Source organism: Microchirus variegatus (assembly GCF_963457635.1).
Source record: "Microchirus variegatus genome assembly, chromosome: 1".
Classification (NCBI taxonomy): domain Eukaryota; kingdom Metazoa; phylum Chordata; class Actinopteri; order Pleuronectiformes; family Soleidae; genus Microchirus; species Microchirus variegatus.
Genome location: NC_139802.1, coordinates 24,163,875 through 24,226,581, shown reverse-complemented (window position 1 = coordinate 24,226,581; position 62,707 = coordinate 24,163,875). Strand labels below are relative to the sequence as shown.

At 40.3% G+C, this 62,707-nt stretch overlaps 2 protein-coding genes across 2 annotated transcripts; both read left to right on the top strand.

Moving 5' to 3' along the window:
* Window positions 1-1,991: 1,991 nt before the first annotated feature.
* Window positions 1,992-3,898, top strand: LOC310932148 (cell adhesion molecule CEACAM1-like; the record flags this gene model as incomplete). The annotated part of the gene is made up of 5 exons (XM_083895441.1): window positions 1,992-2,009; window positions 2,126-2,273; window positions 2,449-2,724; window positions 3,480-3,725; window positions 3,819-3,898. The coding sequence occupies 5 exons, from the start codon at window positions 1,992-1,994 to the stop codon at window positions 3,896-3,898; spliced, it is 768 nt and encodes a 255-aa protein (XP_083751567.1).
* A 5,269-nt stretch (window positions 3,899-9,167) lies between these two features.
* On the top strand, window positions 9,168-35,564 carry LOC310932054 (cell adhesion molecule CEACAM5-like; the record flags this gene model as incomplete). Its single annotated transcript, XM_083895322.1, has 15 exons — window positions 9,168-9,213; window positions 10,226-10,558; window positions 11,352-11,627; window positions 11,997-12,263; window positions 13,022-13,297; window positions 13,962-14,231; window positions 15,386-15,664; window positions 15,907-16,173; window positions 16,933-17,208; window positions 25,559-25,813; window positions 25,904-26,010; window positions 33,881-34,030; window positions 34,442-34,585; window positions 35,154-35,222; window positions 35,517-35,564. 15 exons carry the CDS (start codon window positions 9,168-9,170, stop codon window positions 35,562-35,564), a joined length of 3,063 nt encoding a protein of 1,020 aa, XP_083751448.1.
* Between the last annotated feature and the right edge of the window lie 27,143 nt (window positions 35,565-62,707).

Sequence of the window (62,707 nt, the reverse complement as noted above, 5' to 3'; positions counted from 1 at the left end):
GGATGGAGAGACTCCTCCCTATCCTTGAAAGATGTGTCCCCATATTTATTATATTTTTGTTGATATTTTTTGATAATAAATACACTGTTAAATAGTATCTTGGATTTTATTATTTTAACATAAAAAGCTATATATGTATGTGTGTGTATGTAAATATATATATATATGTGATATATATATATATATATATATATATGTGTGTATAAAAATGTAATACACAAAACAAGCACTATTAACAACATTTACATTAAATAGAATATAAATGTCTTGGTTGAGAAGATCCAGAAGCACAACCAGGGCTTCTCTGCTCAGCCTGAAATCTGCCCATGTGTCGTCCTGTCGAAGAATCTTTCCAGCATGAGAACAAACATGTTGATCCTACAATAGTGAAGAAAAACTACTTACTACTTTACTTTTACAGCTTAAACATTTCTAAGATTTTTAGATAAAGCTTTTCAGCTGATGACTAAAACTATATATGTGTGTATACACATGTGTATGTATATATAGATATATACACAAGATTATGTTTACTTTCTGTTTCTGTGAAGTAGGTACTACATGACAAGCTCTACAAGGGAAAATGACTCCTGATACAGTGACATGTCCATTGTATTATATCTGATGAGCTTGGATTAAGATTACTGTTTAATTTACTGCTGTAAATATTAGTTTGGGCTCAGATTCAAGTACTTAATATACATATGGCTGGTTTAATTTACAGTGACATATCAGATTATACTGTATACAATTATGATAGGATTGTATGGCTGCAGTGACATTTATTATGTTTCTATAGGATTTCTATAGGAGTTCACAGCATAACCATGTTTATTTTACCTGTTCATGTTTGTCTTTCAACCTGAGAAACATCACACGCCGGCATCTGTGGTGAAGGTTCTTCATATGTAATATTAATACTATTATTATTATTATAATAATCTAAAGGCTCCATCCAAACTAAACTCAATTAAAAGGAATGGTAAACGTACCTAAAACAGACTAAAAACTATACTACTATAACTAATTTACAACTAAATAATGATTGTAATGATTGAATTATTTTTGAAATAATGAATCGTTCTTTAAGATAGTTAGCGGCAGATTAAGTAGACTATTTTACTAACACTAATACTAATAAAGTAGCTCTAGCTTCGGGAATCGGGAAGAATTGGTGACGGCTTGCCACTTAGCGAAGGCACGCTAACCGGTTAGCATCGTCTACCGCCTGCCGTAAAGAAGAAGTAGAAGACAAAGAGGTAGGCTAGACCGTCTCAATTTGCAGCGTTTGACTTCCGAGTCCTCCGGCGGCTGCGGTCCACGGCGGCTGCGGTCCACATCGGCCGCGACCGACGTCGACCGCGGTCTCGCATTTGGGACATAGCTTGAGTGTCCACTGTGGATGACACAACAATCTGACGCTGGTGAACGGGCGGCTCAGGCTTAAGAAGCCTCCTGATTGCTGATCAGGATCAGGTGGTGAGGAGCCGTCGCAGGTGTAGCTGATCACCAGGGTCCTCAGAGAAAGTAGGTCAGCCACGCCTCCTGCAGAGAGAGAGCAGAACAGAAAAACACACACACCAAAATAATAGGGATAGGGATGAAGGAGAGTGTGTTTGTGACAATGTTCAAACAAAGCTGGGTTTTATCAACTTGCATCGGTCACCCAGAGGTTAATGTAGGTAGGTAATAATTAAGCCCGTCTAACTTGGATATCGTGTTTCTTTTATTGTAGATAATCTCAGGGACAGATTTTCCACTGTTGCACAGGCGCGAGCAGCAGGAGGTCACACAGCATCACAGTAGGACTAAACAGAGACACAATGAAGTACAACTTTCTTTGTTCAGCCATACTTGTGCTCCTGTCAACAGGTAAGAAATGCATGAAGGGAACTATTTGTACTATATTAATACAAGTACAAGTAGTGAAATAATTGGCTCTTCAGCAGGTCTTTGCCACGGATCCGGTGCAATCACTGTCGATTTCCTCCATGGAGTGGCAGGAGAGAGTGTGACCTTCACAACATCTGTAAAACCTGCTGCCGAACCATTTCTGGCTGTGACTTGGAGCTTCAACACAACCATCAATGTCATAACTTCAACCAGTGTCGACATTGTGGGACAGGTCTATGAGAACAGGATTGTTCTGGACAAATCGACTGGTTCTCTAGTGCTGAGGAATGTGACAGAAAAAGACAGTGGGGAATATGAACTCATCATCATCACACATGGAGGAGAGCACATTCAAGGAACTGCCAAGCTGGAAGTTCTGAGTAAGTAGGATTCATTAATCTATGACTGGAAGAACTACTGAAATGCTTTCACTTAGGGAATCTGCAAACTATATATTTGTATATACCTTGCTTTGTCTTTTTCTGAATTATGACAACTCTGATGTATAATGTCGTGCAATGTCTTATTATGTTTTTATATTCTGTTTGTGGACAGCCAGTGTGTCGAACCCCACCATATCCTGCCCCGCAGATAATTTAATAGAAGGTGAAAGCTCAGTGAATATAACCTGTGACGCTGATGGTCTAGTGTCCACCAGACTGTGGCTGAAAGATGGCAAACCTCTGGTCTCTGGAGACAGATTCAGCTTTCACCATGGCAACAGAGTGTTGTCCATCAGCCCCATCGATAGGAAAGACACTGGACTGATTCTGTGCAATGTCAGCAACGCCGTCAGTTACCAAACAGCCGAGTGCAGACTTAACGTCTATTGTAAGTACATTGAATGGCTATAAAATGGTATGTATTCAAAAGTATGTATTCAAACTTAAAGGCATAGTTGTTAGTGTTGTTCTGAGACACCTTGTCACTGAACATCCGACCCTGGGACTCAGACGCTTGCTAATTCTTCTTTTCTCGCTTAAAAATTATTTTTGTTTTTGTTGCAATTGAAGTTTTTTTTAATTCATATTATTTTTGACAGTGTTAATGTCATTGTACATTGTGTCATTGTACATTGTGTCCAGTCCAACCTTTGGTGCTTCTCTCTCTCTCTCTCTCTCAGGCTCACCTGAGTAATCCTCACCTGCCACTTCTCTCATCTCACTGTTAGACACTCCTTTCCAGCTGGAAACATTTGTAAACCCACTTTTTCAGGCACAAATGTCCATAACAAGTCACACTTTTGAACTGAATGACAGGCAGCAGTCCACTACTCCTTTGTGGCATCATGTAGAGTTGAATATTTTCTCTATGAAATTTGATGCTTCCATGTTGGAAATTGCTAAAGTGGCAGAGAAATTCTTCACATATAATAGACTCAAGATTGAGGCAGATGATCCACTGTGGTGACCCCTAAATTGAAAAAGCCAAAAAAAGGAGTTAAAAATAATGAATCAGTACCTCATACAAAACACACTTCAAAAACCTCAACCATTCATTTAACTTGCTCAAGACCTTATTATTGTTCAGTCTCTTTGTCATAATCATCTTATTGAAGATCTGACTCTTGTTCATCATCTGTTCAGATGGACCTGACAAACCAACAATAACTCAGAAGCCAAGACGGGCAGAGCTGGAAGAGAAGGTCTCTCTCAGCTGTTTTGCAGAGTCGCTGCCAGAAGCCACTTTCTACTGGACGTTCAAAAACAGGAAGATCCCTGGACCTGATGTCCACATCAAAGAGATGGAAGAGCATCATCTGGGGGTTTACACTTGCACCGCTCATAATGCTGTGACCCACCAGGAAGCTTCTGAGGTCCACAGACTGCGTGGTATTTGAGCTCAATTTTTCACGTCTCGTATGTGTTTGTATTGGTGTGTCAACAAAGAAGACAGAGTAATGTCTTTTTTTCCCTCTGATCCAGACTCCTCTCCCATTGTCAGTGGTTCTATGTCCGTGATGGTTTGCACTGTCCTGACCTCGGTGGCACTCATGTTGATCTAAAGACTGCATTATGCCTCTGTGTTTAAAGCCAAGAGGGTTGTGTTTTCATTGGCATGGGTTTGTCCGTAAATGTCTTTTAGCAACATTCCAACTACTGTTTTTGACGAATCCATCTGATTTTTTTTTTTGTGAGGTGTTCACCCAAGTAGGTCTCCTTTAAATGTTGGTAACAATCTACCCACTGATGACATCATGGAAAATTATCTGTTATAATATAATGTAAAAAATGTCAAATCTCTCTCTCAAAATGAATCGGATTTTAGATTATGCATTTGGATGCCATTTACATTTAACATGGTTCAGTCCCATTTAATAAGTTCATATGTGTATAATCCAGTCACATCTTAAAAGTTCTCTGAGTGATCTGGTTGTTGTGTTTGTGTGAGACACACTGTAAGTGCTAACTGCACCCAGAACCAAGTTTTAGAAACAGATTTTTAAAAACATGGGTGCAAACAACAGATTTTAGTGACATAACAAAAGTTTCATCTAATAAATCTAATTATTCAACCACACTTAATCATAAGCATACACTCATAAAACTGTCACTCTTACACTACCCGTTCAAATATTCATGTTTGATTTTTTTATCATGTTCGTCAAGTGTAACGTTAATGATGTATTTAATTGTATTAATAAATTACAGCTGTGTAACTTTGTCTTTTCGTCACTTTTCAATTTAGACCTGTCTTAAATAAATCAATCTTGACACGAGTCAACCTCCCAGGTATAACAGACCAGACATATACTTTGTTCTTGTGTGATTCAACCTTCATGAGTACAATAAAGTAATTATTGCTCTGAAATACAGGCTGTAGTCTGATAACATCATATCACATTATCACTGCAATAAACTTTTATATGAACTCTGTGTGTGTAATAAACATAGGTGTTCTTCAAATTGCACATGTGCAGCAGTGAACCTGGTGGAGTTTACTTTAAAGGGAAATTTATTTTTATTTTATTTTTTGGAGCGTTAAAGTTGGATTGTTTTGTAGTCACTTAGTCCTGGACCCCAGTAAACCTGTCCAAAATGAGACTTTAGGAAGATTGATAAGGTAAAAAAAAAAACATGTTCTCTTATGGTGATAGCAATTTGAAATGCTTTGGTGACACTAAAATTCTACTGATCTCCAGGTTATTGTGAACTCTACATTTGCAAGTACATAAATGGAGTGAAAACAGTTAGCAGACTATTTATTTTCTTATTTATTCTTGTCTTCTGTTCTTCCTTTCATGTATGCATGTACGTATTATGCCACATTTTAACAAAGATGAGAACACAAGTGCAGTTTGAAAAGAAAAAAAGGCAAAATGCAAAAACAAACTAATGCAGGAGAGAATGGCAATTTAAAAACACAAAGAAAAATACCTCAAACACTAGATGCGAGAGGCAGGGATAATTAGACACAGGTTAAACTAATAGGGAATTATTGTGGTGTATATATTCAAAGGGGAAGTAAAACTTGACAGGATACCCATAAAGAAAACAGAAATACCAAACACCAAGAAGTCCAAATACAATAGTCCAAACAAAAAGCACCTAGATAAATCCCGGGTTCGAGACAACAAGCAATACTTGCATTACTTCTGCTAGTTAAAAATTATTTAAAATTACAACCATTATATATTTGCAATAAACTTTATGTCAACAGTGGAAAAAAAAATCACAGACCACTCAGTGAACAAGGTAATTTGCTTTATAGCCACTATATTGTTGGCATAGAAACGTGTACACAGCATATGATACACACTCATCCACAGAGACATACGCACTTTAGTGCAGACCAAAGCAGTTGTCACTGTTTGTCCAGAATATGAATCTACACACTCCAGTATCAAACCTTGTGTTTCACAAACATGTAGAGAAGCAACATTCACCTGTTTTCATCCCCACTAACACGTGTGCGTCCACTGCTCTCTCTTCTCCTTAAGCCTGTCCCACACTACAGGATAATCGGCCAGATTTTGGTCCTAATCTGGTCCTTCTGACAGTCATGGGTGTCCTGATTTCAAGTTGTAAGTATGAAACATGTTTGATATTTACATCTGAACAGTGAGCAGAGTTGGGCAATAACCAATGAGAGCTAATTGACTGGGAAACAGGCATTTTAGTTTAGAACCTTAACTTGCACAAGCCAAGTTGATTCCGTCTCAGTCTCATGACTTTAACTGATGAAATCAATAGTCTGCCTCCATGTCTGTTTATATCCTGAAGTCACGTCAAATCACACAAGATTCTGTAAGATCCCAAATCCCTGGAATCTCCTCCCTGAAAAAAACACCTCTGTCACATTTGTTTAACAGTAAACCAGTCGTACACATAGCACCATTTACTTTTCAACTGCAAACTCTACAATGCCATGTGGAGTTTGTTATCAACTGGTATTGCTAACAATGGCTAGCTTGAGATACGTTTTCAGACATCTAAACTGGAACGAGCTAGGTGAACTTGGTGATGATCACTCTATAATCTGCGTGTAAATGGAACAACGCATTTTCTGTGTTTTTGCATCAATATAAGACACATTTGAACTAGCTAGCAAACCAAAGGCAGTAGTGTAGGAGCAGGTGCAGTTACTCATGAGTGAATGGGTAAATGCTGACAAATCATCATCTTTTACATCATTACTGCGTTTGATGAGAAGGCCTTCATAGATTTAGACACGCCTAGAAATTTCAAAGAGGACAGAAAATAAACTGTTTTCACTCCATAATTCTTAACTCCACAGTCTTCAACTTTCTCTCTCTCTCTCTCTCTCTCTCTCTCTCTCTCACTGATAAAATTGTAAATATACCCTGACTATCAGCACATGAAGTACACCCTAATTTCTTATCACTTTATCACTGGTGAGTGTATTGGATTATAAATTAATCTCATTGCTGTAATCAGTTCCATGTAGGCTGTGCAGCATTCAGGGAATAAAAACTTGAAAATGTATGAAAAACAAGTAAAATACCCAGAACCTGCTGGGTTTTTTAAATGATGCATGACACAATAATTAAATATATACAAAAATAACCATCACTGTGAGATGCCCCAGGAGTTAAAGAAGCTGTTTACTGATGAAACGGTGCAGATTAAGCACTTGGCAAGCGATGAACTTGGTGTCATGAAGATACTTTCCACTGATAATCAATGTAAATTACCTTCAATATAACAATACAATACAAATGTTTATGTGTGTGAGTGTGTTCTTCTACAGGACCAAAAACAACTATAAGAGTGAGGACATTTGCTCCTCACAACTTTAACCACTCCTTCCCTGACCCTCTTTTTGGAGTCTCTGCTCCTCTAAAATGACATGCCCAAACTAAATAGAGTAAACCTCTGCAGTTACAAGCTCTACGTGGATTATCTTGGTATCAAAATGAAGATAACACTTGTGAGATTCCACCAGAGGTGTACGTTTCACTGTAGATGCCAATGTGTCAGAGTAACTGTACATGGAACACAGCATAACTGAAGGATTTTTTTCTGCAGTAGGAGCTTAAAAACACATGGAGGTCATGTAACAACATGTGGACATGAGCTGTGCAAAGTCTGATGCTGCTGAAATGAAGCAGAGTGAAATTACAGAGGTTTTAGTAAAGTGATGTCTTGGCGTTCTCACTTTTGGCACAGCTTGGCACCATCTGTGCCATTTGAGATTTCTAGGTACCAAATTATTAAAAACCAATTTAATTTAATTTATATGTCAATATTGGTCTAAAAAGAACTTGTTTTGAAAGAAAAAAAAAAGTTTGATAACTCGCTGTAAATGGATGCTTCCTGTGCGTTGCGTAATAACAACTCTGTGGCTCTGTAGCGTCTTCATATGTGACATATATGACACATTTGTGTGGACATTCGCCCTTCTCTAATCAGAACAATCTAATGTCGCTCTGTAATGATCAATCAGACCGGGATTTGTCCCCAAAGCATGCTGGAAAGTGTAATTCTTCATTATTAGTGGTTTTGTTCCGGTGGAAATAACTTGTTTTGATAAACAGCAAAGGTAAGACAACATTTCTGCTTGTATTTCTTGAAAGTCAGTTGTTGTTTTGCTTTTATTTTGGGGCTGGATCTGTGAATCTTGGTGGTAGAGTGATAAAAATGGTACCGTTGGAATCTGTAGATTCTCCGCTGTCCAGTCGACACGTGTCGTGTTTTTTTGTTTACATGATCACGCTGACGCTCCGGTGCCGATTTTCAAAGTGTGCGATGTGACGTTTTTTTCCGCTCCTGCTGTTTGAGCCATCGGTGTTTTAACTGTGTTTTGTGAACATAAGAATTGTTTATATGAGCTTTTAGCCAAGTTTCTGACCTTTCTGTGGGTATGCAGCATGTCTGTGTTTGTTAAAGTTAGACATTTTTAGACAGTTTTATGTCTAAAAATGTCCGCGAAGAAGAGGTTACAGGGCCTTTTGGGGGTTAAGACCAGGTTTTAGAGTTAGAATTGGGTTTAGGTTAGGTCTAGGTAAAGTTAAGGTAAAGTGTTAGGATTAGGCATTTAGTTGTGATGGCTAACGTTAGGGGACGAGGGAATACATTATGTCTGTGAGTGTACTCAGTAGGACTGTTGTGAAAACACTGACTAAACACTGACCGTGTCAGGACCAGTTTTCCTCATGGAGACCAAAACCTGGTACTAATGCAGCAAAACCTAATTTATGTGTGTGTGTGTTATTGTACATGTATCTTTGTGAGGACCATATATAAACCATAGGGATTGAGGACAATTTGTTAATGGTCTGTATTTACATAGTGTTTTTTTAGTCTTGAAGACCACTCAAAGCTGCTTTACACTCCAGTTTTGCCATTCACCCATCAACCTCGTGACCTTATGATGGTTAAGGTAGGGTTAAGGGGCTAGGGATTGCATTATATCTATGAGTGTACTCAGTGTGTGCGTGTGTGTACTGCATTGATAACAAGTACTATAATATTTGATATTTCTTTATGCATATATCATTTATTTATATTTCAGTATGTATGAATTTTGATGCCTGAATTGCTTATGTAGATACAAATATCTGCATGTATTTGTTTTGGCCAATACTGAGTTAGGGTTACAAAGGCATAAAGTATTTTTCTTATATTTTGTAGTTGCTGTTGTATCTGCTGCTGCCTGATTTTATGAGAGGGTTGTTAAAGAGAGATAAGTCTTTTTTTTACTCCAGCCCAGTCTCCAGAGTGAAGTATCAGGTGAACAAGTCCACGACACATGGCACATGTATTTACAGCACCTCCACTCAGAAAACACTGTCCCTGGAAACTGCAGTCAATATGAGATCATCTGTAATACTGTTGATCATCCTGGGAGCCATCTCAGGTGAGTATCCCTTTTTTATTTGCATATGAAAAATTATTTTCAGTTATGGCCACATATTTAAGTTTTGTATTATTGTGCATGCATACTCATGTCTGTTGAAGGACGTTTAAAATCAGTGCTTCTGTCTTGTAATGATCCACCATTTACTCATTATTTCACTTTCCTGTACTCATGTCTATACTTGTTTGTTTTTATGTATATGCTTGAATGCATTCTGTATTTTTATATTACCAATTTTGTCTTACACATACATTTGAGTTGTGTTCATCTTTTGTTTCTGCTTAATATTTTCATAAAAGCCCTTTATCTGTTGTGGCATTGATGCAACTCATGTGCAAGTTCTAAGGTAACAAAGAAGGGGGTGAGGGAGTGGTAGGATGGGTGCCATAGTTCATGATCTATGAACAACCCCAGCCAAAAACCTGACGAGTAATCCACAGGGAAAGAGATGGACATTTCTAGTCCTTGTTCAAATAATTGGGATATTTTTGAACAAATAATTATGACTCAGTGTGATTTTAAGGCAACTGGCAAACTTGCAAATGATGATACAGATAAAAATACAAACCAAAAACTAACTGCAGTTATTTGACAATATATAATGTATTTAAAACGATAAGTGAATGTTTGTTTTGATGTTACTGTGCCTTCAGTTTGTGTGGGTGCACTGTGTCTGTCTCTAAATAATAATAAGAAGAACAATAACAAATAACCCAGCCATTATATTGAAACATAATTTTGATAATGGTCTTTGAGCATAAATCAGGTTACTGTTGATACTGTTAATGTGAGGTCTTCCATAACATAATCTTCACTTATATAACATAGAAACTTGTTTTTATATCTTAGTGAGGACACACCATAGACATAATGAAACAGTGCCTAACCATAACACTTAACCTAAACTCAATTTCAACTCTTACCCTAAAACCGGATCCTAACTCCAAAAATGCCCTTTACAGTTTTGAGGACCAGACAGTGTCTGTACCTTATATGTACCTGTCTCATCCAGATGTAATCCATGGTGCTGGTGTTCTACAAGACAGTGTCACTGCGGCTGTTGGAGGGACAGTGACATTCACCACAACAGTGACTCCATCACAAACACCATTCCTGGTTGTCACCTGGAGTTTTACAAACACCCACGGGGCCACTTCTAGTGTCATAACCTCAAGTGGTGTAAACATAACTGCACCAGAATATACAGACAGGGTCAGACTCTTCAGATCTACTGGATCTCTGGAGCTCAGTGGTCTGACCATCCAGGACACTGGAGAGTACAGAGTCACACTGATACCAGATGGAGCAGTGCAGCAGAAAGGAAGCTGCAGACTGTTGGTACATGGTAGGTCCATGCATCTCTCTCTCACTCCATCCATCCATCCATCCATCCATCCATCATCTACCGCTTTATCCAACGCCTCTCTGTCTCTCTAAATAACTTACAGTATATAGAATGACAATGCCTTTGGGTGTTGTGTAATGTAGACTTCAAAGGGAGAGTGGACTTTGGTTTTGAGGTGTTGTTCAGTTAGTCTGTGCTTGCAGTGTAGACACTCACTTTTAGCGAACATTTATTTAATACAGATTTTAGTCACTTCACATAAGACTCACTGTGATCTTGAGAATATGTTTGTTGCTCTTTTTTCACTGTTATCCAGCCTTTTCTGACTGGAAACTGAAGTTTGGTAACTTTGGTAGTATTTTACCATATCTTACAAATGACAATCCCTATAAAGCAGCATTCGACTGTTGTTTGTTGAAATATAATGTATATACTTTGTCAAATCATCAGAGTTACTAAATCTTACCAGGAATACTCATGACATCTAAATAACAATTGCTGTGGGCTTGACTTTACTTGTAATATTGTTAATGTTTCACAAAAAAGCAGACTCTGAGGGCACATGGCATAAGTTTCCAAGGTGCAGAAAGTCATTGAGTAAGAAAACAAATTGAGAAACTGTTGTCAGAAGGGTTTTTATTAAGTCATAGAATATGTGAATAATTATTATTCATGGCTGTCCTAAAGAACCCAACTCTTAAGAATTATTTTGTACAATTTTTTCCCACCACTCTCTCTGTGACTCTCTGTCTCTCCATTTTTAATCCTTTGCCATGTTCTTACTCTTACACAGTTCCCATCACTAAAGTAACAGTAACTGTCAGTAACACAGAGCTGTTGGAGTTCAGCTCTGTCCGTCTGTCCTGCTCCTCCTCTGGATCCTCCCTCTCTTTCCTCTGGCTCAACAGCAGCTCTGAGGTCACAGCCAGTGACAGAGTTCAGCTCACTGATGGAGGCTCGGCTCTCACGATACAAAATGTGACCCGCTATGACCAAGGGCCATTCAGGTGTCATGTGACCAATCCTGTCAGTAATGGCACCAGTGATCCAGTAAACCTCTTAATAATATGTGAGTTACGACCTGACATATCTTCATTTAATTGTTCAGCTTCTGTCCCAATTTTTGTTAACGTTGATTGTATTATTCTGCCAAATATTATCCATCAAAACCATGGTTCTCAAACTGTGGTAGAACTTCCTCTGGTGGAAAATCAGAAATACTGTTCTACTGAATATACCAGGGTATGTGATTGGAGTGGAAACACAGTTTGTAGAAATTAAACAAATGATAACAAATTAAATAAGAATAATTAGTGTCACATTATCTCTCCATCCATCTTGATCTAATTTCACTATACCAGTGTGTGAAGTATATGTGAGGAAGAAAAGGATGAGAGAGCAAATTATCTTATATATATATCTTGTCTTTTTTATTCAGTCGGCCCAGAAAATATAAACTTGAAGCTGTTTCCATCTCAACAATTCTATGAAGAAGGATCCAATGTGACACTGATCTGCTCAGCTGTCTCCAGACCTGCAGCTCTGTATCACTGGTTCCTCAATGGAGACAAGCTGTCTTATACTGGAGCAGAGCTCAGGCTGATGAACATTGAAGACAGTCACAGTGGTAACTACAGCTGTCAGGCCTTGAACAACAAGACTATGAGACATGAAACATCTCAGCCCTCTGTTTTGTCCGTGCTGGGTAAGTTAGAACATGTTTATTTAGTTTAACAGAAGTAATTATTTGAGGAGTGTAGTGTATGACTGTACTTACTAACATCTTTTTTTGATGCATAACCCTTAAAACAATGGCTCAGGTTTATTGATCTGTACTGATCCAAACTGAGGCTCACCAAACCACTCACTCTCTTGCACCAAAGACCATAGAGAAAATCTGTGTTTTTAGCTCAAAGGGACACTGGAGCTGCTGGTCTACTGCTGCCTCATGTGGTCACTTTGTGCCACTGAGGTACATCCAGATGACAGATTTCAAACACTAAAGCCATACAATAACACATTTGAACTTAGTGATGTAGGCAACAGTAAATCAACAACTCCTGTGTGCTGTGATGTAAATAACACTCTTTTTGTCTGTGGACTTTGGTGCAGGAGAGTAAGAGTAGTGAGTAAACTTGAGTTTCCAGTCAGATAATTTATTTGTTATTAATGTGTTCAAATCCAACAAAGGAACTTTAAAAAAGAGATTAATAAGAGCAAAACTTGTTTTGAATATTTTCTTTGTCATTTGTAGTTTGTTTTTAAGAAGGGGGAAAAAAAAATAACATTTGGTGTTTGGAGATTTTATTTTCAAGCCATATTGCTCAGTCCTATGTGAAATAGCTATTTAAGAACTCAAATATAACATCTGTATTATTTGGTGTCTTGCATTATTGCACTTTTTATTTCAATCAACTTATCAAAACAAGTGAATATTTGCTGTCATCATCTCTTCCTCCACAGTTCCAGTTTCTGATGTGGCGGTGACATCAAACGCCACAGAGCTGTTGGAGTTCAGCTCTGTCCGTCTGTCCTGCTCCTCCTCTGGATCCTCCCTCTCTTTCCTCTGGCTCAACAGCAGCTCTGAGGTCAAAGCCAGTGACAGAGCTCAGCTCACTGATGGAGGCTCGTCTCTCACGATACATAATGTGACCCACTATGACCAAGGGCCATTCAGGTGTCATGTGACCAATCCTGTCAGTAATGGCACCAGTGATCCAGTAAACCTCTTAATAATATGTGAGTTACGACCTGACATATCTTCATTGAAATGTTCAGCTTCTGTCCCAATTTTTGTTAACGTTGATTGTATTATTCTGCCTCAGTTTGATATTTGTATATTGCATCCTTCATCTGAAAATTCTCTCTGTCAGGCAATACTATCAAACCCGACAGTGTTTTGGTGTGTATAGAGCTCCAGACGTTATTTACACTGCCATGGTGGCAGGAAAAGCTTCTGCAAAAATAAACAGTGACAGTATGAGCTTTAAGCTGCCAGAGTTCACTGCGCACTTTAATTCCACAAAGGATCTAGCTATATATCACAGAACTTGATAGAATACTGTATATCATTTCACAGATACTGTTCTATACACTTGCAGAGGAAATAATACTAAAACATTTAGCACTGTCCTACCTAATGTCTGTTCATCTGCCCCATGAGTCTTGACTGCATGTGACCTTATCTTGAAACACAAACTCTATGTATTTGTATTTATCCTTTTTGTTATTGATTAATTCTTGGTGTTTTACGATATCTCTCAAGTTGTATTTGTGCCTTTTTCTACACTTTCCTGTGCTTCTCTTTGTCCCTCTCAAACATAATCCAAATCCCAACTTCTTTCTTTGTTGTTTACCCCTCAATTTACTGGCCATGTGTCCTTTTTTATGTCTCTTGCTTCAGTGGGCCCAAAAAATACTACACTAACGATGTCTCCATTGCAAGAATATTACGATGAAGGGTCAGACATCAGCCTGACGTGCTCGGCTGTCTCCAGACCTGCTGCACACTTCCACTGGTTTGTGAATGGACACAAGCTGACTCATTCTGGAGCAGAGCTGAGATTGATAAACATTCAGATGAGTCAGAGTGGAAACTACACCTGTCTGGCCTTCAACGACAGAACTATGAGGAATCAAACATCCCACCGAGCAGTCGTAACTGTACTGAAATGTAATTGGAGTTAAAACCACCTTGTTTCTGAAAGGTCAAACAAATAGCACCTGGTACCTCGATTACATAAAGCTTTGCTTCTTCTTATTATTATTTTTAATCTTTTTTGTTTAAAATCATCTTCACAACCTAATGCCATCAATAAAAAATATTGTCTGGACTTAAAATATAATAATCCAATGCTGTAATTAAACAACCGTTAATTTAATTCCAACCACATGGACTAATTCGCAAAAATAACTACTGCTAATCAGTCTGCCTAACTGCATGCTTGGTTTTGGAGGCTGTTGCTAGTTTCTCCAGACTTCTACACCGCAACTTTGAAAGTTTCAGCATAAATAAATAAATTAGAAATAAGTCCTTTGTGAAGGTTTAGGTGTTTATGCACAACTTAAAATTATAGCTCAACTGTTGTATGAGGTACCAACTTATACTTTATAGCACCAATAAACAGTATTTTATGGTGGCCCTGAGAGGTCAGGGTGCTGCAAATCCCAAAACACAAAACATTGAGAAACATTTGCAGTGCCCTGACCTCTCAGGGCCACCATAGTATTTCCTGAATGGAAATAGTTTTTAAATGTACCAAATTCCATAGAGAAAATCTTTGTTTTTAGCTTGCAGAGACAAAGGAGCTCCTGCTCTACAGCTGCCTATTTGGCATGGTTTGTGTCACTTAGGTTAAAAAAAAAAAGATTTCACAAACCGAAGTGGCAGAATAATAGATTTAGACTTACTGATGGAGTCAACAGGGAGTTTAAAACTCCTGTGTGCCAAGAAGTAAAATGGTTAATTTTCTGTATGGATTATGCTGCTGTTGATTGAGAACTCTCCAGCACCAAAGTCCATACAGAAATGTCAGTTTCCTATTGGAAAAGGCTGCATGGTAAGATACATTGACAGATATGCTGTCAACTTAATCAGCCATGCAGTAGATATTATGGTTTTTTTTTAAGTGTCTAAAGTAACATTTCCTTGTGTCCCCACTGGCATACATGTTTCCATTCAAGTGTCAGAACCTCATACAACTCGATAAAAAAAAAAAAAAAAAAAACTAAACTATCACTTTTAAATGGTGTAAGTCACAAAATATATATTATAAATGTAAATCATTACTCACACAATGACTCCTAACATTTTCTTTCCATCCAAAGCACACATCTCCAATGTGGTGATCACCCCCAACACAACAGACTTATCAGAATTCATCAGCTCGGTCAGTCTCTCCTGTTCCTCCTCTGGATCATTTCCATCTTTCTTGTGGCTGAATGACACCTCTCAGGTCACAGCCAGCAACAGAGTCCTGCTCACTGATGACGGCGCCACTCTTACCATCATCGCTGTGACACAGTATGACCAAGGACCATATCGGTGCCACGTGTTCAATAATTTCAGCAATTCCACCAGTGAGCCGATAAAACTCTCCATCAGCTGTGAGTCACTACATTGCAGTACTCGCTCTGTCTTTCAGATTTCATTTACCGCTTTAAATCTGCCTCCAGTGAAAAGTCAGCTGACTTTGCGCGACCTATTTAGACCACTGTATTTTAACCTTGGTGATAATGGTGTTAGTTTGAGAACTCTGTATTTGATTCAGGTGGTACTTGGTATAAAACGTTAGAAAACCACTGATCTAAATAATTGATGCGTTTACTCTTTTGTCTTTTTTATTCAGTCGGCCCAGAAAATATAAACTTGAAGCTGTTTCCATCTCAACAATTCTATGAAGAAGGATCCAATGTGACACTGATCTGCTCAGCTGTCTCCAGACCTGCAGCTCTGTATCACTGGTTCCTCAATGGAGACAAGCTGTCTTATACTGGAGCAGAGCTCAGGCTGATGAACATTGAAGACAGTCACAGTGGTAACTACAGCTGTCAGGCCTTGAACAACAAGACTATGAGACATGTAACATCTCAGCCCTCAGTTTTGTCCGTGCTGGGTAAGTTAGAACATGTTTATTTAGTTTAACAGAAGTAATTATTTGAGGAGTGTAGTGTATGACTGTACTTAATAACTTCTTTGTGCATAACCGTTAAATCGAAGGCTCAGGTTTTTTGATCTGTACTGATCCAAACTGAGGCTCGCAAACCACTCACTCTCTTGCACCAAAGACCATATAGAAAATCTGTGTTTTTAGCTCAAAGGGACACTGGAGATTTGTGTGGTCACTTTGTATCACTGAGGTACATGCAGATGAAGGATATTGAACACAAAAGCCATCAAATAACACATCTACTTAGTGAATCAACAGCGAATCAACATCTCTTGTAGTGAGTAAACTTGAGTTTCCAGTCAAGGATGTCAAACAGTTTTGAAAAAGCAGCAAACGTGCTTTAGTTTTTGCAGACTTACTGTAAGTGCTTGGACTCCTAGATCTTAGATTTTGCTATATTTTCTGTTATGGAGAAGCCAACCATTTATTTATAAGCTTACTTCAAGACTTGTATTTTATTGCACTTGAACCCTAAGAGCAAAACTGGTTTTGAATATTTTATTTGTCATTTATTTGTTTGTTTTTAAGAAGGGAAAAAAATATATTAAAATTGGTGATTTTATTTTCAAGCCACATTGCCCAGCCCTACCTGAACTATCTATTTAAGAACTCAAATATAACATCTGTTTCATTTGGTGTCTTGCATGATTGCACTTTGTATTTCAATTAACTTGAAATTTGCTGTCATCATCTCTTCCTCGACAGTTCCAGTTTCTGATGTGGTGGTGACATCAAGCACCACAGAGCTGTTGGAGTTTAGCTCTGTCCGTCTGTCCTGCTCCTCCTCTGGATCCTCCCTCTCTTTCCTCTGGCTCAACAGCAGCTCTGAGGTCACAGCCAGTGACAGAGTTCAGCTCACTGATGGAGGCTCGTCTCTCACGATACATAATGTGACCCGCTATGACCAAGGGCCATTCAGGTGCAAGGTGTCAAATGGTGTCAATGATGGAATCAGCAAATCCCTGCATATTGTCATCAAATGTGAGTTTAAGACTTGTCCTGTTATGTAACAAGGTGTTCAAACAGTAGCTCCAGTTCTCCAAAGGCATTACTACACATTTTATAGGGCAGCTAGAGACAAAGTACTAAAAATGTCATCCTCTTACAAAGATTGTATATTGTTCATTACTGAACAGTAATTATTTTGTGAGAATGCTGTTTATTAACATAATCTCACCTTTTGGCTTAAAGAGTAATACACGGTGCTCATTTCAATTCTTGCTCTCCTTAACTCTTTAATTTAAGTTTTACTGTATGATCTTTGTCTTTTTTTATGTTGTCTGTGTAAATACCATACTCATTTGAACTTCTTTGAACTTTTAAGTCAATGTTTCATGATGATTTCCATAAATTATTATGGCTAAAATACATATAATATATATATAATGGCCGCAGCGATATCGATAGGTAGCAGTTCTATTTTTTCCGTTGCCGCTGCTGGACCTCGTAAATTCCAACAGAGCAGATCGCACCAGACAGGAAAAGCGACACAGAATCAAAGTAAAACATTTCCGCCCCCCTTTCAAAATAAAACACAATACACAGGTCATATAGCCTGTCACAACTTCACATCAACATTACGTCGTGACCGGTGCTACCAGGTCAACAGTCAATTAATCAGAGCGTCTCGGGGAGTCATAATGTACGACGAGAGACTGGTTGGTGAAGTGGAGAAACATAAAATCATTTATGACACAAGATCAACAGTTCTTCCACGTCGGAGAATGAAAAGAAGCTGTGTTGTTGTTTCCTTTATACACACAGTCTACCTATTTTTAATGATTTTTTTTGTCAAATGGAGCAATAAAACCAGACAATATTTAAGAAGCTAATAATATCATAAAGCTTGTATTAATTGTTATAAAAACAAACAAAAAAAACTCTATTATAGAAGACTTCTACAGAAACGGGTGACAATTTGGCATTTCTCTGATGTGTTCAAACAACTCAAAACTCGGAGAAAACTCCACTGACTTGTTAACCCTGTAAGACCCACGGTTGTAAAATATCAACGTTACCTTTAGCCATCCCAAAAAACAATCTGCTATATTTCATCTGTTTTTTTAACACATGTACATAGTCATTGGGTCTTATTGTTCAGTCTAACAATGTTAGTGGATGTTACATTTGTTTACAAGTCCTGATTTATGGCCATGAACGCACACAACCTCTCAAGATTTCCTCCAAACAAAATCTCTGTTTCATTGGACTGGATTCATCAGATTAAAGTAAGTAAAATGTATTTTATATTTTTATTGGTTGTTATTACAATGTGTAGAGCATGTACAAATTTCAGGTTGTACTCCCTCCACAACACTACTGACTGAAACAGTAAAACAGTAAAACAGTATACATTACATACATTATACCCTTGTGTTGTGTTCTGGTCAAATTTGACTGATTTAAAAGTTTTATGTCTAGAAAAATATATAGTTAATTTGATCAGACTGAGCTAAAATCCCATGTTTTTGTCCACAAAGAGGATATCAACAGACAATTCAATTCTAGGAAAAAAGGTGTAAATGTTTCTGAATGTGGGGTGTGGATGTAAGTGGGGGTTTGCATGTTTTTCTTTTAGTATGATAAGTAGAGACCATAGGCTCAGACAATTACATTTACATTTAGGGCATTTAGCAGATGCTTAAGTAAAGCGACTTACAATCAGCAGACAGTATTGTCTGCCTTGAAAACATTTCTACCCAGAGGACTTGGTCCACCACCCTATCTATTCCTTCAGATTATGTACTACAATATAAAAAGCATATTTATACATGTTAATTCATTGCTTTTTTTCCAGAATGCCACCAGCAAGAGCCGCGATACAGTGTGCAGGATGTGATTGATATCATCCAAACTGAAGAGAGTGAAGTTGAGATGGAACTCAATGACACTGATGAGAGTGATGAAGACTCAGATGAAGATGTCTGTCAACAAGTGGACAAAGAAAACCAACCACCCATGGACTGTCCAGCTGATAATTACGTGGACATCGAGCCAAAAACACACAAACACATCATGCACTGCCACAGGTGTCGCTGGCCGAAAAAAAATTCATCAGTCTCAACACAGATTTTTCTGGTCTGGATATCATCTTCAGGCAAAGAGAGCCCAGCAACACGGACAGTGACATCATGAAGCCTCTGAATGCTCAGAAGAGACCATCCAAGAGATGTGCACACCTGTTATTGGATGTACACGAAGACAGGGAGAGGATGCTGCAATAAAGGATTCACCAACACACAATGCAGCAAGTGTAATGTTTGCCTTTGCTTTTCAGAGGACAAGAACTGTTTTTAGGAAATTCACTAACAATGAAAGTTTGTCATGAAAAGAAAAAAAGGAATGAAGAAGTTAATGGTGAAAAAGCTAGAGTTTTATCCTGTTTATTTATTTATTTATTTTCAATAAATGCTTTCATAAAAATATGACTAATGTGTGATTATTTTTAAATGTTTTATACATTTATGGAGCTAAGTAAGCAATCAAACCTGCAAATGAACCCTTTGTTGTTGTGAATTGTTGTTCAGACAAAGTGAGTACAAACACAGAAATTCTGCTCCCACCAAAGCCCGTTGCAAAATTACAACGTTTCTCTAAAAACGTACAGAAACAGAATTTCTTTTAGGTTTTTCTTAATTTGGGTCTTTAAACCAAAATGAACAGTAGAGCAAATTCAAATTCCTATTTTCCACCTTGTCCCTGTTCCAAAATCTGGAGACTTAAGTAAATACACAAACTACAGGGGCATTATGCTTACCTCAGTTGCGGCAAAGATTACCAACAAAATGATACTGAACAGAATACAGCCGGAAATTGATAAGCTTCTCAGGCCCAACCAAAATGGCTTTCGCCTCGGCCGTTCAACGACCTCCCAAATCCTTGCACTCCGGAGGCTGATCGAAGGTGTACAGAGGAAAATGATGAACATACTTAAGGCCTATGGAATCCCCGTGAAGCTTGTGGAAGTCATTAAGAAACTATATGAGAACACCTGAGCAAAAGTTCTGTCTCCAGATGGAGAAACTGATCTGTTCAACATTACAGCAGGAGTTCTTCAAGGAGATACCTTTTTGTAATAGTCCTTGATTACATCATTCGTCAAACCCTTGGGGACAGGGAGACTGAGTTTGGCTTTGAACTTGAGAGTAGAAAAAGTAGTTGCCACCCCCCTGTTGTAGTCAATGACCTGGAAAACCAGGAATGCCCAAGCATTCCCCAGCGCCAAGATGGCGCTCCCCAGTGTGCGACGTCGCGGAGCTCTCCGAGTCCAGTTGTTTATTTTCTTTTTTATACTTGTTACTTTTGAATTGAATGACATTATTCAATGCAATTTATTCAATTTATTTTCTATGCCGAGTTAAGGCACACACCGCAAAGACTGTGTACGATCGGGCGATCTTACTACAGCTGAGAGAGCGCAGCAATTTCGGACTCTTTGACCCGAACGTGCTGGAGTCCCACCCAGAGCTAACATGCTACGCGGACCAGACCTGCTGGCCCACAGCAGGGAGCTCTCCTAAGAACAACAGGCCAAAGCGGAGGCGCGGCAGACGGGGAGGAACGGACCGGAAGCTGGTTAGCAACGGCAGGCTAACCCTCCCGATCATACTATTTGCTAACGCCCAGTCGCTGGCTAATAAAATGGATGAACTTCATGCCAGGATCTCCGCCGAGAGGGACATACAGGATTGCTCCATACTGTGTTTCTGTGAAACATGGCTGGGGGAGAGGACACCCGACGAGGCAGTAACACAAGACGGCTACACGGTCTTCAGAGAGGACCGCAGCGCTGCAGAGAGCGGCAAGACTCGCGGAGGAGGCACGGCCGCCCTCGTCAATCAATCCTGGTGTACTGACAGTAAGATCTTCTCGAGGTCCTGCTCTGAAAACGTTGAATATCTCACTTTGAGACTAAGACCATTTTATTTGCCCAGAGAACTGCAATGCATTATTGTGAGTGTTGTGTATATCCCCCCCTCTGCTAAAGAGGAGGCTGCACTGAAGGAGCTACATGACATGATCAGTGGGCATGAAGACACATATCCTGACGCTGCTGTTATTATCTTGGGAGATTTCAACCACTGTAATCTCCGGAAAACTATGCCTAAATTGCATCAATTTGTGAACTTTCCCACCAGGGAAAACAAAATATTGGATCACTGCTACAGCAACATCAAAAATGCCTTCTCAGCTGAACCACAACCCCACTTTGGAAAGTCTGATCACCTGGCGATCCGGCTCAAACCAGTCTATAACAAAAGGCTCAAGTCAAGACCAGTCACTGTCCGAACCATTAACACCTGGACTGATATTGCACAAGCTCGCCTGCAGGGCTGCTTAGAGGCCACAGACTGGAGCACTTTCAAAGAGGCCACTAACAACATCCATGAATACACAGAGACTGTTAGTGACTACATCAGCTGGTGCACGACCATCTGTGCACCCCCTAGAACTGTGCGTATGTTCCCCAACCAAAAACCCTGGTTTAATGGGGACATCAAGCAGAAAATGAGGAAGAGGCGGGAGGCCTTCAAGTCAGGTGACCACGGGGAGTACAAGAGAGCCCAGTACGAGCTGCAAAAGTCCATCGGAGCAGCAAAAAGGGCTTACTCCCAAAAGTTTGAAGGCTACTATCTCAACCACAACACACGCAGCATGTGGCAGGGAATCCAGTCTGTCACAAACTACAGGAGGAACACAACAACCACAGACCCCCCGGGACGCCACGCTCCCAGACAGCCTGAACAACTTCTATGCAAGGTTCGACAGGCTGAATGCTGACACACCCTCAAAAGCCCCCTGTGACCCCACAGACACTGCCTTCCAGGTGACACACACACAGGTCGTGAAGGCTCTGAAGAAGGTGAACCCCCACAAGGCAGTGGGACCCGACGGAGTGCCTCCCAGAGTACTGAAGGCCTGTGGAGAACAACTGGCCGGTGTGTATACTGACATCTTCAACACATCACTATCTCAGGCTGTAGTCCCCCGTATCTTCAAAACTCCCACCATCATACCAGTCCCTAAAAGACCAGACACACGAACCCTAAACGACTTCAGGCCAGTGGCACTCACACCAGTTGCCATGAAGTGCCTGGAAAAACTAGTCCTCACCCACATCAACAACATGGTTCCAGACACTGTCGACCCCCTCCAGTTCGCCTACCGCCCCAGCAGATCAGTGGACGACGCTGTAGCATTGGCTCTTCACCACACCCTGCAACACCTGGAGAGCAGCAGAGCGTATGCCAGGATGCTCTTCCTGGACTACAGCTCTGCATTTAACACTATCCGTCCAGGCAGACTGATCGTGAAGTTGGCAGACCTTGGAGTCCCTACTCCCACCTGCAACTGGATCCTGGACTTTCTGACCGAAAGGCCACAGGCAGGGAAGATGGGAGGACGGGTGTCTGCTGAGATCAGAGTCAGCACCGGATCACCACAGGGCTGCTGCCTCAGCCCAAAGCTCTTCACCCTGTACACACATGACTGTGTCTCCACCCAGGAAAGCTCCATCATCATTAAATACGCTGATGACACCACCATCCTGGGGCTCATCAAGGGGGGAGACGAGTCAGGATACAGGGCCCTGGTCAACAACATCGTTGTCTATGGAGAGGAGAACGACCTCCTCCTCAACACAGACAAGACCAAGGAATTAATCCTGGACTTCAGGAAGAAACCTCCCACTCTACAGCCTCTCTTCATTAGTGGGACCGAGGTGGAGAGGACAGACAGCTACAGATTCCTGGGACTGCAGGTCACATCTGACCTGAGCTGGGCTTGCAACACCACAGCCACAGTGAAAAAAGCCCAGCAGAGACTGTACTTCATCAGGCTGCTCAGAATAGCTGGACTGAACCATCGCCCTCTCACCCTGGCCTACAAAGGACTGATAGAGAGCATCCTCACCGCCGGCATCACTGTCTGGTATGGAAATACCACACAGGCAGAGAGGAAGGCTCTGCAGAGAGTCATAAAGACTGCGGAGAGGATTATTGGGACAAAACTTCCTGCCATGGACTCAATGTATATGCAGCGCTGTAGGAAAAGAGCAGAGGGAATCGTCACTCACTCCATCCTGCTCACTCCATCCCGCTCACTCTCTGCTCAAACACAAACGCTGCAAGTACAACCTGAGGCACAGCAGAGCGGACAGCATCAAGACACACAGAACTCGCTTTTTTAACAGCTTTTTCCCGGCCACAGTCAGACTGATGGCAAATCAAAATCAAAATCACTGAACTCTGAAAAAATAACCAGACACTACCTCACCTTAACCGTGTGCAATATTCTGTGCAATTTCACTTCCCCTGATAAATGTGCAATACCTCCCAGAGCAATACTGCAATATATATGTGTGTATGTGTATGCGTGGGTGTATATGTATGTGTACATGTGTGTATCTATGTATGTGTGTATATATATACATATATATATATGTATATATGTATGTATGTATGTATGTATGAATATGTGCATGTATGTGTATATGTATGTATGTATATATACATATGTGTGTAGGTGTATGTGTGTGTATGTATGTATATGTATATGTATATATATATATATATATATATGTATATTTTTTATACTTTTTTGTATCTCCTTTTACCTTTTTAAAAAACAAAACATTTTTTTATACCAAGTATAGATTTGAGTTATATATTTATTTATATATAAAAGTGTGTTCCTTTTTGGAAAAAAGAAAAGAAAAAAAAACTGACTTGTGGAACCCGCAAAATATTTCCAATGTGCCTGGACTGTTGTTTAAGCATAAATGGCAAATAAAAAAACTTGAAACTTGAAACTTGAAACTAGTTGAGGAAGTAAAGAGCCTCAAATACATGGCTCAAACATGGAACGTTCAGAAAAGGACATAGAAGTATGGAAGGCTCTAGGGTAGAGTAGCTGCCATAAGCTAAGGAAAATTTGGAAAAATGGATTGTCTCGGAAAATCAAACTGAAACTTTTCATCGCCACTGTAGAATCCATTTTGCTATATGGGAGTGGAACATGGACACTCACCAAATCCTCAACAAAAAGTCTAAATGGGACCTACACTCAAATGCTCTGAATGTGTCTTAACATCTCCTGGGAGCAAAAACTCACCAACGAACAGCTATATCAAGACCTGCCACCAGTCTCCGAGAAAATAAAGGCAAGAAGATTGAAATTAGCTGCTCATTGCATTAGACATCCTGATATCATAGCCTCCAGACTAGTGTTATGGGAGCCTACAAAAGGGAAAAGAAGCCGTGGAAGACCAAAAGGCACCTTCATTGATACCCTAAGAGCCGACACAAACCTTACCGAAGTGAAGGAAATCCAGTCCCTGATGGAAGATAGGATGGAGTGGAGGAAGCTTTCAGGTTTGTTTCGAGCAGGAGCTCGACCAAAGTAAAGTAGAAAATGCAAAATTGCATGTAGTTTGAGCACGTTTTTGCATGCGCAAAGCTTTAGTAAATCAGGCCCTAAGAGTTTATGTACCAGTTAAGTTGCATCCATCGCTATCAAGCAGGTGGGGGGTCCTTCTCCCCTCGTTCTCTTCCAGCCACCATGATGTGCTACAGTCCATCATGGACAGTTCCTGCTTTTCATCACATGACCGGAAGGCCTTCTGCTCACACATTCACTTTTTTTGGACCTCATAAAAACGCTTCACACAAAACAACATGTATGTAAGAGGTGTGTTGTGTGTGTGTGCAAAGTAAATGAGTATGTGTATGTGAGTGGTAAAAAAATGAACGTGAGAGGTAAAAAAAATGGATGTAAAAGGTAAAATTGTGTATGTGCAAAGTAAAAGACAGTATGTGAGGTAAAAAATTTTAGTTGAGAGGTAAAAAAATTTATGTGAGAGGTAAACTTGCGTATGTGAGAGCCGAAAATAGTGAATGTGAGAGGCAAAATTGTGTATGTGAGAGGTAAAATTGTGTATCATGAACTCTTTTATGTCTGTGTACACCGAACATGATGCCATCATGTTCGGTGTACACCGAACATTGACTTTTTGACATCGCTGTGAACAGATTTTCGTGCATATCACATCTATGAGTTAAAAGTGTTACAAGCCCATGTAGTTCTACCAGAAGAGAAGAGAGGAGGAGAGGCTACTACTTTTCACCATCAACCATGGCTGAAGTTACTGGGTTTGCACATAGACGTGGAAGTAGAAGTGTTGTAGATATGTAGATGACTGCCAACTATAATTTCGGAAACAACTTCATGACATCTGGGACATCAGTGATGTCTGTCACACAATTTTGACGTTACTAGTTGGCAGAATAGACTCCATAAAACATATGATCTTACTGTTAAAGTGTGTTTACAGATGGACCTGACAAAGTGACCATCATTGGACCCAAATCTGTCCATATTGGAGATTTTACCATTCTCTACTGCTCCACTGAATCTATTCCAGCAGCAAACTTCACCTGGCTATTCAAAGGAAAGCCAACTTATGGTCATGAGGTTGTGCACATCATCCAGTCAAGCCAAAACTCTGATAGTGGGATGTACACCTGCACTGCTGAGAACACTGTCACAGGACGGAGTCACACAACACACCATGAGTTAACAGTCACAGGTGAAAATATGAAACGTTACTGACAAATATAAATAAACCATTCAGACAGTTCAGTTTAAAATTGTGTTCTTAATGTGTTCCTTTTTATAGATTCCTCAGACTGTGGCTGTTCATCTGCAGCAGGTCTAGCTTTAATCATCACAGCTGGAATTTGTCTCATCGTTGCAGTGATGACTGGAATAATTGCGTGCATTCTGGTTAGAGGGAAAAGGTGAGGCATAAAACAGGTCAGGATTTGCTTTTAATCTCCATACATGAAATGCACAAGAGGAAGTACACAGAGGTGTTCTTACATAAATAAATACATAAATACAAATATTTTTTCCGTACAATAATATATATACTCAACTCAACTTTTATTTAGAGAACACAATTAAAAACGACATTGACCTAAGTGCTGTACAGAATAAAGTCAATAAAATTCAGTGAAATAGAAACTTAAAAACGATACAGTGCATAGAAATAGCACATAAAAGCAGACAAACGGGAGTCCAGCTCAACATGAATTAAAACACCAAGCAGAAAAGGCAGGTTGGTAGGTGTCAATTTGAGTCATCAGGAGACCACAGAGAACAGAGTGTCATCAGCATAACAGGAGAGATATGTAAGCTTAACACATGGATACAAATGAGTGGTCTTAAAACCATGAGGATTGTCATATGGTTAATTGTTGATTTTGTCCATGATCTCAGCCACATGTAAACAACTCCCACGTATTTTTCAGAGTCAACAGCAATTATCCTCTACATGAACAAGGTCAGTGTTTATTACACATTACTCATCTTATCTGATAAAACAATGGAAAAAAATCATCATAATCATTATATCATAAAGCATAAAACAAGACTCTGTTCTGACCTCAGAGTCTGAAAAGAAAACTGTTGAGGGGAAACATTCACATGTGTACAAGATCACAGGCACAGTGAAACAAGATGCCGCCCTTTGAAGGTATGTCAAAGCCTTTTTTTCAATTATTTTATGTTCAGATAATTCGTTCTAATCATTTGAAAACTTTTCCTTCTGCAGTAAAGAAAATCAAATGTGAACGCACTCAGCAGATGATTTCATGGATCAACAATCTCACAGAAAATCGCAATTTATTTATTCAACTCCACAATACAGTTCAATCTGTTGCATTTTCATAAAGGTGCATTATGCCCTCATAGCTTTTATTTTACTCGATCATTAATAATGTTTTACAATATTTAATTCAAACATGTGTAAAGAGTATGTTATGTATGACAAAATGTGTACATTGTTTGAATAATAATTAATTTAGTGTCATTTTTAAATTAAAGGAAATGTACTTTGTGGGAATGAGGTGTACATAATATAAAATCAATAAACATTTTAAAGACTGCAAAGTATCCTCTGTTAACCCAACTTATTATGTAAAGTTCCATTAGCATTAAAGGTCCCATGGCATGAAAACATTTTTTTTAGATGAGTTCCCCTACGAATCATGAGTCAGTGAGTGACAGCGCGAACGAATCACATCCTCCATGAGTGAGTGAGAGCGGCAGACAGTTCTTCTTACTAGTCCCTCCTCGCTCGGCGCATGTTGGTTGGCGTCGTTTGCCTAAGAGTGAGTGACGGCGTCAGCGAACGACTTCACAAGTGATTCACAGAACGTGGCAGTTCCACTCCCAGCCGCAACTGAACTAAGAAAGGAACAATTCAATTCATGAAGTGATTCCATTCAGTTCGTTCACTCAAAAGTTCAGTTCTTTCGAACGAATCTTTCATGACGTTCATCACAACACTACCCTGAGTCCACATGTGAAGCTGCCAGTGTAGGTTACAATGTGATATAGAAGGAGACAGTCTTTATTTATATGTTATGAACATTTTGCTATTTAGTAGTTTTGTTTTGACAGACAGGGGAATTGAGTTAATGATGGCATTTCCGGTATAGACCCTGTAGGGGGTGCTATTGGACCGGCTCTCAGTCATTAAAAATACTGACTTGAGAGCTGGGGCCTGTTTCACAAAGCAGGTTCAACAAACTCTGAGTCTAACCCTGAACTCTGAGTTGATTTACTCTGAGAAAGGAAACTCTGAGTTTTCGGTTTCAGAACAGCTGATTTGAGTTAGTTTGTTCAACTCGGAGTAGTTTCACCTCGAGTTAAGCGCGTGCACCACAAGTATAAAAAGACAGCATTAATGGAGCCCCGTTTCGACGAGTCACCATGACAACGGGGAAGCGGAGGGTGACGTTATTCACCCACTGGAGTTGAAAATATTATTGCGCTCATACGGTGAGTTTGAGCAACTTTTTAGAAGGAAGTGTAACAGCAGCAAAAGAGAAGGAGACAGCGTCGTTTAAATGTCGTCCTTAGGGGGGAAACTGCTTGAGTTGTAGACTATTAATTTATTTATTTAGGTGTAATCCCGCGGGGGAGAAGCGCAGTTGGCAGCAGTTTAAGATGAAACATAAAAACACTGTTCAAACAGGTAAGACCTCGGTATAATCTTATGGGATTACCTCATTTTTACATCATGTTTTACATTGTGTTAATAAGTAAACATTAAGTGGCTGTTTGACCCTACAGTTGTTTTATCCCCAACATAATGATGTTTTCACACATAAATGACTTCTCATTTATATCATGGTCAAGTGCTCTGCATCTCCGATGTTCTATAAAAAACTCCCATTTGCAAAAAAAAAACAAAAAATAAAAATAAAAACGCAGCGCAACACACAATTTCGATGTGAGATCATGACTTTAGTTGTTAATGTTGAAATGTAAGGCCGGATTAGGTTGTGAATGTAAATGATGAACAGTGACGTGAAACTGTACCACTCGAAAAGATAAGTGAAATCTATGCGCGTTCTGATAATCATCTCCTGACGAATATTTAATTCTCTGCACAGTAATGCTGCACCTTCATCCACGGGATCACTGTCAAAAGCACACGGTAGTGAAAATAGTCTCCACCTAATATAACTTCTAATGTAGACGCAAAACTATACTACGCCAAAACTCGCCTGCTGACTGAATGAATGAGGAAGTCAAATACCGTGTGTGTCTGAAAGAGGGCGGAGACAGAGAGAAACTCAAGGTTTGTTGAAGAAAACCTGCCAGCGAGCAGGTTAGGTTCAGGGCGTATGTTGCCAGGGTAACTGACTCAGAGTTAAGCTGAACTGGCTTTTTGAAACCGAAAAACCAGAGTTTCCCTCATTTCAGGGTTAACAGACTCAGAGTTTTCACTAAACCTGCTTTCTGAAACAGGCCCCTGAACAGTCGCCTTTGTTTTTAACTCAAGTTATGTCTTCCCCTATTCAGGGGTATAACACCAGTTCCAATCTCTTTTTATTCACTATATTCCCGGCGGAGGAAAATACACGTTCAGAGCACACTGAGGATCCGGGGACATCTGCTTCACTCAAGTCATTCTGACTTAATTGTTGTTGGAGAAGTCATTAAAGGAGCAAGGGCGCCCACTTCCTGGCTCTTGAAAAGGAGTTTGGCTGACTGTTTATTTATGTTGACGCTTGGGAGCAAAACAGAACAGAACAGAACAGGGGTCCGTTTCACAAAGCAGGTTTAGTGAAAACTCTGAGTCTGTTAACCCTGAAATGAGGGAAACTCTGAGTTTTCCGTTTCACAAAGGGAGGTAAGTCAAACCAGAGAAAGAGGAGTAACTCTAGCCTGTTTCACAGAGAGAGGTAACTTAAGCTCTCGGTCAGTTACCATGGTAACATGCTCTATGAACCTAACCTGGTCGGGAGCAGGTTTTTCTCCGCAAACCTTGAGTTTCTCTCTGTCTCCGCCCTATTTCAGACACACACGGTATTTTATTTCCTCATTCATTCAGTCAGCAGAGTTTTGGCGTAGTATAGTTCTGTGTCTGTTCTGCGTCTACATTAGAAGTTATATTAGGTGGAGACTATTTTCACTACCATGTGCTTTTGACAATGATCCCGTGGATGAAGGTGCAGCATTACTGTGCAGAGAATTAAATATTCCTTCCTTTTGAGTGGTACCGTTTCACGTCACAGTTCATCATTTACATACACAACCCAATCCGTCCTTACTTTTCCAACATTAACAACCAAAGTCATGCTCTCACATCCCAGCAGATATTGTGTGTTGCGCTGCGTCTTTTTGCAAATGGGAGTTTTTTTATACAACGTCGTAGATGCAGAGCACTTGAACATGATATAAATGAGAAGTCATTTATGTGTGAAAACAGCATTATGTTGGGGATAAAACAACTGTACAGTCAAACAGCCACTTCATATTTATATATTAACACAATGTAAAACATGATCAAAATGACAAGGTTTTACCTGTTTGAACAATGTTTCTATGTTTCAAAACTGTTGTCAAGTGCGCTTCTCCCCCGCAGGATTGCACCTAAATGAAATAAATTAATAGGCTACCACTCAAACAGTTTCCCCCTGTAATATTATTGTGATTGTGCAAAGGACGAGATTTAAACTTACGCATTGACCCAAGCAGCAATGTTCTCCTTCTCTTTTGCTGCTGCAGCGGTGTTACACTTCCTTCTAAAAACATGCTCAAACTCACCGTATGAGCAGATTAATATTTTCAACTCCAGTGGGTGAAGAACGTCACCCTACGCTTCCCCGTTGTCATGGTGACTCGTCGAAACGGGGCTCCATTGACGCTGTCTTTTTATACTTGTGGTGCACGCGCTTAACTCCAGGTGAAACTACTCTGAGTTGAACAAACTAACTCAAATCGGCTGTTCAGAAACCGAAAACTCAGAGTTTCCTTTCTCAGAGTAGATCAACTCAGAGTTCAGGGTTAGACTCAGAGTTTGTTGAACCTGCTTTGTGAAAAAGGGCCCGAGTACATCGTTTTAACATTTATTATTATTTTTGATGTACTTTAGGGATTCAAAATAATCTCTAAGTTGTGTAAAATTTTAAGATGAAGTGAATACATTTACACCCATGTAAGTCTTTGAAGTGAGACTTCCTCACCTACTGTGTTTTCAACAATAATAATGACATCATCGGCATATTACTTTTAAAACACAAAGTACAGCAATGTAGATGTAGATAACTGTTGTGTCCTTGTAGTGTTGGATGGAAAATCATTGCAACACTCCTCAATCATATACTAGGGTGTTTCAGAGTCCAGATGTTATGTCAGCAAATATTTATGACACCTTGTATAAAAATGAACAAACATATTTATTTCAGACAGTGTGAAGGTATGAATTTGACATGAGCTGTTTGGATGAAGCACAAAGGAGGTGATGAAAACAGCTGTAATAATGTTGTACTCTTAATATGTGAGGTGAGATGCTATCAGCTTTACTGAACTGCAAGGTTGGGTGAGATCGGGTCAAGCACAGGGTGGATTCAGGTCACCTGCTTTTATCTGTTCACCACAAAAAATGCTGAGTGAAAAACTTTGTTGTATACTTGCATGTAAGAGTGTGGGTCCAATGCAAAAACAAGAATCTTTCAAATTTACTTGTTCAGGGCAACTAAGTGGTTAACAGGTTAAGTGAGACGGCTTGGCAGTGGTTACACTCTATAAAGATCAATCAATTTGTTATGTTACAGTTTTTCTCAGTCGCTTTGGTGCTTTTCTCACATCACTATTAACATTTGCACAGCAGTTAGTGCAATTAGTTAATTAAAACAATTAGTGCAAATTGCAAAACCTAGTGGATAACCTGCAGAAGCATGTCACTTGCTCAAAATGGATAGTCCATTCCTCAAAAGCATGTATTCATGTCAATGAAACAGCCAGTGTCATCAAAATGAGAAGTCGATACCATCGTTTATGAACAAAATAGTTAAATGGCTTTGTCATGTTTTCATTATGACGGTTTATTCTCTCAGTGTTTTCCAATGCAAGAATAAGGTCAGAACTCACTTGTGACAGGTAGTGACACTACCTGAAAATGCTCAAGACAGCACTATACACTATCTGTACAGCTATTTGAAAACTACAGTAAAGTTACACATTGCTGTAGTTAGGGGAGTAATTGAGATATGAGATGTTGGATTACTGTCCAATACTATACATAACTGTTCTCCCTATGAAATGTTTGAATGATTGAATTCACTGTGGTTCTTTCAACATTTGGTTGCACCCTCCGACCAGCCTAAGCCATTGTGAGGCCGTGATTGACCAACCCGGTCTCATGGGAAATCGTGAAACTGTCACGTCAATTAATCTTTTGTTTCGTGCGTGCCAACACGATTTCCCCTAATTTTTTTCGTGCTACCCAGCACGTATTTCAATCCAAGGTATTTCAATTGGAAGTGCATTTTGTGCGTACAAGCACGACAGTCATACTGTATATACGGCGCAAATAAGGGGTTTGATTTTATCTAATTTCTGAACCTCGGGCATTTTGTGATTAGAAAACTATGAAATTATTATTTTTAATATCCGTTCCCTTCTTTTTTTCTATACAATATAACTGGAATGTCCGCATTTATTGTATGTCATCATACATATATACGGCAAGGTAACGGGTTTTTATGGGTTTTTGTTGTTGTTGTTGTTGTTTTTATCGTATTTTTTCGGCTTTTTAATGTAACGTCAAGCCTGTACATTTAAGAAGCCAATGCTATATTCTGCATATCGTCCGATATTTATGATCTAATGCTTTTATTGTTGTACGATTAGAAAAGTCTTTTATTTTTTAGATTCGTTTCCTGTTAACTTTTCTATATAATATAGCTAGAATGTCATTTATTCTACGCATTTATTTTTCATATACGGCAAGGTAACACTACTCCAGGGTTTTGTTGTTGTTGTTTTTTATCGTATATTAGTCACTTTTTTTTCTCTCTTTTTTTTATGTAATGAGCGCTATTTTCTGCATATCGTCTGATATTTATGATCGAATGCTTTTATTATTTGTACGTATCTGATATTACTTTAATATCTTACTATTATTGTGGAAGTGTGCTAACGGAAGCAGCTAACCCTAATCCAGGTAAGATGTGCCTGCATCGTCTGCTGGGTGTTTTGTGAGATGATGTCTTACTATGCCATTATTCACATGGTTTACATATTAAAGCAATGATTAACAATGGTTCGATCATTAAACGCAAGACTACGAAAACGGTCTTCTAACTTGTGAGGGAAAAATAGCCATGATATCTTATCTAGTCTCACGCATTGAGCATCACAGTCACGCTTTTGTCACGTACTCCCGCCACACATTGTATTTCTCACAGTGAATAAAAAAAAGTTTCCTACCGGTATATATATATACATATATATATATATATATGTACATATCAGTAGGAAACTTTTGTCATACATATATGATTGCCTTAATTGCCTTAATTACACCTGAGCAGTGCTTACGTTAGCAGATACGCCATCTAGTGGCCAAAAGGAGGAACCACACCTCCCTATATGTACTATTTCTCATCACGCATACACAGACCAATACATATGCAACACATAAAAAAACTGGACATACTGGCCTCTTAACATTTGCAATGATATAACTTGCATAGCCCATTTTAGTCAGGGGGCTACTTGTACTTTTTATATATTTATAATAGTAGCGGATAGCTAATAATTATTTCCGCAGAGTGTGGAGCATCACCAAAGAGTAGTATGTGATATGCAATAACATGAGCCTCATTAGGCACCCTTAAACCCTGTGTATTGTTTAGAAAAAAAAATGTGGCCTTTTGTATTTGTTCCAAATGATTTGGAAGTCATGGTGCAACCAGTTGCATACACTTTTTCAACTTTTCTGTATGGCTAGAAACACAGTTAGACTATAGCTAGCCTACAGTACTGAATATTTCTCTCTGTTCTCCTTCTAGTTTCATTCAACCCATCCCCGCCCATTGACCATGCATCTTTACATCGACCCAAAGGCACTTTTACAGATAGATCTATCTATCTATCTGTCTATCTATTGCTCTATCTATCAATTTGTTTCTCTAGCTATCTATTTGTTCCGATCTGTTTGTTAGTCTGCCTGTCTGTATTTGTTTCTTTGTTTCTTTGTCTGTCTTCTACTCTGTCTGTGTTCCTGTCATAATGCCAGGAGGGTCTACAAAGAAGACGTCCTTTTTGCAAGGGGGTTTTGTTTTGTGCCCAGAAGGTGTGTTCTCACTGCAAGAAAGAGCAGCCTCTGAAGCAGCGCCTGAAAAAGAAGCTTCAGAGGTTTGATGAGAAGAGAGAAGAATGGGTGGTTGGCCGTAAGAAGAACCACAATGTGACATCAATCAAGGATGAAGCCACCGTCATGGTTAGTACATATTTTAGTACATAATTACATTAAACCGCTCAGATAATATTGGAAATAAGTTCTATGGTACACATGGAAAATCTTCTGTCATCATAACTTCTAACTCATTCATACCACTTATGCTTTTAAGATGTATGCATCACCTATTCAGTCACAGAATCACAGTTTTCTCTCTATTCTGAATACATTTAGAAATTGTCATTGTTGATGCTCCAGTTTCTAGTTATCTAAATATAAACAGGTGTTACAAAAGTGAAACATATTGTAACCTTACTATTTCAATTTGTCAAACGATTTTCTTTTTTGCTAACCCTTCATGAACTGTTCCTGTTTGCATATACATTTTATACAAAAGTGAAACTCGCCATGAAGTTAGATCATCGTAAATTATATCATTCATGGATGCTGCAGTTGAGGCTTACACTGCGTATAAGGGAGGTGGAGGTGAGACACCGGGAGTTGGAGGTGGAAGCCATGCACCTGAAAGTGAAGGCTCTGGAGTTAGAGCGGGAAGCCGCTATAGCTGCCAGTCCTTTATCCATGCAGACGTCAATGGTAAATCCCCATGACAGCTTTGATGTGAGCAGGCATATTGCACTAGTTCCTCCTTTCAGAGAGTCTGAAGTGGATTCATTTTTTTATGCTTTTGAACGTATCGCCATTACACTACATTGGCCAAAGAGTGTGTGGCCTCTTCTGCTCCAATGTAAGTTGGTTGGAAAGGCACAGGAGGTGTGTAACTCCCTGACTATTGAAGAGGGCCGTGATTATGATACAGTGAAAGCCACTGTCCTTCGAGCCTATGAATTAGTACCAGAAGCATATAGACAAAAATTTAGGAAGTGTGGAAAAACTGCCAACCACACTTATGTTGAGTTTGCCAGAGAGAAAAGCACTCTGTTCGACAAATGGTGCCAGGCCAATAAGGCAACGACTTTTGCTAACATGCGGGAACTCATTTTGCTAGAGGAATTTAAAAATCATCTCCCTGAGAAAATAGTTATTTACCTGAATGAGCAAAAAGTCACGTGTCTCACTAATGCAGCTGTACTGGCCGATGAGTTTTTGTTAACACACAAGAGTGTTTTTTCTCCCCCAGCATATCATGATCCGGTCTCTATAGGTCGAAGCATTAGATCACCCAGGAGTCCCCGTCGTAATCCCACTGCAGCTACTGGAGACACTGAGAAACGTGAGTGTTTCTATTGCCATGAGCAGGGTCACCTCATCGCCTTGTGCCCCAATCTTAAAAGAAAAGTACAATCTAAGAATGTCAAAACACCATTCCCAATCAATTTCATACACACCAGACCACATCTCACGCGTAGTGTGGATGTGGTAGATGAGATTGATGAGGATTTTAAACCCTTTGTTACACAAGGTTCTGTTTCTCTTGAGGGTGAGGATAAACCGGTACCGATCACTATCCTGTGGGATACCGGTGCAAAACAGTCTCTTATGTGTGATAGTGTTCTCCCCTTTTCAGCTCGGTCTTACTGTGGTTATGACATTGCAGCATGGGGAGTTGAGCTAAGTGCTGTGCGTGCCCCCTTACATTTCATTCATCTATCCTCTAGTATCGTGTCAGGAAAATTCAAAATTGCTGTAAGACCCCAGTTGCCGATAGCTGGTATTGATCTAATCCTTGGAAATGATTTGGCTGGTGGACAGGTTTTCCCGTCTCCAGAGGTAAATGAAAACCCAATTTCAGATTTGTGTGTTTCGGACAGCGTTGCACCTGACTTACCTCCTTTGTTTCCTGTGTGTGCTGTAACCCGTGCTCAGGCCCGAAAACTTGGAGACTTGGTGGATCTGAGCGACACCTTTTTAACTACCTCCGACCCCACCAGTTTTCTTCCAGAGGTTAAAGAGAATGTTGTTGTGGAGATTCATCCTGATGATAAAACTCTGACACTTCCAATAGACAGAATACATCTGATTAATGCACAGAAAACTGATCCTACTTTGTCTCCTTGTTTTTCTTGTGTAACAGGTCCAACGTGTGATAAATCTGTGTCCTACTTTATAGATGAGGGTGTTTTGATGCGCCGCTGGTCCCCTCGCCCTGGTCCATCGTGTGATTCTGTGACTCAAGTTGTAGTGACACAACTGTTTCGTTCTCAGGTGCTATATTTAGCTCATGACCATAGCATGTCCGGCCATCTAGGTATCAGGAAAACCTACAGTCGTATCCTCCGTTATTTCTTTTGGCCTGGACTTAAATCAGATGTTGTGAAATTTTGTCGTTCATGCCACACCTGTCAAGTTTCAGGAAAACCGAATCAAGTGATCCCTGTAGCTCCGTTGAAGCCAATCCCTGCTGTTGGAGAACCGTTTGAGCATGTTCTTGTAGACTGTGTGGGTCCTTTGCCAAAATCAAAGTCTGGAAATCAGTTCATACTCACTGTAATGTGTGCTGCAACGCGTTACCCTGAAGCTCTCCCGTTGCGTTCATTAAAAGCTCGTGCCATTGTTAAAGCACTTGTCAAATTCTTCTCCATATTTGGCCTTCCCAGGCGCATCCCGTGAGACCAAGGAACAAATTTTTAGTCCAAAATCTTCGCCCAGGTCATGTCAGAACTAAATGTAAGTCACCATACTTCCAGCGCTTATCATCCTGAGAGTCAGGGGGCATTAGAGAGATTTCACCAAACCCTTAAAAGCATGCTTCGCAAATATTGTACTGAGACAAACGTGAGTGGGATGAGGGGTTGCCCCTGTTGTTGTTTGCTGTCCGTGAAACTTTGCAGGAGTCCTTAGGGTTCAGTCCAGCTGATTTAGTGTTTGGCCACACTGTGCGTGGCCCTTTACGACTGTTGCGAGATAAATTTCTGTTAACCCTGTAAGACCCACGGTTGTAAAATTACAACGTTAACTTTAGCCATCCCTAAAAACAATCTGTTATATTTTATCTGTTTTTTTACCACATGTACATAGTCATTGGGTCTTATTGTTCAGTCTCACAATGTTAGTGGATGTTACATTTGTTTATAAGTCCCACTTTATGGCCATGAACGCACACAACTTTTCAAGATTTCCTCCAAACAAAATCTCTTTGTTTCATTGGACTGGATTCATCAGATTAAAGTAAGTAAAATGTCTTATATATTTTTTTTGGATGTTATTATAATGTGTAGAGCATGTACATATTTAGCTATTGTGGAATAGATGCATCAAATTTCATTTAGAGCTTGTTACATATTTGTTGTAATTTTGGGTCTTGGTGGTAGCAAAAATAGCAGGCTTGTTTCAATGGGCACAGACAGGTGATATTCCCTCCACTACACCACTGCCTGAAACCGAGTGTTTTCTTTATACATGAACAGCATACATTACATACATTATACCCTTGTGTTGTGTTCTGGTCAAATTTGACTGATTTAAAAGTTTTATGTCTAAAAAATGTATAGTTAATTTGATCAGACTGAGCTACAATCCCATCTTTGTCCACAAAGAGGATATCAACAGACAATTCAGTTCTGGGAAAGGTGTAAATGTTCCTGAATGTGGGGTTTGGAATAAAGTGGGGGTTTGCATGTTTTTCTTTTAGTATGATAAGTAGAGACCACAGGCTCAGACTATTACATTTACATTTAGGGCATTTAGCAGATGCTTCAGTCCAAAGTGACTTACAATCAGTAATCAGACAGTATTGTCTGCCTTGAAAACATTTCTACCCAGAGAACTTGGTCAACCACCCTATCTATTCCTTCAGATTATGTACTACTATATAAAAAGCACATTTATACATGTTAATTCATTGCTTTTTTCCAGAATGCCACCAGCAAGAGCTGTGATACAATGTGCATGATGTGATCGAGATCATCCAAACTGGAGAGAGTGAAGTTGAGATGGAACTTGATGACACTGATGAGAGTGATGAAGACTCAGATGAAGATGTCTGTCAACAAGTGGACAAAGTGAACCAACCATCCATGGACTGTCCAGCTGATCATTACGTGGACATCGAGCCAAAAACAAACAAACACACCATGCACTGTGACAGGTGTCACTGGCCAAAAAAAATTTTCATCATTCACAATACAGATTTTTCTGGTCTGGATTTCATCTCCAGGCAAAGAGAGCCCAGCAACACAGACAGTGACATCATGAAGCCTCTGAATGCTCAGAAGAGACCATCCAAGAGATGTGCACACCTGTCATTGGATGAACACAAGGACATGAAGACAGGGAGAGGATGCTGCAATAAAGGATTCACCAACACACAATGCAGCAAGTGTAATGTTCACCTTAGCTTTTCAACTGTTTTTAGGACTTTCATGAACAATGAAAGTTTGTCATGAAAAGAACAAAGGAATGAAAAAGTTGATAGAAAAAAACTAGAATTTGATCCTGTTTATTTATTTATGTATTTATTTTTAATAAATGATTTCATAAAAATATGATTAATGTGTGATTATTTTTAAATGTTAAATACATTTATGGAGCCAAGTAAGCAATCAAACTTGCAAAATTGCATAAACATTTTTTTTCAAAAAACTCTTTGATTTCTGCATCTAAGGCCTCCTACAACAACATCTGAATGGTCAAATATTTTTTTTTTTAGGTTTTTCTTAATTTGGGTCTTACAGGGTTAAGCAAACCTAGTTCGAGTGAAAACATTCTGGACTACGTTAGCTCCTTTAGGGAGAGACTGCATCACGCTTGTGATTTGGCCCGTGATTCACTCTTGGACAACGGTGATCATAATATAACAAGAATGTATCTAAAAATGCATCATATGATTGATTAGTATCGTCTACATATACTTCTTGCCAGTCATGATTCATAAGGTCTGTCTTGAGTGCCATAATTGCCTCTCGTGATTTTAGTCTAACTAAGTTACTAGTCTGTGTATTTGTTCCAACTTTAAGCCTTTTGTTCATTTCTAACACAACAAAAACAGGCAAATGATCACTGACATCAGTCACTAATAATCCACTAACTATTTTCACATCAGTTACATTTGTAAAAATTATTATCAATCAATGTTGCAGCATCTTTGGTTATTCTGCTAGGTTTTACGATTAACGGATGTAAACTCAAACTAAACATAATATTAACAAACTCTTCGGTTTTCATATGATCATTTGATTTCAGCAAGTCAATGTTGAAGTCACCACAAACCAGAATAGTCTTATCTTTATGTTTTCCATATAATTCAGAAATCTTCTCATTGAATTGATCAATACATGATCCCGTTGTTCTATGTATGCAACTAATTAATATATTTTTTGATTTTTCAACATCAATTTCAATAGTTATACATTCCATCACATTGTCAATAACAATAGTCATATCCCCGATAACTTTGCATTTCAAGGCAGTCATCACAAACAGGGCAACACCCCCTCCCCTTTTATTACTCCTATTTTGCCAAAACATTTCATAACCCTGTAATCCATCCTGTAGATTTTTTTCATCGCTCAACCAGGTCTCTGAAATTGCTATGATACTAAACTTTTGTTGAAGCTGTTGAAGGTAATCTTTAATTTTGGAGAAGTTACTGTAGAGACTCCTACTATTAAAATGAATCACTGAAAACCCCTCCATCTTCATATTGGAATTAAAGTCATCTTCAGAATAGTATTCACATTTCATGTCAATGTTCTGGTAGAAGTGGATCTCTGGATCAGTGTCATTTTCCAACTCATAATGCTTGTGATCTTCAAAGTTAAAACACTTAAAATCTGTGTGTTCACACATTTTTACCATAATATTTTGTCACTCACAAGCAGTATTTCACTATACATCTGTTTACCATGACTCAAAATAATATTAAACATTTTCCCACTATGCCACCTGTTTACCAAATGATTCATCATTTTCATTTGTATTGTTCCAGCTCATTAATGTCTCTGATGGCCATCACTTTAGCCTGTTCTGGTGTGCAGTTCCTTCTCCAAGTGTCCTGAATCTGCTTTTCCCTTTTCAGGATTCTGGCTTGTCTTGCAATTTCACCATTTCTCTTTGTCAGATGCTCATTCACATAAACCCCTGTGCCCTTCAAATGTTTTGCCTGCTTCAGCACCTCATTTTTGTATTTTCTACTCACGAATCGAATGATGATGTTGGTGGACCTGTTGGGCCTGATGTCCCGTCGTTGGGGTATAGTATGGCAAGCAGCTATATTTTGACTGTCTATAGAAATGTCTTTGTTGTTGAAGAAGTTGATGACTTGCTGCTCAAGTGTGTGGAGTTCACCTCTTGGTGCATCATCTCCCTCCTTGTACCCGGCTGTAATCCGTGCGTAGGTACGGTGAGTTGTCTCAAGTCCAGATATCACAAGGTCTTCCATCCTTGTGTATTGCTCCAAATCATCAACTCTTCTTTCCAACTCTTCAATTTTCTTGTCTTTTTCTTTGATCACAGCCTTCAGTTGTTTCACTTCTTCAATTAATTCCAATAGGCCCATCTGTTGCTTTGCCACCTTACTTAACTCCTCTGTCATGAAGTTCAAGGATTTCTTAACTTCCTCCATATCTTCTCCTAGCTTCTTTGTTGCCATGTCTTTAGCTGATTAAAACAGTACTTAGGAAGGCAGAACAGACCCAGGTAATCCAATTTTGCTGGTATGTTAACAACACTGTGGAACATAGCCTTCCACCAAAATATCCAAAACCTCAAAAATGGCATGAAATAATCATACCAGTTTAAAGGTCTCTTTCTCATAGAGATGAAAATACAACTCAAACATCTGGATTACAAGTTATTTTCCTGATTTTTGATGGATGCCTGCTTCCTCAGCTTGCTACCTACCTCCTCCCCAGCTCCTCCTTCTCATTTTGTTCTGACTTACCAGTCATCATTTTGTCATTGGTGCTTGCTCTGTTCTAGGGGTCTTGCTAACTCTGCTCTCCCTGCCCTTCCACTCCACAGAAAAGAGCCACCCTAAAGCATACAGTTTTGCAATTGTAATTTAGTTTTTGTGAAGCTAAGATATTGAGAAAATGCTAAGCATTATATAACCATTCTTGCTTGCATACCACTCAAGTCTTCACAGTTGTATTTTTTTTTATTCGTAAAAAATGTATAACAGCTATGTTTTTATGTTCACAGATTGCTCTTACCATGCTCGTCTTGAGACTTTCCCCATAAGGAGAGTAAAGAAAGAGAGAGTGAGAAAGGTTACACAGGGTAGACAGACACCCAGACACATGTAAATCATCTAACTCTGGTGCAATTAATTGTAATTATGCACTGTCCCTGCAAAAAGTCTCTCTGAATCACAGATTAAAACATACTGAACATATCATTATGAAACAATGTAAATATCAAAAATAATAATGCTGGATGTCTTTCTTTTTTGTTGTACTTTATTGTCTCTATAGGGCAAAGCAGAGATATTGGTGGAGTGGGAGCCCTGTCCAGTTTGGTATGTATTCTGCAATTTTGCTTAATCTCTCGCTCTATAGGCCTCTGGATTAACTTTAACATGTAGTTTATTACTGCTTCATTATGTACTCAGTTTCTTAGTATTATTTATTTTTTCAAAATAGCAGTGGTCTTTCATAGGTGGAAAAGAAATAGTTATTGTCAGGGTGTCCTCGAATAAGGATTTTCATAGTTGAATCTGATTCATCATATTTTTTCATTTTTTTCACCCGAATAAACAAAAGCTCACAGAAGTGCAAGCTACCAGCTATATTTTCATTCAGAATGGGCATTCGCAAATGGCTGAAAAAGCAAGAAACTGTTAGCACCCCTGGGGCTCGGCAGGTGCTCCTTGGCAGCGGCAGCCGCTTTCAGCCACACCCCCTTCTGTACTGAGCTAGCGCTGGGACTGCCACTCAGAAACGTTCAGAAACGTTATGCGCTGTCTGTCAGTATTAAATAGCCTACTCTGATTGATCCTGTTTGAAGATCGTTAGATTCTAAGAGTTTATGTATCATCAGTTAAGTTGCATCCATAGCTATCAAGGGGGGGAATAAATGAGGGTGTATGGTGACTAGGGCTAAACAATTAAACAAAATGATATCGAAATCGCAAAACGGCCCGGCCTACTGCATTTTTACATTTGGAGGAGGCGTGATATTTCTTAAGCCAAAATGTGTAAAAATATCTATTGATATTGATCTATACACATCTTTCTGTACAGGCTGACTGAAGAGAACATGTCCGTTTCATACAGATCTGCACAAATTAAATTTGTACACATTTAAATGTGTTTTTCTAATGAAAATTAGTTTAAAAAAAAAATCATCATTCCCTCTGATATCGCGAACCATATCGCAATTCCTTTCAAAAGAATTGCATTTAGGTTTTTATTCTAAATCACCTTAATGCCTAATGGTGAAAGAAAAAAGTCCCATCGTTGTGTGGCCATGATATGTACATCAGTGCCAGTTCATGGGTTGAGTGTCACAGCACCACGGACAGCACTGTTGTGTGAGTGTAAAGCTGCGGCACGATCTATAGACAGAGAACTCGTCCCTTTACTTTAATCTCTTAATTTAGGCCCGTACCCTTGAAGGGAGCACCGGTGCTGGAGCTCTCGCTGCCATGTTTGTCTCAAAACAGGCTATATTATAAGAAAACAAAGAAATTCTATATGATATGATAGTCGAATCAGGCCTCTCCGAATCGAATCATCGACTATTCGAGGTCAGCCCTAGAACATTCTGTAGGGTCTGTTTTTGACACATGTTAAATGTTTTGAGCTTATTACAAATACTCAGCAAGCACCACTAACAAAAATATAATTTCTCATCTGTTTTCAGTGGCAAGGAGTGGGCCCTTTCCTGGCAGCCAAAGGATTGTCTTCAAATTGTTTGAAAATAAAAATGTGTAATGTGAATATTTTTGTTTCAGTGTGAATATTTTTGTTAGCCTATATGTTATCTTATATCTTATTTCTATTCTGCATTTAAGGTAATGTTTATTTCCAATTCAGATAAGATGGAGAACTTACTTTCACATTATTGAAAAACACAAGTTGTCAACTTTGTGGCTGATAAAAGGTCATGGCTATACATAAAGAAATAAACAGCAACAAGTGGGAAAAGGAAACTTTGAGGCTACTTGTTTGACCCTCACTGATCTCAAGGTAAATAATTTATTTTAAATTTCTGACAAGTGTTAAACTGTTCCAGCCTCCAAACTAGTCAAACAGTAACACATATGATGTTACGCTTTTCCCTTTAAAGGGAAAAGCCGAGGACTTAGGCGTGGACCCGAATGCAGAGCAGGACAACCAGGTATCAATATAACAATATTTATTATAATAATAATAAATATACAAACAACAATAGCCGACCAGCGGTATACTCAATAAGAATATATATATATATATATATATATATAAAACAATAACAATATAGATATAATAATATAGATATAATTATAGATATATATAGATATATAAACAAACGACGAGCACGTGCTGTGTTAGCTAACGTGACAACGGGGACAGAGACAGAAACGGGTTGAATGTCCAGCGAACGCAAAGTCAGCGTCTTCAACGACTCTTCGTGGCGACACAGTTCGTGATTGTTCCTCCAGGGAACGGACTCACTCGAGATGACGAAGAGCGGAGTCGGGAAGCACACGAAGATCGAAGAAGGGCGACGAGGCGATGCTGGCGTGGAGATGACAACGGGAACGGAGAGGAACAGGAGGTAGCGATTCCGGGGTGGAAAGGAATCCGCAGGAAACTCCGTGATCCTCTCTCGACAGGAGACGTGGTGACCTGAACAAAGACGTGAGGTAAGGACGAACGAAGTCAGGATTTCTAGCAGCAAAGAACGAGTAGTTACCAAGCGAGCGAAAACATGGATCTGACACCAGAAGACGCGAAGCTCCGCCTTATAAGCCCACGTGATCGCTGATCAGGAGCAGCTGGGCTGGAGCTGCGCAGGTGGAAGTCATTCTGGTGTCATCAGGGAACTAGGTCAGCCACGCCCCCTGCAGGGTGGAGAGAGAGAGAGGAGAACACAGAGTGGCGACGAACAAAACAACAACAAATAGGTCTGTGGTGCGAATGTGGATCGTGACATATGACACAGTTAAGGTCTGCAACTTAACTGCAGTGTGAATTCAATTAAATTAAATGTTATTTGTATATTGCCAAATCATAACATTGTCAACATTATCTCAAGGCTCTGTACATAGACAACATCATATACAGCAAAAAAAAAAAAAAATTCACACAATGAGCAAGTACTAGTCAGTGGAGAGAAAAAACTCCCTGCGACACAGTGACTGTGAACCCTTGGCAAGTGACCAACGCACACCTACAGATCCACAAATGATCATCTCCTATAAATGAAGCTTTGCACAAAAGTTATAAGGACCCCAGTTGTAGTCAGCTGACAGCCAGCTGATTAGTCTCTACCCAATCACATTCATTATGCAGAGCAGTCTTCAGCACCAAGTCTAATGGTATAACATTTGTTGCAATAAATGGTTTTAATCAATGATGAGGGTGATCCTCAATGCTCTGATCTGTCAGAAACAGTCAGTCCCTATACTTGGAAAGGTACAGTATAGATTAGAGAAATGCTTATTTACAAGATTATGTATTTTTATGGATAAGGCTGGGTCCAAACTGATCCAAATTGAACAATCTGACTGTGTGGAAGGCAAATATCAATATCTCGAACATATTTGGCCATTAAATAGACCTTAAAATATGCTGGACTGATTTTATCCAGCTGGGACCCTAAGGCATCTGAGGAAGTACACTTGAGAGAGGCTTGGCTTGGGGCAAGATTGAAATGAAATGTTATCGTAGGTGGACAATGAAGACATCATTTGAGGGTCTTGACCTAGGGAGTAATATATTTCAAAATGGGAATTGTGAAATTGGGGTGATTTTGAAGACTCATACAGCAGCAACAACATGTGCTACAGATATAGGATCAACAGTTTTGGAGAGCTCTTGGTCTATACTACTACAACCTAATCAGTGTCAATAGGGGGCGTCACTGATGTGGTCCAAAATCTAAAAAAAACATGTTTTTACTTTTTATTAATAAGAGGCATATAATTTGACCAATTAAATGTGTTCCCCATCCCCAAAACCTATAAATAAGCCCACAATGTTTCTGTTTATAACTTCACATAATTGAGAAAACACATTGGAACTACAAAACAATATGGCGGAGCACAGCAGTGTGTATTGCAATTCCCTGAAATTTAGTTCATCGTGTAGTTTTGCTATGGTAGGGTTTGGTTGAAAGATTAGGGCTGAGAAAACATATATCTGCTTACTTTTTAATACAAAAAGTTTAAACTTCAGATATATGGTCATATTATTGGAAAATGTATGTCTAACAAACACAAACATATACATTTAATACGGTTTAAAAGACATCTTTCAGACTTCAGATGCGTTACTGACGGTGATGCGTTCAGTGGCATTAGGATTTTTCCACATTTTCAAATCAGCAAGGTCTCGCCCCGATCAACTTTTTTTGGTACAAAAATGAATGCGGAATTATTAGCCTACACTACAGTATTTCAATTTTGTGTTGTTTTTGTCTGTATCATGCTCACTCGTTTTTATTTTCATATAACAGTAATTTACATTTGTCTCTTTGTCCCATCCTCCAAAACTCCGTGAACTTAATGACGATGATGTTGAATGACGTGAAAGGAGGAGGATGGTGGCCCAGGTTTAGTGATGAGGAAACTGTCACTGCCAGCACATCTGTCAGCAGCTGTGCTCCAGATATAGATTACATGTTGATTTTGTAAACACTGACATGTAGAATAAAAAAACTATTCACAATATACTCACCCTCATTCATAATGATTAGTAAATCACAACCTAATGCCACAAATCTGTCAGCTGTTGTCCAGTCTGGTTAGATCGCCAGTCTCTCCCCAATGTGGGGCTTGAAATTTGCACTTTGTCCGAAGTGGGGGATGACAGAAAGAGTTTAAGTGATAGTTGTAGTTATACGTGTGTATTATTTGGTCTAATAGTGTCATATGTGTTACTGTCTGTGTTAAATTTTTATTGAGAGGTGACTGTGGAAGCAAAACCAATTTTATCTTCAAATCATATATCAGGGAATATACATGTATTGTATATATAGGTAAGTTAAATGATCCATAATACATTTTAAGACACATTTATAAAATTCAATAAGTCTCAAAGTAACACGCACAGAAACAATGCATGCCCTACATTCATGTGCACACAGTGGTTTTTATTTCTGAACACTACACACACTGTCTTGGACATGGTATATTAACATTAAGATTAAGAGATACTTTATTTTTCTCTGAAAGGAAACTTGTCTTAGGTACGAGTGCTGACACAGCTGCCTCCTAAAACCACATTCCAATACACAACATATATTTGGAGTACACATAGTATACACATACACTCATGTACACATGGTGTACACAATCAACTGTTCAACAGATAGAAGACCACACAAAGCATGGGGTACACATGGAGCACATCAGCACTGGCAACGTCTGGGCAGGGATGTTATTTACTACCACCTTGACTGACATAGCTTATTTCTAGTTTAGTCAAGATTTAGACTAAAAGCAGGTACACCCAGTTTGATCTGAGTTCAAGGGTGAATTCCAATTCCTTGCTTAACCCTCAATCTCAAAAATGCGCGCTCCGGCTAGTGCAAGTGCTGTCCCGATTCTCAGAAAAATTAAGTTGAGGGGCAAGTTTAAGGGCTGTATCGCCCTCAATATTGAGATTTTCCGAGACCACACTTGGGAGCAAGGGCTACCCAGAATGCATTGCGTGTTTTCACATAAGAAAGATGGCGTCGAAAGCAGCGAAGCGAGTGCGATACATATTAAATCAAATCAAGTTTTCTTTGTTAATAGATATATAAAAATTATGAAAACCATTGTATTATCTTAGTTTAGGCCCATATTATGGATTAATGACGTCATTGTTGCGTAACATTTATTTTTATTTTAAGATTTTTAGTCAATAGCCGGCCGGTGCGCACACGCGATCATTTGCTATCGTTTACCCTTCAATAAGCCGTGGTGTGTCACGATCCACATTTCATGTCACTGTTTGTTTTTATTATTGTTGTGTTCCTGCTCCGTTGTCTTTCTCTCTCTGTCTCAGCAGGGGGCGGGATTGACCCACATTCTGGAGAATGACGCCAGTGATCACCACCACCTGCGCAGTTCCGCCCAGCTGTTCCTGATCAGCAATCATGTGGGCTTATAAGGCGGGACTTCGCGGTTCTCTGGCGTCAGTTCCTTGTTTTCGTTCAGCTGGTAAAGTCTACTTACTAACTTCGCTCCTAGAAACTCTGACTTTTAAAGACTGTCACTTACCTTAGCTTCCGTGCTCAGGTCACCACGTCTCCTGCTCCTAGGAGAGACACGGAGTCGCGGCGGATTCCAACTGCTCCGGAATCGCTGCCATCTGTGACTCACCAGATCCATCTGCTCCTTCCACGCCGACGAAGCAGCCGCTTCTCTCCGCGATTCCCGTGGACATCAGTACTCCTCTCTGCTACACCTGCGAGTGAGTCCGTTCCTCTGGAACAAACGAACGAACACTATTGCCACGAAGGAGCCGCTCTGGAGAGCTGGCCCAGCTGCATTCCGTTCCCGTTTACTTTTGTGTCGTACATTCTCCTGTTAGCACTTGTCCACCTAGTAGTGAATAAAATCATTATTTTACTTACTTACCCTTGTCCTGTCTGCATCCGGGTCCTCCTCCTTAAACATCTTAGTTTCCCTTTAAAGGGAAACGTGACAGTAGGAACTGACCAACAATGGACCCGGCAGACAGTGATAGTTTTAGGCAGGCGCTAACTAGCCACGGGGAAGCTATTATCCGCCACGAGGACCTGCTAACTCAAATAGCATCCTCCGTTAAACAGCTAACAGCTAGCCTCGGGCCGCTACTTCCCTCCGTGTCACCTGTTTCCCCACCAGCCCAGTTACCTCCGGGATCTTCGTCACCATCCCTCGTTACACCCACTCGTGAGCCATTTGTTCCGACCCCCGAACGATTTTCGGGGGAGCTGAACAAATGTGCTAGCTTCCTTTTTCAATGCTCTCTGGTGTTCGATTTACAGCCTGCTACTTACCCGTCAGACCATGCTAAGATAGCATTTGTGGCAAATTTGCTAACTGGTAGAGCGGCTCAGTGGGCTGGGGCTACGCTCCTTAACGCACACACCCGCCCTGCTTCCTACGCTGGTTTCGCTACAGAGTTAGTTCGCGTTTTTGATCACTCTTTCCACAACAGTGACATCGCTAACCGCTTACTTTCTCTAAAACAGGGTAATTCTTCAGCGGCCGATTTCTCTGTTAATTTTCGCATCGTGGCTTCTGATAGTGGTTGGAACGACGCGGCGCTGCAGTCTATATTTTTACGTGGGCTAAACGAGGAAATTCAAGACGAACTAGATACACGCGATATGTCTCCTAACCTTAACTCTCTAATCGAGCTAGCTATTCGCCTTGATGGCCGACGACAGAGGCGATGTGATAGGCGACGTTCACCACCGGTGATTTCCATCACCGAACCACCTCTTCACCCCGAGAGACGACGTCGTATGCATTCGGGGGTCTGCATCTACTGTGGAGGTTCTGGTCACGTCAACGCCTCCTGTCCTCAGCGCCCAAGAGGTGTTAGCTCACCAGTACACGCAGGAGTGCTGGTGAGTAGGGCCGTAACCTGTCCTGCACCTACCCGGATCACGCTGAAGGCCCAGCTTCGTTGGGGAACTGAGAGGACCTCCACCACCTGTCTGGTCGACTCCGGAGCCGAAGACAGCTTTATAGACTCTCGTTTTGCCGAACAAGCTGGTATCCCGATGACTCCCCTACCTCAACCCAAAACCATCTCCGACCTCAATGGGAACCTGCTGGCCGAGGTCACTCACCGCACAGTTCCCATCACCTTGATCCTGTCGGGCAACCATCCCGGCCTCCTCGGCGTCGGTGGTTTTGGGTCTTCCCTGGCTTTCTCTCCACAACCCCACCTTCGACTGGTCCACGGGTCAACTCGCCAGCTGGAGTTTCCACTGCCATTCCCGCTGCCTCAGGTCTGCTCAGCCTTCGCAATCGAGTCCTCCCGACGTTCGTCCCGCACCTCCAGATCTCACCGGCGTCCCTGAGGTTTATCATGGACTAGCTGAAGTGTTTTCTAAGGACCGTGCTCTCTCGTTGCCACCTCATCGGCCATATGATTGTGGAATAGACCTCCTCCCTGGCGCCACTCTCCCTTCTCGGAGACTATACAACCTCTCTCGTTCCGAGCGCCAGAGCATGGAGGAGTATATCAATCAGTCACTGGCTGCGGGGCTGATTCGTCCTTCCTCTTCTCCTGTGGGGGCCGGGTTCTTCTTCGCCGAGAAGAAGGACAGCTATCTTCGGCCCTACATCAATTATCGTGGACTTAATGACATTACAATAAAGAATCGCTACGCTCTTCCCCTCTTGGACACCGCATTCAACCCCCTCAGCAAGGTGAGGATCTTCTCGAAACTCGACCTTCGCAACGCCTACCACCTGGTCCAGATCAAGGAGGGGGACGAGTGGAAAACTGCATTCAACACCCCCATTGGACACTATGAATACCTGGTCATGCCCTTCGGCCTGACCAATGCTCCTGCGGTGTTTCAGCACCTAGCTAATGACATTCTGCGCGACATGCTGGACAGGTTCCTCTTCGTCTACTTGGACGACATCCTGATTTTTTCAGAGACCGAAGAGGAACATGTCCAGCATGTTCGCCTAGTTCTGCAGAGACTGCTCGAGAATAAGCTGTTTGTCAAGGCCGAGAAATGTGTTTTTCATGCCAGATCTGTGCCATTCCTCGGTTTTATAGTGGAACAGGGCAGTCTCGCTCCCGATCTCTGCTGTCAAAGATTGGCCTAATCCCACCACACGGAAGCAACTCCAGCGCTTCTTGGGTTTCGCTAATTTTTATAGACGCTTCATAAGAAACTATAGCCGCATTGTCGAACCACTCACCAAGCTTACCTCTCCTAAACAGGTGTTCCTGTGGTCCGACGACACCGAGGCTGCCTTCATCCGTCTGAAGGAGATGTTCACGTCCGCTCCAATCCTCTCCCACCCAGATCCTGAGCTCCAGTTTGTGGTCGAGGTCGACGCTTCCGACACCGGGGTGGGGGCAGTCCTCTCCCAACGCAGCCAGGACGACCAGAAGCTCCATCCCTGCGCCTTCTTCAGCCGACGCCTTTCGCCTGCAGAGAAGAACTATGACGTTGGGAGCTCCTGGCGGTCGTCCTGGCCCTGCAAGAGTGGAGACACTGGCTGGAGGGGACCGCCCAGCCTTTTATCGTGTGGACCGACCACAAGAACCTGGCCTATCTTCAGAACGCTCGTCGCCTGAACTCCCGGCAGGCTCGTTGGGCGCTATTCCTGGGGCGCTTCAAATTCACATTGACTTTCCGCCCTGGCACCAGGAATATAAAGCCCGATGCTCTCTCCCGCATCTACTCTCCAGACCCACCCGATTTGGAACCAGGTCCCATCCTGCCTTCTTCCTGCATCCTGGGCACTGCCACATGGCCAGTGGAGGAGAGAGTACGTGAGGCCCAACAGACTAAACCAGACCCCGGAGGAGGGCCTCCGGGTCGTCTATTCGTCCCAGAGGCTACACGTTCCGAGGTCCTCCAATGGGGTCACTCTTCTAAGTTGAACACTAAAGTAAGGGGCGGGAGATGAACACGACAGAAGGGTTAAGGGTTGAGCTTGAGGGTTAAGATTGAGGGTTAAGATAGGAATTGGAATTGGCCCTAAGACAAGGTGGAAGAATAAAAAAATAGTTAAATAAAAGTCAAAAGGGGCCACAACTATACATGCATCAGCTCTACTATGGAAGATGCAGGGCCTGTTTTTATAGAGTATTATAGAGGTTGGACTGAAGGTAGCCTTGAACCTGTTAATGTTGTATGTGCAACTCAGCAATATAGTGAAATGCAGATATAGGCCTAGTCCGTGTCCTTCACCAAAGTGTGCCGCATCAATCTGGGAAAATAATATATTTGGTAAGAGAAGGTGAAGTCTACAATAAAGATGCTGTATACATCATTAAGAAATACAGAAATATGAATCCTTGTGGATAAAGAGTTACAGGTATAGGTTTGCAAAATAAACTCTAGTATATAGTACATACATGAGTCAACTTCCTAAATTGTGAGTTCCTCTTCATCTTCACTGCTGTCTGGACTGCTGATGGCACTTTGATCCTCCTCCTCTACATGTAGATGGACAGAGGCCTCAGGACCTAAAGCAGTCTTGTACTGTTGCAGGACCACTTTCAACTGCTCCGACACCTCAGAATGATTTTTTTTAAAGAGACAACAAAGTCCGTCGTTGCCCTGGTCTACATTTGAAAGGACACAAGAGATGACATCATAGACGCTGAAATATTTCTGTCTTCTGTGACACTGACTTCGGCTTAATTATTTTAATTTTTAAAGCCAGGCTTTTAAGTAATACATTTTTTTGTTTGAGCTTACCATTCTCAGCCACCTTGTCCTTCAGCTCCTCTGCCTGCTTCTGCAACCATGTGCAATGCTGCACCATCTCCAGAACCAAAATGCTCTTTTCCTCTTGGAGTCGCATCGTTAGCATCATTTGGTCATGCATTCTCTTTTTGATTGTGATGTTTGCTGAACACAATAACAGTTCAATTGAAATACAATCAAAAACCTAATGAAAATTAAAACATTTCATATTTTATTACCATGATTTAGTTATACTCTAAGTAGAAGAACTCAAAATAAATTCTTATGAAGCTTGACAAAAGTGTCATACCACTGCCATGAACCTCCCATGGCCATAGAGGGGACACAGTGCTCTCTCCTGTAAATGAGTTCTCCATAACAGCCACATCAAATGTTGCAGAGTCTGGTACCGAATCATTGTACTTCTCTATCTCCTGAAGAAGAAGTTTTTTCTCTTCTCCCAGCTTCCTTCGAAGGCGGTGGCGAAGCTTGTTGCTGTCTAAAGAGACATAAAGATCAAGAACACAATCTAGATAATCATAATCTAAATGACAGTTTAAATAATGGACAGTTATAATTCATGAATTGCAAGTACATGCATTTGTTGGTGGAATGTTAACATTATTAAATACAGTTGATTGATTTTATGAACTTATTTTATTGTTATACCATTCTGACGGTAGAGGGATTGCTTCCGTTGCCTGACACTAAGGTAGAGTCCCACAATGGACTGCTGCAGTTCAGTCTGTGTGCCTACACTCGTATTTGGTGTCTCCATAGACATAAAAGTAAAATCAATATAACAGAAAACACAACTTCAAATGTAAGAGCTGGTTTGGGTCAACATATAAAAGTCAATTTAATACAACTTGGTTGTAAAACATGTTGTGTACACTGCTGATTTCTGTTATCTGGTCTTGCTTACCGCCAGCTGTCCATTCTGTCACCTCAGAGATCCACTGTGAGGCCATTTCATCTGAGCAATGTAGCTCTGTTTTTAGCTCAGCGAGCCTTGCAGTCTCGTCCAGGAGTCTTTGACATGTCTGATAAACAGTGTTATGCAATAATCAGGTTAAAGCCCTTTAGGATTAACAAGCCAAGTGAACAACAAATGTGTCAACAAATGACACAATAAAACAAAAACTGGCTTACCTTTACATATCTAGTCGAAAGCGCTTGGTGTAGAGATGCCCTTTTTTGTGGTTCCACCACAATGCATGCAATGTGAGCATGTCCACACGTGCTGTTGAAAACAAATAATGGGTTTATGAAATGCAATCTAAAAAAAAGGGTGCAACAATATGGCAAACAGATTTATCACCTGCTTTCGACATATATTTTGTCGTCAGGGCACAACGAGATAGGTAGCTGTTGACTTGCTCCACCTCCTCACCAGCAGTTGTCCCTGCTCCTTCCTGGTTCCTACCACTCCATTTGATCTATAAGTAGGTAAAGGGGGATGTAATGTTAATGCAAAAGGCTACATGACATAGTTATACATAGACTTGAATTGTATGTTATAAATTAAATTATAAAAATTTACATATGTAAAGGGTTAGTGTTAGAATGTTAAAAATACCTCACACTTAGTTGCATGAGCTCTTGCATGCATAACACTGAGGAACGGCTTCATTTTTGTGAGCTCTTGGAGGTCAGGAAGGACACTGGCAGCTTTCTCCAAATAGGGCCAATATTTGCAAGCCACATCCATGGCAAAGAATTGAGGCTTGGCCGGCATCAGCTCTTTTTGAAGGTACAGGGGGTAAGCAAAAATCTCCCCCCTGCACATGTTAAGGGCTTTCAAAAGGAAGCGATGGCGACATACAGCAACCCCCAAGCCCTCTTTGAAGTCTCCCTTGCCGCTGTCCACTGGGAGGCCCCACATTTCCCTTTTCCATGTGTCTATGACATACACAAAAAAACCTAAATAAAATAAATGCAATCTGCTATATAGGCAAGTGTTTATCTTAAGTTAATTTCAGTAATTTTTCAAAAAAGGCAGGGTCATCAGAGCTGAAGATGAAAGAAAAATAGACAGATCCATTAATCACATTAAATATATATTAATCAATAAGTAACACTGGGAAAAAATAGCACCTTCCACTTTGGCCAAAGCGATACAACTACCTATTTCCATCTGCAGAAACAGCCAACATTTCAGGTATGTAGGCTGGGCAGGTGAATTTGACGTCACAGGAGAGTTGGTTTTCCTCAAAGGAAGAGTATGAAAACTCAAATAAACTGCGCTGAAGTGCATCTCCGTTGATATGTCCAGACTAGAAGTTACAGAGAATTATACATGTTTGTGATGTTGTCTGCTTATGTAAATAGTTTTTTAATATGGTGAAGAAGAAATAAACTTACTCTTCCTCCAGACTTTGTGCAATGCTCCAGCAACTTAGTGAAGGCCTGTCTGGCAAAACCAGGAGAAATGACTTTCAGTTCCTGAAAGGAGCTCATAAGGTCCAACGTGTACAAGGTAGACACGTTGAGAGAGGCCGGCCAATATCCGCTAATGAGGTCCTTCAATTCAGGAGTCCACTGCCTCTGGCATGTTGCACACAAATATAATGGCTGATGCAAGTCATAACGCCCTTGGAAAATAATGCAAATAAAAACAGCATTAATACATACCAACCACATACTAAATACATATGATATGTATAGTGTAGTGAATTGTTCTTACCGTTGATGGTAATTAAAATCATTGGTTTCCCTGGTGAAATTATGACATTTGTGCCATCACAAGAACTGCATGGTGCCTTCACAGCTGGCAAAATGCATGCTGACAAAAACAAGAAACCACTCCATTACATTATTTGTAACAAGCTAGAAAAAAAATTAACTTACATAAAGACATGCCTTGCTCATGGGTGCAATAACCATCCTCCTGTTTCCTGATGTATGTAATTGGAGGAATAGCTTTAAAAAACCCATCAATGATGGATTCCCTGTTGTGGAGTGGCTGCTTCTTGTAATGCAGTACATCACATTCACCACAGAACCACTCCTCGGGAAGACAATGGCCCTTTCTCAATACCCAAGTATGCCAGTATGTACTTGCTTACTTGGAAAGTACATACTTGAGAAGTACGACTGAAGTACATACTTGCCAAGTACGGGAGTACACGAGCACGATTCTTCAATTGGAACAGCAGTGTACTTCCTTGTTCTACTGTTTGAATGGCGCGTGGTGCGAAGCATTTAAGCCTCATTACCGCCACCTACAGTGTTGATGAATGAACATATAAAATACATATATATATACATATATTGTTGTTATTTTCACATTTTAAATATGTTATACACTATAAAATAGTGTCCATTATATGTAAATACATATACAATGACTTTAATATAAATCTAAAATTCAAAGTTACAATAAATTAAACATTAATATTATACAAAAGTTCACACTTTCAGGTCAAAACGTTTGCATTAAAAACAACATGTCAACAACAAATCTATGGATCACACCAAGTTTGTAATGACGGAGCCGTCTGAACCAGCGGATCATTTCATCAGGACAGGCCGAGGTAACGCTCCTCTGTGCCGGGCACTGTGAGCACCGAGCGTCCGCCGAGGCGGAGCTGATAACCTCTGACAGCGCCGCACCACACTTTAAGTCACTATATCTCATTGAAAAATGCATCAAGCTGAACTCAACCTGAATGAGCCATCTTTACTGTTTGGTGTAATCCACTAGATAGCAGTGTCTGTGAGCAGTATGCCATTTAAGAGTTCCTTCAAACAGCAAGTGACACAGAGAAAATTCACTCATCCTTTGATGGCGCATATCGGCGGGACTTCGAAGGTAAGACTATTTTGTTTACATATTATCGTTTCAGAGTTGTTATACAGAATGATTTGAACAAAAAATATGTTTTGTAAGGGTCAAATCCTTTTTTCAAAACATGCTCTACCAAGTTGAGTTGTCATATAATGGTAAAGGAAAAAAAGGGTCAGTGTTATTAAAATAATAATTCAAAATTTTACTGTGTTTGTGTATTACCATATGATTAGCATTGTAAGAATACATGGTTTGTAATACAAATTGTTTTCTTTATGAACCATTTTACGCAAGACCACACACCTTGTGCCAGAAAATTGTGAGGACTTGGTACAACTACATATTACAACAACAACAACAACAACAACAACAACAACAACAGTAATAGTAACAATAAAATGTATCCTAGTTATTTGCAATCATTCTATAAGTCGTAAATATAAGTAAATATGTATCAGTTGCTTTCATACAATTATCTGCTGTTATATAATATTATCATTTGCTTATGTCATGTCAGTCAAAATGAACTATACTTATGGATGCTGAATAGTCGTTCCCAATACAAATAATAGTCTTCATTTCATTGCTTGAGTCATTACATACAAAACTGTTGAACTAGTTATCAAATTCTCTCAAGCTAATTTTATACCTTTCTTTATCATTTGTTCCTTCAAATGTCTCCTAAATTGAACAATTGCTCTAAGGTGAACTTCAGAGGAGATGTGTGAAGTATTAGTTGTAACCAATGACAAGCCACTTGTTCACAGTCACTCAGGGATGAATCCCATGAACCCTCACTTGGCAAGCATATGTGAACCAAGCAGGACATCGTGTATACCATTTCTACAATTCTGTGACACATGGAAGGTCAGCATCGTGGAAGAGGGGTGAGGATGTGGGGAGGAAGGGGACAAAACAGGGGAAGAGGGAGAAGAGACCAAATACATAGGCAGATTCCTAATTAAATTAGTGCTACAGTTATGGACCATGTTGTCAATCACGCCATCACAATGGCTGAGGCTGGTCGGAGGGTGCAACCAAATGTTGAAAGAACCACAGTGAATTCAATCATTCAAATATTTCGTAGGGAGAACAGTTATGTATAGTATTGGACAGTAATCCAACATCTCATAATATCTCACTTACTCCCCTAACTACAGCAATGTGTAACTTTACTGTAGTTTTCAAATGGCTGTACAAGTGGTGTATAGTGCTGTCTTGAGCATTTTCAGATAGTGTCACAGGTGAATTCTGACCTTTTTTGCATTGGAAAACACTGAGAGAATAAACCATCATGAAAACATGACAAAGCTATTTGACTATCTTGTTCATAAACGATGGTATCGACTTCTCATTTTGATGACACTGGCTGTTTCATTGACATCAATACTTACTATTAAGGAATTGACTATCAATTTTGAGCAAGTGACATGCTTTTGCAGGTTATCCACTTGGTATTGCAGTTTGCACTAATTGTTTTGAGAAATGCCATGCAAATGTTAATAGTGATGTGAAAAAAGCACCAAAGCGACTGAGAAAAACTGTAGTTGGCCTAATTATGCATTGACTGGTGCGTGAAGGTGATTCAGAGCCAGCGATAACACGATAAGCGCAGTCATTAATTAAATTGATTAGTTCTGATTTTAGTAAAGACAACATCACCAGCTTCATACAATATATTAAAACCTTTGATGTTTTAATCCATCAACATTTACACAGGGTCACCGTGTTGCGTGCGCTACGTTACAACACACTACACAGTTGTCGCTAGATGGATCTGTTACAGGCTAAACCTGGTGTGTGTGGTGTAGGGTGTATGGAGTTAGTGTACTGTGCGTGCGTGTGACGTATTAGAGTGAATCAGGAAGTGTGTGCCGTGTTAGTGTTGTTGTTGAAAAGAGAGAGAGAGCCTGTTACACCGAATGCGGCTGCTCCTACGTTTTCCTTTTCTTTTACAAGAGTCACATTGTACCCAACAAACTGTGCATCACCTGCAGAACGGAATGAAGTTTAGTGTTCATGACAGACCGAGTCCCGCAACTGTTTGTGATTACCATAACAAGCTAATCCGAGAGAAGGAGCTAACGGATCTCCTCACTACGGTTCGGGAATCTGCCGCTCGGCTTTGGTAACAGATCATATTGATTTGATTAGCTAAGCAGTAAACCTGCTATAAAACCACTTACTGTCACCTATCACAGCAACGACTTAACCAAGGTGACATCCTTTACTTTTCTAACTGGGAAAATAACAAATACAATAGCATTAAGTAGTCTGAACATAACTGTTGTGTGTAATAAATATCTTCTGATATTAGATGTGTTATACATATTAGCTACATGGCCTTACAGTGTAGTGATACAAGGATAACCAGAGCTTCTCATGTCTTGACTATTGCAGGCAATAATAGATGGAGAGAGCAGATCAATGAAAAGGAGAGCAAAAAGTGGGGATATGGAAGTTTTTATTTTTATTTTTCACTATTGCACTTCGTATTTTATATTATATATAATTTTGCTATCATTACTTTTCTTTTTAAGAGCTGCACTGGGCTTGTTGCTGTTGTTCATGATAACACAGTAATTAGTTTAAAAGTATTTTTATGTTTGTTATGTTAAATCCATTTATATTTGGGGATTCTTGGGTACCGTCCTCCCATGCTACCATGCCAAGACCTTAAGCCACCGCTTTTCCACCCCATGTAGAATTTTCTAGATCTGCCACTGGTTAGGAGTGATGCCATTATTTTCAACAAGGTTACAATATTGAAAAAAAGAGTTTGGATTTAAAGGTAAACTGTGTCTGTCTGCTGAACAATAGTCCTCTTTTACATGTACATGAACATTTACAGTAGTTTTACAATGACACATTTATAGACATGGAAAACAGAGCTCCATTCAGAGCTCATAAAGATTTAAGGAGCTGTAGCATGACTCCTCATGTCAGGAATGTTCAGTTTCTGTATTAAACTGTGGTTGTAAAGTGCCAATAGATAAACATTGGTACATTGGTATTTGATTTACCTTGTAGGTTTGACTCTGTGTAAGTCAGTCATGTAATAAAACGTTAGTAAATATATGTAATTATTTATTTTCTTTCTTTTTATCTCAGTTAAAGAATCTGAATATTTTTGAATGTCATGAGATTATTCTGGGCACCAAATGCTTCAAAGTCTTTTGAATACCAGAACATTCAAAACCTCTGTATGAACTGTGTGCAAGTTTATGTAGTCACACATCCAAAACAATGAGGACCACTTCCCAAAGTCTGGTCACTATTTTGTCACTTTCCCTTTTGGAGTTCCCCCTAAAGTTTCGGAGTAATTCTGTTGACATCACTGTACACATTAATCCATCCATCCATTGTCTACCACTTTATCCTCATCCTATGTTGTAAAAACTCCCTCCCTTCCTCTCTCCTGGCCACGGGCACTTGTTTTCAACACAAGCCGTGATATTTACTTGTGTGTGGTCCCTCACTTGGACAGACACTTGCTTTCTCTTCCTCGCATCCTCCGACAACAGTTTTCCGACAATAATGCTATTATGAGCCGGTCTCACCTGTGTCCTGACATCCTTGCCTCCCACGTGTTTTTAGGGCCGATTGTTTCTAGCATGATCTAGACAGCTGAAAAACACGAGATTCCATTTTTCCAAAGCTGATTCAAACCACATACGGAGTTTGTTTCGAATGTCGTTTTGTTCAGATTCTTACAGACCTGTTTCAATCTGAACGTTCCAGTCACACAATAAGATTTGTGTCTTCTTTGTCCCTCACAGCACCACTCGATGATGATAAACGAATGATGTAGATCCAGAGAAGGAAGTTAATAAGGGTTCCACATAACCATTTGGGACATAAACAGGCACAGATTTCTGTGGTCCGTTTCGTTTATTTTATTTAGACGTCTTGTTTTTCCGGGGCGTGGCCTGCAAGCAGATCAGATCTGATCACTTGCAATATAAGAGAAGAATAGGGAATATACCTTCTGTCAAAATTTTGATGGATGACCCCGATGACCCCCCTCAGGCCCCAGTCCCCCCTCCCTCACCCCTCCCCTCCCTGTTAGCCCATCACCCCTCCCCTCCCTGTTAGCCCCCGCCCCCCTTCACCCCTCCCCTCCCTGTTAGCCCATCACCCCTCCCTCCCCTAAGCAACTGTGACGTCACCACGTCACCACGTGCCCCCGCCCCCTTCACCCCCCGTCCCTATCCACTAACCATGCCCCGCCCTAACAATCACGTGCTCTTCCACATGTTAGAACAAGTCGTTTTTGATGCTTAAATAGGGCTGCATTTTGGAGTTTGTGAAGTGAAGAGACAATCAGAAAAAATGGGTCAAAATGTTTTGCATACTCCAGCCCGCATCAGCGAGTCACCGATTAGCATTAGCCATGCGCCCGGTATCACAAGGGCCCCAAAGAAGCATATTGCATTCCTGCGACGCATCCAGTTCCCGTCGGCTACATTGCAGCGTCAGGAATGGTCGCTGGAGGCCTACGGACAATCTGGCGTCTGGGGCTATGACTTCAAGTATGGAACGGGGGAACTCTGTCTGTATCAGAGAGAAAAGAATCAAGAATGGACCCCTGCCAGCAACATATTGTTGATGACTTCCAATGACTGGGGAGTTTTGAAACATACGATAACCCACTTTATCAACGGTGGTGACTGGAATGTGGATGAGAAGAAGAAGGAATCTGAGGACGTCGCTTCTCCACAAGCTAAGCGAGGAAAATTTTCAGATTCTCCCGGAAAAGAGCGATTCAGTGCTGTTTGGGAATCGAAAGCCTCTCACACGAGTCGATGGTTTCTCCGTGTCAGAGTCCTGACTTGTCAAAAGGAAAAAGAAGAAGGTGATGATCTGGTGCTGGAGTGTTTCAATTCAGATTGTGGCGTATTTCATACTATATTATCCATACCGTTGGCTGCTTGGGTGGAGAAGTTGGGAGAAATGGATGAAAAATTCAGCCATCTCTTTCGCCACTGTCGCAATTGGATCGACCTGCTATTGGTGAAAAAAAATATTTCCTTTTAGAACCTCCCCTTTTCTCTCTCTCAACGTATAAAAAGACCAATCACCAACGACTCTCAGACCCATTCGAGTCAAGCATCATCATGCAGACTACCAAGCGACCCCTCGCACCAAGACGCCTCGAAACCACTTTTCTGAGTACGCTCAATGATTTAACTCAACAAAAACCGCTAGATCTATCCATCAATGGACCTTGGAACGGGTCAACTCCAGCTCCACCACCACCAGCCTCTCCTGTGACACCACCAGCCTCTCCTGTGACACCACCTCTGATTGAATTACAGACGGTGGACGAAACGGATGGTTTTTTGTCTTCACTTTTTATTGACTGTGTAAAATCGGCTGTGCTACATCTGCTAGCGTTGGCTATCAAGGAAGACAGGAAGGATTGCTGCCACGGATGCCTGATTGACCATCCCAGCCAGAGACAACACCAATGCCTGGATATCCTTCAAGATGGGTTTTACAAGACTCGTTTTTATCCATTGACAAAGAGACTGTACGGCCCTCGTTTCGTTCCCGCCATTCAACATTTACTGAATCTGCGCAACATCAGAGCGAGCAACCTCAAGGTCAGAATCACAGCAGAGACGATGCTGCACCAGCTGAAATCAGTCGATCGCGTTGATTACGCGATAGATGATATGTATGAAGCTGAAAGTGAAATGTCTCAACTGCATGCGCTGACAAAGTTTTGGGAGGAGGGCAGAGATGATGATGATGATCAGATTGTGTGTGATTGTCCTTTTGGTAAATGATTGTTTTTTTTTGAGAGAATAAACTTGACATAAACAAAACATTTTGTCACTTCTTTTTATTTCAACGTGTCTGTCAGACCCGATAAGATGTCTGAAAAAGGTCGAATGAAAAGAGCTTATTATGACCCATCTCACCCTGGTAGCCTGGGGGGAGTAGAAAGACTGCGTCGGGCTTTGCAAGATGAGACGGGTAAAAGAGTAGAGTTGGACAAAGTCAAAGATTTTTTAGCAGGACAGGATGCATATACATTGCATAAACCCGCTCAAATACATTTTCCTCGCAACAGAGTTTTTGCACCTAGGCCTCTGAACCAATTTCAAGCCGATCTCTGCGACATGCAAGCCTTAGCAGAACACAATGATGGCTTCAAGTATTTACTCACGGTTATTGACATATTTTCTAAAAGGGCTTTTGTCCGTGTTTTGAAAAATAAGACGGGCGTCAAAGTAGTGAGGGCGTTTGAATCTGTCCTCAAAGAGAGTGGGACGCCAGAAAAGATTCAAACGGATGCTGGTAAAGAATTTTTTAATCAACTTTTTAAGACATTGATGAAGAAACACAAAATTATCCATTTTGCTACAGCCAGCGATCTCAAGGCCTCTGTAGTGGAGAGATTTAATCGCACTTTAAAAACTAGAATGTGGCGATACTTTACGGCTAAAAACACTAGGCGGTACCTGGAGGTCCTACCTGATTTGGTGAAAAGTTATAATCACAGCTATCACACAAGTATTAAAATGACGCCTATGCAGGTGACTTTTGAAAACACCTTTCAAGTTTTTCAAAATCTGTATGGTACATTCCCCATCAGACCAAAGGGTGCATTAAAGATGAATTTCAAAAAGGATGACGTTGTCCGAATATCCAAGTTGAGAGGAGTGTTTGACAAAAAATATGAACAGAGCTTTACGGACGAGACCTTTACTGTATCAGAGTGCATCCCTCGTTTTCCTCCCGTATACAAACTGATAGATTACGACGGGGAATCTATTGAGGGATCATTTTATGAACCAGAGCTGCAAAAAGTGAAAATGACCAGAGATCACACTTTTCAAGTGGAAACAATTTTAAAAAGACGCGTCGTCTGTGGTCAGAAAGAGGTGTTGGTACGCTGGAAAAACTGGCCTGAAAAATTCATTAGCTGGGTTAAAGCCAGTGATTTGAAAAATGTATAAAAGACAAACGTCGAGGCCTTGCTGAGACATAATCGAAAAAAAAAGTAGAGACATGGAGGCACTGACTGAGGGGTTTTATGTCACTCTACCCTCCAACTCTAGTAAAGAGTTGTTTAGTGATAATACGCCTTCGTGTTACACTGTGGATCTGGCCAGACCCATAGAGCTGCATGGAAAATGGATGGTAGGGATGTGTGAAATTGTTTACCCACATACATGGTATAATTTACCTCAGCATCAGTCTTATGTGGAACTTAACAAAAATACAGACGAGCCACAACCCTTGATTATTGTAAAATTTGCTAAAACAGGGGGGTATTATGAACGTCCAAAAGAACTATTGGATCAGATGATTCCGCAGATTAGAAAGTATGACCCCAGCTTCGGTGCCACATACAATAATATCAGTAAATGCATCGATTTCGAAGGCATCGGTCAGTTTAAAATGCGGGCCTTTTCACCTCTGGCCTACATGTTAGGTCTGAGGCC